Consider the following 72,089-nt stretch of genomic DNA (forward strand, 5'->3'; position numbering starts at 1 on the left):
CAAAAAGAAAAAAAACAAAAAAGGACTGGTTGGCCCAGACTGAAATAAAAGGTTCAACAGTTCTGTCATTTACAACGCTTTATGTGTACAGTACCATCAGCAGGCATTAATCATATGTGAAAGTGGACACCCTGATTATAGCTATCTGAAACTTTATAAAAGGGTCACTGACAAACTCCAATGGATCAATTTAAACATGATATCTTTTGAATTCAAGTAGCATGAATGAATGAGTCAATGTTAATACCTTATTCAGGATCATAATGGAGACAATGTTCTAGTAGTATCACTCAATTTGTGTAGTCCAAAATTCAACTATAACGCGCGCACGCGCGCACACACCTTTTGAAGTCAGGAAAGGTGATACAAATACAGTGTCAGTGTCAAAGTCATGTGTCTTTCTGTTTTGAGAGCAGTTGCTGCCCAAAACCAAAAACATAAGGAAAAAAATCCAGCAGATGGCAGTGAGTGATTCTCTGTGGGATGTAGTTCCCTAAAATACAATCTGCAACAGCCCAGATGCAGAAGTAAGAAAACCTGAGAGAAGAAACTCTCTGTGCCCAGGTCAGTGGACTGCATAGGGGTGCACCCATACATTAGTTTACCTTACACACATTGAAACAATATTGGTTAGTGTAATTTTTCATTTATCTTTCACATATTGATTGTTTTCCACTAATTGCAATAGGGCCTGCAGACAGACTGCATCAAATCCATGACATACATTTAAATAGACTGGGGCGACTGAAGATTTGCATTACACAAGTGCAGCATAATTTGCTTTACACACAAAGGGTAAATTTGCTGAGTGTAAATATTCATTGTCATCTTAACAGAAACACAACCAGGCACTAAAACACAAGCATGAGAGTCTCAACACACTTTTTTATTGACCTTGTGTGCCTCTACTAAGTGGTAGAGTCCATTATCTCTCTTTGGGCCAGATTGTAGGTCCATAAAGCAGGAATATGATAATATAATTATTTTTTTCTTATTTGTTTTAGGTTGCATAACTTGTAATCCTACTTGAAATCCTAGCATTCAAACCACAAGAGAAGTGAAATATGAGTGAGACTAGCAGGTCGAAAAAAATAACTGGATACATTTTTTTCAAGAACCACTGGAGGGCAGTAAAACACTGTTATTGAGCCACTTACCATCTCAGAAACAGCCACTTAAGGCCCCAGTTTAGTTCTTGCAATTCTTTGAGGTGTGGAATTATTAAAAAATGTTTGTCTACTTTATTTATAATTACACAAAGACGTTTCACACAGCACTAAAGAACACAACTTTGAGAGGATCTACACAGGATCTGTGGGTTAATAAGAGAAAACAAAAACTATACATTTATATGAGGGAAGAGATGTGACAAGAAACAAAGGTAGAGAGGTTTCTGTGTTTCATGTCAACCTTTTTTCTGGTGATATCAAGCTCTTTTGGCATAAAATGTCACCTGGAAAACTATGAAAAACATCCCTTCCATGTCAACAATTGTACATATTGTCTGTGTTGCTATTTATTTTGAGCTATTTTGCTAGATAAACCTGATCCATGCACCAGTTGATGGTTTATCTGTAAGACATTAGCATTACATTTGAAATGGTTAGTTTATAAAATAATGTAAATGCATTTCCCCAAGTATATACAATGGAAGTTAATGATGTGGAAACAATGTGTTGAACAGTATATTACAACAGTTCTAGGCTGCAAGTAAGTGCATTACTGAGAAAGTCCAAACACCAATAAATCTGACGTTAAATGGTCAGCAGTAATGTTCAAGCAGAAATGACCTGCATATTAAATGAGTCATAAATTGGAAGCAGAGTTAACCAACCTACACACTCTGCAATTTCCAATTCAGAAGCAATTTACCCCTTGTAATTGATGGGGACGTGATGTGCCATTTCTTCCATAATAATCAGTTTTGTCTGTTCAAGTGCATTTTCCTCCAAAGGGAAATACTTGCATTAACATCCTGGTGACGGCTCAGTCACTGAACATATTTTCACTGGAATATCATTTGTCATTTTAAAATCTTTTATAATATCATTCCAACCGAGACACTTGAACCAGATCGGTGAATTAGCTTGACATCAGCGGTCACACAACAGAGCATTTGTCCCATCATTCCCAAGTATAGTATTAATTCCAAGCCAAAACTGACAAGGTTCAAAGCTGCACTGTGTCAAAGAGCTGCTGAAATAAATGATTCATTTCTACGAACTTTGATTAGTAGCCTGTTTGTATCGACACTCTGTACAATGTGAAGACCCCTTTTTAGCCTGCTAGCAGCTTTAGAGATGGCAATGGTGATTTGTAGCGCTCTACTTCTGTCCACAAAGAAATATCTCATTAAATATAGAATGAATTAGCATTACATTTGGTACAAAACAGTAGAGGTGGATTTCTCACACCATGAAGGTTTTCCTCATGGGCCACAAAAGTGTCACATTTGTGGTTCAAAGGGAAATACTTTATCTTCACAACCCCTGGATACATTCGTATGGAATTTACTACAGACATCCAAGGCCCCCAAAAGTAGAGTGCCCCTAAAAATCCATCTGATATATCCTCAACTGATTATTTTTAATCACTTTGATCCCCAAAACTTTATTAATGACATAAAATTGACATTTTACCCCAGCACATTTTCTCCCTCAGGTACTTTAATTGTTTATTTGTGTTACTACAATGTGACCAGCAGGGAACTTTACTTAAAAAAGTGATTTTGCAAAACTCCTACTCTGGTCCTCCATTGTGTGCTTTATCCTTTCCTCAGATTAATAGAGCAGGTCCTTCCTGGGATATACCTAAGGCCACCTGATTGGTTTAGCCCGGTGCTAAGCCAAGGCAGTTTACGGGGCTTTGTGCCAATGGCTGGATTGTTGAAGACCTGTCCAAAGTGGAGAGAGCTATCATGGTTAGCCCTGTAGTGGTGGTCAAGTTAGGGATGTGATAAATAAAGAAGAGACAGGGGTTTTCTGTAGCTAAAAAAATTAGCAGACTGCACAAGGCTCATGGAGATACAAAGGGCCATGATGAGAACCAGAGCAAATGTTGCAGCAGCGAGTTGTTGCAGCTTGATTGTGCTTTAAAATTGGCTCAATCATAAAGTGCACTGTCAACCGCTCAGACGAGGAAGGAGGAAAAACCCTGTCGTGAAAGCTGACAGAAATTAGATCCACATCTGATTTTCAAAGGAGAAACAACTCGGCCCTGGAATGTGTAAGGAGAAACACCCTTACTGTTCTGTGCTGTGGACTAAGTGAAAGGCAATGCTGTACATGTTTCACTTAGCCTGAGAGTGGCTAGTGCGTGTCATGCGTACGTGTGATTGAATCCACTCACGCAAGAGGGATAACTGGAGGGGGGCAGCAGCTTCATCAATGGAAGTGTGTGTGCCACATTCTCCATCTTACCGGCTCGGGTAAATCTCCTCTTCCTTATTTGCAGGCTGATTCTCTGGAGTGTTGGAATGCCTCGAAACCAAAGGTGAGTTTGCCCTCTTGCCATTTCACTGCTTTACACGGTGGATGTAAACCTTTGTTATACAATCCGGTGCATTCCCTCACTCAGTCAAATCATTATCGACATGTTCAAATCCTCACCACATACAAAAAAATTACACTTTGTGCAACCCTATATTGTGTGCCTTTAAATCCATCTGTGTGTTTACCCCATAAACCTAATGAAGTGGCTAGTTAATTGCAGTCTCACAGCAGTGCATTGCAATTGTCTGACATAATGGTAATATACTGTATCTGTGCAGTTTAAGCAAGAGAAAGGATTCCTAAAAAAGCAGTTGTCATTTAAGTATTTTTTCCTTCACTTAGTTTGCACTGATGTGAATAGGAGAGTACATGCACTGAGAGATAATGAAATTTTAAATGTGAAACAAGGAAAGGTTAATATGCATACAAGGAGCGCCGCAGGCAGAAGCAGCAGTAATGTTGTAGCATGTTGCCTCTGCCCTCTGCAGAAAAAGAGACACTGCAGTATATCTCCCCCTCCCCAGTTTGCTGACCAACGATGTTTGGAGGTCAGAGGCACAGCTCTTCTACTGGTGTCAGCCACTGACACACAGCTTGTTCAAGAACATGGTGGTTATAACACCTCAGAGGAAGGGAGGGGCGAATAGTTAAAAAGCAATGTATGTGCATTTTAATTTCAACACCATGCTGGAGACAATACAGAACAAAACATGGACGAATAATTTCAAGTGTTCCTTATCTGATGTTGTCCTATGGGGACATGAACACAAACATTACATAAATGACTCCATTACGTGTCACACTGCACATGAGAATACAGTTGTATTTGTATTTTATTCTGTACAGATGTAGCCTCTTAAGAGATAATGGGATTTTGTATACCTGCTCTTGATCAATGAAACCCACATGACAGCATAAAAACAACTTACTACGCTGGTGAAAATGATAGAATTACTTCTCTTCATTGAAAATATACTCCGTCAGCTACAACTATTGTGCAATTATTGACACATTAATTGTATTTTATTTTTTTATTTCAGCATTAGCTGATGGTATGTGCTCCTCATCACTGGCTAGTGCACACTAAGTGCTGACTCGGGTCTCTTCTCACTAAAAGTGGTCCCCAGGGGTGACAGGACATCAATACTGAACTGGAATCAGCAGCATGGATCTACTAGTGTGCTGTAAACTCTCTGCAGTGCAGCTTAGTAAAATGCAAGGAAAGATAATTCAGTGTAGGGATCAGCTGGGCTGGAAATATGGCAGATTGATGAAAACCTTATTGGGGCTTTTACTATTGAAACTGTGAAATTAAAAACACCGCTTTAGCCCAAAGAGAAGCAATATCATTATTTATTTTTTCTAGAAATAGTAAAAAAAAGACATGTTATTATTTTACAATTATATGAAACAATGAGAGGCCACATACTCTTCACATTGACCACCAATTAGGGATACAACATCTATTAACCTTTTTTTTTTGGTTGATGTTTTGCATATTAATGATAACACATAATCTGTATCAGAAACTTGAGGCCTACTTTACACAAACCAGATATTTTAAGCTTCATGAACTGATTTTCTGACCACTTGGGAGCAGCAGAAACAAGCTTTTAACACAACATCAACTTTGTATTATCTTGTACAGTTGACATGGCTGATTTTTTAGGTAACAGTTGAATATTCACACATCCAGAAGTTACCCCAAAACATGTGTTGGCTCTCAGCAAATGCAAGTCCAATGTTAAAAAAATAAATAAGCACTCATTACATTTTCCTTCTCCGTTCACTTATAAATTCACCCCCCTTTTGGCTGAATACACAAATATTTCTCTGGGTCATGTGGTCAAAACTGATTTAGCGATTTAGGTCTTGTTTGATGTAGAAGAGCAGCACTGTTACCATAGAAGGAAAAGGGAGATTCATGGGTCGCATTCCTCATCCTAAAAAAACTCAGCCTTTACCAGATTACTTTGCCTCACAGACAGCAGGACACATTTCAACTTGTACATTATTCCCATTTCCCGTTTGTGCTAAAGCTGTGACAGAACAAAGGCTACTGGAACTGAGAAGTGAAAGCCCTGTGTTTATTTTCCTCACTGCCACCCTTTATAATATGCATTGTATTGTACAGTATTATGTGTTCAAATAAACATTACAGTGTTTATTTCACTTCCATTTTCTTAACTCAACTTTTTTCGGTTCTCTAAACAAATATCTTGACATCGTTGCTGTTTGCACGCTCTTAGAGAGACTCCGAGGATTGAGACAGGTTGTTTATTTACTTTGTGTGCATCATCATGTGCACCATTTTGTACCAGTACTATTTCGTGCTAGTCTGGATTAATCCTCCTGTTGCCTCCTAATGGATGTCCCTGATCTGTCAATGTAGGTCTGATAGGATTAATTGAAGCATTACTTAATTACAAGGCAGAGAAGAAAAGCTAAAAATATATCAAGAGGATTAACTGCTATAACGGTAAAACAAGGACATCATTCTGAAGAAGATTTTTTAAATAAATACTTTCCCCTAACAGGCTCATTAGCAAGGAGATGATGGAAAGACCTGTAATACGGTTGATTCTGCCAGCTCTGTATAAGCAACCCCAGCTGCTTTCTGTAGGCCTACTGCTGATATGGAGCATCGCAATAATTACTCAGCATGTGAATATGGGTGTGGGCAGAGATGGGGAAAAATACATCAATATATATACAGTTGTTCAAAACAAGTCTTTTTGTTGAAATCAAGACAAGTTAGCAGTCAAATTGTTGGTGTTAAGCTGTGTTTGATAGTGAACTGTGTTCCTTAAAGATAACGAGTTTCAGCTTTTACTGTATTGAATAACAAAGCAACATCCAGGATTGCCTTTAGCCATTTTCGGCTTGGGTAGGCTAAAACAGGAGAGGCAGTATAATATTATGTACCACAAACTCTACAGAAATATGGCTGTATAGATCAATTGGTATTGCTTCCATGATGCCCTCTACTGGCAGGCTTTAGACTAACTTGAAACTCCAATAGCGAAATGTGATATATCCCAAAAAGTTGCCAAATAAAGACGAGTGCTAACACCTGAGAATCTAAAGTGAGACGTTGAACTAACAGGCTGTCCAAAACTGTCAGGACTTTTCTATACTGTCTGTGCACTCTCCAAGATGAAAAAAACATCTTATTGTTGAGTTTTATATATTTAAGTTTGTTGTTTTAATGCATTTTTACCCTGTAAAGAGTCTTAGGGTTTCTTGAAAAACGCTCTGTAAATAAAATGTATATGATTATTTAGAAAACAATGATCACCATGTGAAACGATAGCCTGAGGAAGCTACCAAGAGTATGAAAAAACATCTTCCCCTTTAGGTAAATCTGAACTATTTCAGCTGTTTAAAGGGGTGTCCAGATTGCATAATAATCATGCACTGTATTGTAGACTGTTGAAAGATTTTATAGTCCAAATTCCATTCAGCTGCTGCTTAATGATACCTTTAACCTTTGTCGTTGGCTCTGGCATATAAAACCAGGCTGAGAAATGCCTCAAAAGCTGAGAATGTGTGTATTCTCTCACATAACACCTAATAGTGCGAAAAGTTCAAGGAGAGGTTCATGTGACAGTGTGAGCCAGTTGGCAGATCAAGTGGACAGGCTCTCTTGAAGATGCTCTTAGCCTCGGTCTTGTCACTTTTCATTATTCTCTGCTGTTTTTCTTTGTACACACTTTTCAATACCTCATACTCCATTGTTTACTTTTTTCAATTATCTTATTCACTAGCTGTTTTATATTTTTATAAAATATATATTTTGTCTTTTCTATGTTGGTTGAGTCTCATCTTCAGGCCTGATCTTGAAGTGAGCATTTTGGCAGAGTTGACATCAGCATCCAGATATGAAACATTTCATCAGCCACAACACTGCTTATCAATCCACTCAGCAGCACAGGAGAGGCCTGGCTAACCAACATCAGTGAAGGGTAATGAGGTGAATGAAGTGCCAGAGTAATATTAGAAATGTGTTCCAAAGAGTGTTTATCAGTAATGTGTTTAGAAGACACACGTGGGAAACATGAAGAGGAATGTTGCATAACGTGCGTAAGTCGCTCTGCCTTTGCTCCATGCCCCGATAAGGAAACACGAGAGGTGTATGAAGTTATGAACTCCAAGTCAGATTAGATGTTTCACTATCAGGGTGGGGGTAGTTACACATCATACCGTAAGAAGTGGTATCACAATGATCCCCGTACAGCAATTATTATCATTTTTAGACATGAAGATGTGAGAACTCAAACGTAAGGCATAATGGAAACAAGTGTGGAGCCATGCTAGCATCTGTGAGGCTTAATTAAGGCCCATAGGTGCTATACATGACAATGCTTCTTGCTAATGTTTAGCATATGATGTTTGCCATGGTCACCAACTTAGTTTAAGCTTTTCAGCACTGAACACAAAGAAGGACACAGGGTTTCAATCCTGATGATTGTTAACTAGTTGAGGCAACTGAAGCTCTGTAGGTAAACTGGGTCGTCCTCTAATCACAAGGATGGCGGTTCGATTTAGTCGGTACAGCTCTTCCTGGAGGAAACCTTCATTTTCTGCGACACACTAAGGTCTCGGCCAAATGAAATGGTATTCATCCTATAACTGTTTAGATACTGTATGTCAGTTTCCATCTATAATGTCTTGGGGATTTTTCAAATGCATTTGCAGAATGTTGTAGGGATTACATCTTCCATACGTTAAATTATACTCATCTTATCAAAAATACTATTTGAAGTTATAAAAGAGATTACATTTGTAATTGGCATGTAAGAATGAGTCCTCAGGTCGAAACACATTTACTGCTTGTGATTGAGAAATTAAGTTTTATCACCTAGTTAAGCTTCGCACTTGCACGAGTGAGACATAGGCAGAGAAATTAGCACTCTGGTTGCCTAAAAGCATCTTGTCCTGCTGTTGTAATTATGGTGTTAGACTCATTATGCAACTACAGCCTCTGTTAGTGAGATGCCTCCGAATGTTGGACAGCTGCTGACTCCTCATCTGACGGTAGAGTAAACAGCAAGGCATGCCTTTTACGGTGCTATGCAGATGTCCTGAACATTAAATAGTGTAACTCATTTTGAAGCAACTGCCATTGTCAGCTTGGCATATTAAAAAAGAGTGTTGAATTATAATGAAGAAAATGAGTGTGTCAAGTTTATAGTATTGTTTGTTTCAGTTTAGAGAAGACAGTGTTATTGAACATGACTCCAGGAAAACATGTTGTTTGCAAATGTTTTAGCTTCATTCATACATTTTTGGAATCTTGAGGGAATTGGCTTATTTTCAATCAGCTACAGATGTTACACACATAACCAGGAAATTGCAAAACAGGGATGTGAATGTTTGTGTCTATCTATTTTCTTCCACCATTGTTTCTCCTCTGTCAGCTTCCCCCAACACATGTCATCAAAATGCACTGTTGGTTTTTGTGTTCAAAATGAAAAAACACATGAGTGGCATTGGCATTTTTTACCAGGCGTCTGTTTGATTGAAAGAGCTTAAGGCAGAAGCCACTTAGGTAAAGTGATTTTTAAAATGTTGATGGTTGAATTATGGTCCAGTTTGTTCTTCTTATTCAAGGTGGAAATATACCTTTAGACCAGTCAATGAAGATTTATTTTGATAGATGTCTGACTACTATTAATTTATGCATTACAAAAAAAGTACATTTAATAATAGTGTTTAATGACAAAATGATCCTAAAACCATAAAGAAGGTAAAGGGTCAACATGCACTTCAGTAACACCGTTAAACAGGGAGATGATGCAGGACTCCACATCAGCCGCCGTTATATCTCTCACAGATTTGATAAGGCATTTCACCTGGTCAGCTCTTAGACATCAAAGCAAGTCTGGATTACAAGTGAAAGTGGCATGATGTCATTGCCAGACATTGTCCTGATGCACTCATATGCCATCCACTCATTCAGCACCACTGTACCAATTTAACATTGGCCAGACGAGTGAACCTCAGTATCAGCTGTTCCAAATGTGGATCTCTTTGGAAAGCTTCAATGGAAAGATGTGAGCGAGTGCCACTGCTCAGATAAAAGAGTTATTTTCTCACAAGATCCATGTGCGAGCCTGCTCTCCTCCTTTGTTGTCGACTATTTTAAGAGAGGCAATGAGGGATGTGGTGGTAGTTTATGTTAGAGCTTGGATTTTAGATAATTGCATAATTGTAGACAGGATGAGGATGAGGATTAGCTGAAGCCATAAAATGTCACGCTCATTGATATGAGGTTCATGTTGCCATCCTAAAAGAGAAATGCTATTATGGTAAACAAATATTTGGATTTGAAAGGCCTTCTGGCTCAGATCCAGATGCTTTGTGTTGATTGTAATGTAGTCTTCAGTATATTTTGTATCCAAGGTCAGGTTTTGGATTGCACTCACGTCAACACTTGACTTCACTTGATGATTGTTGCACACTGGTGGCACTTCTTCTATCATTGCTTGAAAGTTTGACTCTCAGAGGGGGGTGGTAAATAATTCCTTTGGCTATGTATAGTGACATATTACTTTAGGGACACCATGAGGGAAACAATTATTTTGTGAAATGTCTCAAGCAAGATATCAGTATTGATTAAAATTAGCTCTGCTCCTTGTGTGAGATAGATGTCAGAGAAACATGGCTGAAACACTTCCTGTGTAGACATGCCATTAGTATGTTCTGTAATGTGTTGTAAAGTCCTATAACAACAATGGACTACTGCATACCAGATATATCATCAGCATGCCTGGCCATGATAGAATGGATTGCAAAGAGTATGTCTGTGGATAACATACAATTCTATAAAAAGGCACCAACTTTGCAAGTGAGGATTCAGTAAGGGCTGTCTATTCTGCACATAAGAGCTGGTGATGAAGGTGTAACAAATGCATGCCTGTCTTCACACACACACACACACACACACACACACACACACACACACACACACACACACACACACACACACACACACACACACACACACACACACACACACACACACACACACACACACACACACACGTGGTCTAGTTGACACTTTAGAAAGGTCAGCTATCAATAACGGTCTAAATTTGTAAACCTTTAATGTTGACAGAAGAAAGGGCTGCATGTGTGCACAACAAAAATTACACAGCAGCTTTAAAAAGGGAGATTAGTTATTTGTTGTCTGTGCAACTTAACATACGTTATTTTGAACTAAGATGACTTCCTAGTTAACCCAAGTTCCCTCATGTTGAAGAATCAGTCATTAAAACATGGCCAGTAATATTCATTATCTATAATCTACTATAAATCACAGACCAGATAATCAATTAGAAACCTAATTAGAGGGAAGACCTACATGTCATATCAACATCAAACTTGGAAATATACAGATTAAAACCATGGCATCTTTTCTGTATTGAACAAAGTTGTTCATCAATTTAATTACCAGTGTGGTTACATCCTTAGGATTAACATTGAGCCGTGCAAGTTGTCTCTGTTTAGCTGATGTTATGAACAAGCTTTGCATAATCGCAAATCAATTAACAAAACCATAGAGCTGTAAAGGTAACACTTTAGAGTTGACTCCATTGCATAAGCTCAAAAGGTTTGCATTTGTTATATATTTGCATAAGTATGGATGAATATTATTGTTGCATTGTGTCTGGTTCCATGTTGTTTCTGCCATGGTCACAGGATACCCAGCATTGACTATAAAGGGCTACCATCCAGTCTGTAAATAATTTAATAGCTTGGTGTGTGAGTGAGAGAGGGAGATAGACCGACACAGAGGGGGAAAATTCCCTAGTTAAGCCATCAAAAATCAAGACACGGTCCAGTCGCTTTGACAGTGTTAAAACATATACCATTTTGTTACAGGGAAACACATTAGGTGTTTAAGACCTCACATTAAAATGTCTGTTTTAATTTAAACGCTGTGTGTTGAAACCAACACCATGCCAGGGCTGATATAAATCCACACCTATCAGAGTTTCACACGTTAGGATCATTACAGGATTTCCCTTTCACATAATCATGTCAGCTCCCTATAACTGAGAATTCAACACTCCCAGTGTTACCAAGGAAGCATTTTCTGTGTATGCATCACAATGTTTGGTAGAAGCTAACCACAGACTACATTAATCCAAATACCTCCATCCATCACCTAGTTGTAGACTACTGGAATGTGTAATCATTGTTATCATGTTCTGTTATTTATTACCAAAACATCCAATCCTTATACAGATTGTCTCTGCAAAAACCAAATAGCAAGTCAAGCAATAACTTACTGAGTATCTACAAACAAATGTCTTCATTAGCCTAGTTAATATAATACTTAAGTAGTATGAATATCCTTGGTTAACCTTAATCCTTCAGTGCTTCAGGTAAGCTTTATGCCTACTTAGTGTTAGTTTAACTTTTACAGTAGCCTATATTATGAAGATAATAGAAATATTATTTTGGCCATGTTTCTTTGTAAGAATAAGTCAAACTATCTCAAACACAAGTTAGGCCTATCTCAAAAGGTCCAGTATTTCTACACTGTTATCAAGCTGTAATTTACTTGTCACTTATTTATAGCTCAACGTTTGCCTTCAAACTGTTTGATGACAACATGGTATGCTGCCAGCTTTTATTCCCAGCGTGCGTCTGTGGATCACTCTCTAATCCTCACTGTATTATTATCATGTTCTGGCCATTAACACACAGCATCCCACCATAAAGGTTGTGCAGCAGATAGACGGTAGTGATCACTTGTTGAAGTATATTTACTCAAGTACTGTACTTAAATACAATTTTGAAACACTTGTACTTCTACCCCAGTACAATCCGGAGGTAAACTGTGTTCCTTTACTCCACTATATTTATTTAATACCTTTAGTTACTTTTCAAATTGTGATTATTGATTTTAAGTATATTCAACACTTAAATAGGATTTTAGTTACAGCTGGACTAAATTCACAAGCTACCCTGCAGTATCCAAAGTTATTCAAACATGCTCCACCTTTACCAGCAGTGATAAACACATAACAGCATCAATAATTATTATTAAAACATATTATTCTGAAGTTGTCCAGTTTGCATAATGAGTACTTTTACTTTTGGTACCTTAAGTATATTTTGATGCTGGTGCTTTTGGACTTTTACTTGAGTAACATTTGATTACAGGACTTTTACTTACCAGAGTATTCCTACACGGTCTTAATACTTTCATTAAACAAGAACTGAGTACTTCTTCGACCACTGGCAGTGAGGGAGCCACACACACACACACACACACACACACACACACACACACACACACACACACACACACACACACACACACACACACACACACACGGTAGGCCTGTGTGTGTCCTCTGTGAGCACTGATTGAACTGCGGGCGTTTCCATGGCTACACGAAGACCCAATGAGAAGCTCGCTGTAGACTGTTGCCCGATGAAAATAACAGAGGCCATTTTGCGCACGAAGCCATGGCATCATTCAATAATAATAAAAGCGGAAACAGGAGGCAGGTTCAGTCCATTTCTGGGCAGGAGCAAGTGCTTTAAAGCGGTGCGGGACCGTGGTGCGTCTAGTGCTTGTAGTAAAAAAAACACATGCGGTAACTTCTGCCACCGCCGCTGCGTCGCCTCTTCCTTGGAGGTTTGTGTCGTGAAACGTGGAGACAGGGCAACCTCTTCACCGCATTGCTATGCGAGCCCCTGTGACCCCTGAGAGGAGAGGGAGTTGCCTTTAGTGAAGTGACCAACACCCGCAACATCCATGCGCGTCGAAAAACAGGTGTACGGTTTCATCACAAGGACACCGCACTAGCTTCCGCTGTAGCTCGCTGTGTTTGTGTGTGTGTTCTGGAGTCATTACTCATGGAAGAAGCTGCTTATATGACGATATGTTGCGGAATTAGTCGAGTGAGGCAGCTGTCGTTTTAAGGTAGGTCCACCACCATACACCATATCAGCAGTGTTGTTAACGGGCTAATATGACTCTCCGCGCCGCTTTTAGCAGCTGCAGCAGCAGCGGGTACTACCAGAGCTTAATGCTGTTTGAGGTGATAAATATGGTATTCTGAGTGTTTTAATGAGTGTTACAATCTACCCTGAACACATAGTTACTCATACCCTGGTCTCAACGAATGAATCAGTTCATTCGAGATGCGGTGTGGTCGCCTCTGTTCCAGTAAACTGATTACCAGTGCTCTTTCCAGTGCATTAAAGGTAAATGTGATAAAGACGGGGAGGATGTTAAACACTCAAACTTCAAGCTTTAAGCTTTAGAAACATTGTTTAACTATAATAGTAACACAGCCATCATGAGAGACTTGCATGCTGCTTTATAAGCCATAAGCATAAAGTGAGATAGCCATGTTTAACCTACATCCCACATGCTTAAGGATAATCTCTATTGTTTGCTTGCTCTTGTAGGCTACAGTGCAGTATGGTATTGTATGTGTTGTACTGAATACCATAAATATTCAGTAATCCTTACTTGGTCTGAAATGCAGGTTTATCTTCAATATTTTGGACTAGTTGTTAAACAATTGATTGAGATTATACCCTGCAGAGTTTTGCACTAAAACTAACCCACCTATACATTTGGTTGTTGCATTCACTTTTTTGAGAGGGCTTGGATGAAAACCAATGACATCCACTGCAGTAGTGCATTTTCTGTCTTATTAGATTACTTTCTGTGTGTCATATCTTATCCTTGATCTGACAGAAAGCAGTAAGGACTATTCAGCCCCTGTGTTTCTCTGCTGCCTATTAACTGATATAAAGGGATGATGTAATGGCCAGCAGCACTGGATGGTATCTGTGATTCTCCAGTGAATGCTGCGTGAACAAGGAGAGAGAGGGAGGTGTCCATGATGCACAAAGCGTAACACTATCACTCCGGGAACCTCATACCACTCCCAGTGAGGCTTACCTGGCCTGTGTGTGTGTGTGTTTGTGTATGTATTTTTTACTGGATGGTATCTTTGATTAAGTATTTTATGTATTTCGGTGACTGCATACTTGTCTGGGGCAGGGTACAATATGATGAGCAACAGTTGGCTGTTATCTGTCTCATGAGGGACTGCTGTGCCAATAAACTGCCTCTCATAGAGGCTTAAATATACACACTTAATAGCCTTTCAGTGTTGTGGCTTGATTTATGGCCAATGATCCACAAATATACACTAGGTATTGAGACACCTACACATTACACCTACAGGAGCTTGTATGACACCCCATTCCAAATTATTAGGCATTAATATGAAGTTGGTCCCCCCTTTGTTGCTATAACAGCTTCCACTTTTCCACTCTTCTTCAGGCTTTCTACAAGATTTTGGAGTGTGTCTGTGGGAATTTTTGCCCATTCATCCAGAAGAGCATTTGTGAGGTAAGACACTGATGTTGAACGAGAGGGCCTGGCTCGCAATCTCTGCTGTAGTTCATCCCACAGGTGTTCAATGGGGTTGAGGTAAGGACTCTGTGCGGGCCAGTCAAGTTCTTCCACACCAAACTCATCCAGCCATGCCTTTATGGACTTTGCTTTATGTAGTGGAGCACAGTCATGCTGGAACAGGAAAGGGCCTTCAACAAACTGTTTCCATAAAGTTGGAAGCATAGAATTGTCCAAAATGACCTGGTGAGATGAAGCATTAAGAATCCCCTTCAGAACTAAGGGGCCTAGGCCAACCCCAGGAAAACATCCCAGAGCATTATCCCTCCTCCACCACACTGAACAGTTGGCACAATGCAGTCAGGCAGGTAACTCTCTCCTGGCATTCGCCAAACCCAGACTCGTCCATCAGACTGCCAGATAGAGAAGCGTGATTGGTCACTCCACAGAACCCGTTTCCACTGCTCCAGAGTCCAGTGGTGGCATGCTTTACACCACTCCATCCGATGCTTGGCATTGTGCTTGGTGAACCCATGCTATGAAGCTCCCGGCACAGTTTTGGTGCTGACATTAATGCCAGAGCTGGTTTGGAACTCTGCAGTTATGAGTCCTTTTACGCACTATGCGCCTCAGCACTTGGCGACCCCGCTCTTTAACTTTACGTGGTCTGAGTTGCTGTGGTTCCTAAATGTTTCCACTTCCACTGCAATAAAACCACTTACAGTTGATCCTGGAATATCTAGGAGAGAAGAACTGTCACAAACTGACTTGTTGCAAAGGTGGCATCCTATTACACTACCACGTTTGAATTCAGTGAGCTCTATAGAACGACCCATTCTTTCACAAATACTTGTAAAGACAGACTGCATGGCTAGGTGCTTGATGGTATACACCTGTGGAAATGGGACTGAATAAGACACCTGAATTCAATCATTAAGAGGAGTGTCTCAATACTTTTGTCTATATATTGCATCTCTGTTAGCGTTAACTTGGTAGCACCTGCCAGTTTAGAGTTAGAGGAAAGGGGATCAAGGGACTCCATCAGGGAGTATGAGTTGAACGTACATAATGTCACAGGGGTTTGCTTTCATAGTTAGCTCACTTTATTTCTCTCTAAATCTCACACAACCTTATAGATTTTCCTTTGCCAGTGTATTTCCTTGTTCTGGTGCCCTCTCTTTTTGTGTCTTCCCCCTCCGTCTTCCCCTCTCTCTGCCCTTCTTCAGAGGCTGATGTCATGGCTCAAGTGGTGTGTGAAAAGCTTGCCTAAGTCTTAGTCTTACTGATAATAGGGGCTGCCTGCAGAACGTGCTAGTTCCCTGAGCTGTCTCAATGACTTTAGATTAGCAACCTATTTGATAATCGTCAAGATTTTTTACCTCAACTGCTCTGCTAGATTTTTTTTGAGTTTTTATATTAACTTGATGAGATTGATGGGTGGAGAAGTAAAGCTCTGACATTTATCTATAATCAGGTCTTGCTTCTGTCTACATGTTATACTTGCAAGAAACACGAACACCTGGGGAAACACTTGTGCCATACAATGTGGATTGATTGTCACTGTGATTATATGAGGTGGAAAAGATTCAAGTGACAAACACTGAAGAAGAGGATGCTGAAGAAAGTGTGTCTATTAATAATCAAGTAAAGGGCTCATTCTGTTTCTGCGCTGTTGTTTAAAATGTGTCATAATAAGATCACATTTTAAACAACCAAGATCTCCTCACTTGGGTCTACTTGAATAAGCAATGAATATTTCAAACAACTGTTTCAACACGTCTATGCAGTAGGCAAACTCATTTCTTCCTATTGTTATATCTTAAAACATAAATGTATAATTGGTTAAATATGTTCATGTGAAAACACCCTTAATTCATTGACTGGTACATCTTCAACTTGTCATTTTCCGCAAATATTCTGTTATACATTTTTTATTTATCCTGGCACATGAATACTTTTTACGTCCAGTGGATTTTAATAGCAAGAACAAACACAGGGTTAAAAAAAGGCTGTAAGCAGTGGACGATTGAGAAATGCTTTAAACTAATTAGCGACTCAACACAGAGGTATTAAGTCTTTCCTGTTACCAGAAGGTGAAGACAACCTAGTCCACACAGGTAGGTCAGATATAAACCGATGCAGTCAGCTGATCTTGAAGCGATGTTTGCAGCCTAGAGCTTGTAGATAATGGTTAATGGAGAAAAAACCCATAGATTTTCTGTTCATTATAAACAAAGATACTGTTCCAGCCCATCACGCAGCATTCACAAGGTTCCGTTGCGTTGACGCTTGCCGGAGGGCGCGTCTGGCGCTTGGGGTTAACGCGACCAACAACCAATCATACTGTATATGCCTGCTAGCTGTCCATTCAATGTTAAAATGAAGTACACTGGATATAAACTCCCCAAACAGGCAAATACATACCAGTTTCACCCACTGTCTCTGACACCTCCCTCCATGCCTGGTTCCTCCTGTTTGTGTCCCTGTATGTGTACAGTGACTGGTCGTACAAGACCGGGTGATTCCCTACAGTTATTATAATTTTTTCGTCCACTTTTTGGAAAATTAGGAAATGAGCTGCGCTATGACTTTCCCGGCATATTTGCATACACGGGATTTGATTGGCTGGCACTTCTGTCGACGCTTGAAAAGTTGAACTTTTATCAAAAATTCCACTTTTTGTAGCTTGTATTTCCCTGCATGTTGTGCTGTTACAAAGCAGCAAAATGTTGCTATCGTCTCAGTTGAACAATATGTTTGTAGATATATTTTCCTTTTTTGATTTGCTCCCAGGTTTAAGTGTTTTCCAGTAAGTGACACTTAGCAATGTGTACAAGAACAGCTCTCCTGCTTTTTATATCCTGCCACTTACTTAACTGGGAATGGCAGGGCCTTGCTGAAGCTGATAATGAATTAGGTGTTGAAACTGTACGGGTGAAACCATGTCGACGCGGCCACTGTAGTCCGGAGTGGCTCATAGGTCAAAGTGTCAGTCAGTGTCAGTCGCTATAAAAATAGTTTGTGCTGGTACTTTAATGAGATCATTCCTAAGCCGCTGCTGTGTCATGTTGGTTTTAATTGTTTTTGTAGGCCTAAATTCTTTCCTTTACATGTGAAACTTGATAGGAGATGCTTATCAAAGTCACATAGTTTTAATGCATGAGGGATGTGACTCAGAACTGTCAGATCAGATCCATCAAACGTCAGGAACCATAGGATGAGGGGTCAGATGCTGCTGGAGAGCTTGTCTGTCATCTTTTGTAAAGACTCATGTGGCTTAAAGGATGACATCTGAAGTAAATAGATAATAACGATAAAAGCGGCCTAACTCAGGGGCTTCAGCCTTTTTAAGATTTTATTGGTCTCATGATACTTCCCTGATTCTGGTTATGTCATTAGCACCTGTCAGTTGTCAGCTTTTTAACATACCTCTGTGATCCGTGGCACGAGATCAGAAAGTACTGGTGGGGCAGCTGCTTTTTGACCATGTCTGCTGACACATCATCACCGTAGTGGGCGGCGGAAACAGCTAAATGTTTAGCGTGGGTGGTTGGTGGAGATAATGCTTCTTTTCATTGAAGCTGTCTAGCGTGGATTTTTACATTGTCACTTCATCATCGGCACGATAGTGTTAATTCTTGAAATATCGACTTAAGGCATCCATTTTTTTATTTTAAATTTGGCAATATGTTCATGAGTTCAGTGTTATTGTACTGTAGATGTAGAGTACCTGCTTAGTAAATGGCCCAGCTAATCCCATAGTTTTTAATACACTAGTTGCAAATGTGGCTGCCTCTTTAAGAGGCAGACTGAAACAAGTTATTGATTAGGTCGTTTTAACAGCTGTTGACAAAGGAAGATGCTGTCCTTAAATTGAAATTAGACGGCATAATCTCATCATGTGCCAACATCTGTAAATGTTATAGTCACAGTTGTTTTCTACAAAAAACAAGTCCCCAAACCACTCTTATCCGCATAATTGCTACTTATGGAGCCATATTACCATACGTTAATGGGTTTCCTTTGTAGAGACTGCTGAACTCTACCTGAACCCCACTGCACAGTTGTTTGGTAACACTGATTTTTGTGCCTGTTATGTTGATTGTCGAGTATAGGTGTGAAGGGAAGAAGTGGAAGCAATCCAAATAGCGAACTGCACAGTAGCTGCCTGGTTGGTTTTAGGTATCCAGGCTCTAAATGTGAGATGCTAATAGCAGTAGTTACATCACCATTCTGAGAATAGCAGGGAGTCTGGGGTCTAGAGGTGCCTCCGACTGACCTCTCTGCTGTATATATTCAGCCTGTGTGTGTATGTGTGTGGTCATTTCCAAATATACACTCCCATATGGATTACACAGCAGTAAGATTATTAATGACACAGGTGAGTGGACACATAATTAGTCTGTATATATTTACACCCCGACTGTACAGGATATATTAGTGATAAAAAAAGTGTGTGTGTGTGTGGTGTGGTGTGGGTGTGGGTGTGGGTGTGTATCCATGAGTGACAGTCAAAGAAAATCTCATGTGAGAACAATTTCACATAACTGTCAGTTTCCGTGTGGAGTACACCGCTCGACATAGCCCCACACTGACGACATTGGCTGCTGTGTGACATTAAAGCCCTGCAGGAGGGATGGGTGTGTGGAGGCTCTCTAACACCCCTCCCTGTCTTCTCACTCCCACTGCCATCCTAACCCCAGCTCATTTCACCATGCATACCTTCAAGGTGTATGTACATGATGCATTTTCAACCATAGAGGTACGATGTGTGTGTGATTGCGTTGGTGTTCACTGAATCTGTGTGTATGTACGATTTGTCTTTGTGTGCGGATGTGTGTGCATGCTGTGGTATGCATGCATGCAAACATGTGTGCGTGTGGTAAAATAGAGATAGTCACACTGTCACTTAGCCCCCACCCATCTACATTGGGGGGGGGTAACTTTCCAGTCTCATAGACGAGCATGCCTGAGTCTGAAAATAGCCGTATCTGATCACTGCTTCACCCAAACAGGGAACTCTCTTTCCCCGTCACTCCCACTCTTTGGCTCTCTAACTTTCTCCTCGTTCTGTTGTCTCTGTGCTTCCCAGGCATCAAACGGGTTAAGATCTGGGAATAAAGCTTGACCCGTGAGGAGAGACTTATCCTGAGTGGAGGGTAGAAGACGAAAAGATATATCAGAGTATAAGAAGAGAAAGAGGGAGGAAAGCACTTTGGCTCACTGCTCACCTATACCTGACTCTTCATAGCAAGTCTCCAGACTTTTGGTTTTATGACGGTAAGAGTTACATTTCCTCTGCTTGATGGATAATTGCACCTGCACTCTGCTGGTTGAGATGCAACTTCTTTAGGGTTATGTCAGAAAAGATACTGAGTCAAAGGGGGTTTTATTTTCTTGTTAAATTATGTGCTTGGGCATTTTTATGCCAAGACAGCGTTTCTTAATTTAAAGTTTTTTAGGTAGATTTCTGACTGACGTTAGTTTGATTTACATACATTTGTGCTAGAATATTATTTAATGTCATGTTTCTACATACATACATTAATAATTTAGTGCTGTCCTTTCTCCTTTGTTTCTATAGTTATATTATGAACGCATTGACTTTTTAAAGGGAATGCAAATTAAAGAGATCTGAATAGATTTTACAACCCAAATACCAAAAGGGAATTGTATATCTGTTATGCCAGAACCCACAATTATAGACCTAGAGAACAACTTTTGTCTTTTGTGACAGCAGATAGGGGAAATAGTGTCAAATAAATCCATGGTTGCGACCGCGGTTACCTCAGAAATAGCATCAGCAAATTTAGATTACAGGATAGTGGATCGCAAAGTTTTATAGCACTACATCAACCCTAGAAGATTTTTTTTAGGCTTCAGGAAAGGAACAAATGTTTGAGGATAAAAAGTCAAATTAAATGTACAAATGACACAAATGAATTTTCATCTTATAATTTCATATTTTGACAAAATTTGGAGAAAAGTTCCCGTCACCTTTTTACCTTCCCATAATTTGGGCCCGGTATCTCATTTTCTTCCCTCTGTCCCTTGTACATACTTCCATCTCTTGTTACACTCGTTTTCATGGTCTCTTCTTTCCTTCTCAACAAAAGCCATGCTCCAATCCCTCCATTAGACCGGTCTCAGAGGTGTTGTGGAATGTCACCTTGACCCCTTGGGTACACAGTAAGGGGTGGTTCCCAGCCTTAGTTTGTAGTGTGGGTCCTTTTTGGTTCCCTTTTTGCCCTTCCATGCACTTAGTCTGTTCCCTGTAAGCATCACAGGGAGCACAATTTTTATCATGTAAATGTGACAATATTAAATAAATGTAATTCATTCTCGTGCCAGAGAAATTACATTTGAGAAAACATTTGGGTTTTGAAATAGCTTTATTGCTTGACTCTGATCTGTATAACCTGTGATGTGGGTCTAAGAAGAAGTTACTCAGTTGGACAGAGACCAATTGGAGTCAGAATTGGACATATATTTATTTATAAGTCAATTTCAGATTATAGTACAGAAACTTTTGAGGTATTTGTTTTCTACATATCAGGGAGCTTATGCAGGCTGTACAGAAATACTATTTTTTCTCTTCATCGTCTTGATAACTTCAGTCCCCATGATACTGTCACTCTGTTTGGCCCTTCTTATCCTCATTCCTTCCTGATACTGGGTGATGTTTACAACCTGATGTATTAAATGATAAAGTCATTCACAGAAAAACTGCAAACACAAAGCTCTCGAATTACAGTCTGAGTTGAATGTGTATTTCTTGTCTGACATTTAAAATACCTTCATAGATGCGTTGGTGTGTATACAAATGTATGAGAATATGTAGTTGCTTAAACAAACTGGCACTAGCATTGCGTCCTGAAATGTCTAAGCTCTTTCAGGGGAATGTGGCATTTGCTCCTTATTGCAGTGTTTTTCAATGGCCATCCAGGAAAGAGAAGCATTTCAGAGGCAAATTGAATTCATCAACGGTCTCAAATTGTTGGGGCTTAAACTATCATCACTCTGATAAACTTCTTTGTTGTGTTTCCAGTAGTGGCAAAATGTACCGTGGCTCCTCAACCACCTGTTCAATTGTAGAAGCTGAACACGTGAAAAATGAGCATGTTTCCTTGTGCCTTAAACCAGAATACATAAAGATTCCTCAGATGGATATTCACGGTGATCTGGACCACCATGGAGGGTAAAGGGTCCTGCCTAATGGCAGTAAATATAGCACTCCTGCTAATCAAGTTGCTCTTATCTTCATGCTCGACACTTAACACTGGTACCTGGGGAATCCAGACTATGTATGGGGAATGTAATCTTAGCCACGGCTGATAGCCATTCTCCTTTAGTGCACCCCTAGGGTCAAATAGCAGACTATTTTCATATGTCTGTTTGTTATTGCCATCAGATTTTGTAAATTGTTATAAAATCATGCCATATGTGACCGCTGTTATTTTGTCGTTGCAGTTCAATGATCCATAAGGTTTCTTTGCTGTTATGCTGTATTTTTCACAGAACTAATTTCCCCACAATAATAATTAATATTGAGCAGCTTTCAGTACCCTCATTTTCTAGATGGGAATGTTTACTATCCCAGTGTCTGAAAAGGTGTATTTCTGCATTTTCCAGAATGTCTTTTCCCCATTAGTCCTCTTACAAAACATCAGGCAAGCATTTCATAAACAGATAGTGGCACATTCAGTCAACTTCTAAGGCCATGCATATGTTCCAGAATGGATTCAGTTTTGGATGGAAAAATTTCATGTAAGAATTCTCCTGACTTATTGAAGTATCCAGTCATGCTGGAATTGCCTAGACTGTAGGGCAGTTAAATTGGCATTAGTCATCAAAAATATTTTTAAAGGTAAGAGCCTGTTTTGGAAAACTCATATTTAAAAGCCCACATGGTCAGTTTCATCTTCAATGTCAATGCTCTGTTTTTATGACCTGTCAGTGGTACTCTTGGTTAGATCCTCTACTCACTGCATTAGGTGGTCGTTTATGAATGAACCATTGATTCCTGCTCTTAAGAAGGGGAGTTGCTTATAAAGATCATCACCACAGAGTATTTTATTAAATTATGTTTTTTGTTGCTTTTATATTGCCTGTGCGTAGTATTTTGTGAGCATGAGAAAGTTTAAAATGCAGTGGTTTAGATGTCTGCAGTTGGGAACGTTACAGTTTAAATATCACGTCTTAAACCTGAAAGTGTCTGAGATTCCGAGGTGACCCACAGTCGTTCTCCCTTCACTCAAACATTTGAAAAAGCTGAAGCCATAACCGGGCCATAACTATAACACTAAGTCAAAATGTCCAGTCAGGAAAAGATCAAGCTTCATCTTTGAAATTGCTTTGGCATTTGGCACCGTATGCACCACAGTTGACCCTCCATTTACTGATCCTATAATTGCATGTAACCCTGCCTATATTAACTTGTAATTGTCTCAGTGTCTAGCTTAAGTCTCTGCAGTGTTCTTATCACTAGCCTTTTTTTGGTATAAAGCACTTCATGTAGCGTACAAATCTTGCAGAGAAGGAGATACAACATTGGCAGCTTTAGAGGTGTTGTTTACTTCGAAGCGTTGCTCAAAGACGGATTTAGTCAGACAGCTTAAATAAAACACATGCTAAAGTTGGCTCCTTTTTGTTTTAGCTCTGTTTGCCTCTTCAAACTTATTTATTTTGATCATTTCTCTTCCTCTCTGCAATCCATATCTTTTTCTTTGTTTGTTTTTGATTTGCCATGTTCTTGTCAATTGTATTTATCGTTCTCTTCCTATCCATGAACATCGGCGCTGTATAAAGTGAATGCATCTTTAGCTGTATAGAAATGGTAAGATAACAAACCCCTGAATTGTCACATCCAATTCATTCTTCCTCCTCCACAGCCCGACTCACAGTCCCGGGGCTTGTGTTGCATAATTGCATTAGTGCTCTCAGGCTGATGGCTCCCGCTCGTTAGTGGGGTTGTGATGCAATGTACTGAACACACGGGCCTCTGTTGTTGCAGTATGGGCAGTGAGTGGGCATGCAGGGTCAGCGTATTGACCTCCCCTATCCATTCATTCGGCCAGGGGGGGGGTCTGCTAATGAGTGGCAAGGTTGAACAAACAAGACTGATAACCGAGACTTTGTTGGACGTGGTTGTGGTCAACTAGTGGCAGTAATGTGGTGGTCGAACAGTTACATGGGGCTGATCCGACATTGCTTATAAAATGGCAAACAACATTGACTCTGTGTTTGTGTGAGAGTTTTAAAAACTTTGCATGAAGACTTACCATTTAAATTGAACAAATAGTTCTTGGCACAGCTGTATAATATTGATTTTTGGTATTTCTAGCTAGTGTGAAACTGTTGCATAAACTGTTAAGTGCTCAGGGTATTGGCTGATCTAAATCAAACTGGCCACAAAGTTAAAAACCACTATGTTACCTTAGAGGTTTACTTGCATAAAGAATGCTTACTTTTAATTCTTAACATAATGCAAAACATGTCCAAAACAATATTCATAAATCTGTCAATGTATTTGGTGGCCATGTTTGGCAGGATAATAATTCTGATGTATGCAGTAGGATTTTAACACTCAGCTAAGAAGTACCCTCAGAAAAGATTGTGATGCAAACCTCTGTGTTGTTCTTTAAGCCCTAAATTACAGCAACCTTTATCTGGACAATAACCAAATGTCAGATTTTTAAATGTTGACTTACTGACTTCTCCAGGGTATGATTTGGTGTGACTTTGAGGATGAGTTTAAAACACAGCATACAGAAGTAAATTGTTCCATGGCCCTCCAGTGAATGGCTTGGACACAATATCAACCTTCTCTCTATTTGAAGTTACCACAGCCTTGAAAAGAAGAGCCTCATTATTTATTATCCTAATGTATCCTCCAGATGAATAGGTCCACTGTACCATATAACTACGCTCCAGTAGTTTAGTTGCGCTGTTGAGCCAATATTGTTTTATATTCTTGTCCGAAAAGGAGGTTTTGGAATGGGAGACAACAAGTGATCTTTGCAGTAGCTGATGTAACACTCTATTGCTGCTGCCATTTCCAGTACAATCTGCAAGACTGTAAGGGATGATTTTTAATCCATACTTAAACAGGAAGAAGGGCGACAATATACTTAACTTTAAGTACACTGTTGAAATTTGAACAACTAAACCCATAGTATTACAGTCATCCTTCTCTTGTAGTGTGATATTACACCATTTATTAATTACATTTTCTCCTGTTGGCTAATGTTTATCTTGAGTTCTAGAAATACTTAAAGCTGTACAATTCAGATTCCACTTTGTGCATTCACTTATGTACTCTTATTTTGTTTCCCAAGCCTTTTATTTTTTTTTCTTGTACCGCAACCCTGCATTTTCACCACAAAAATGCACCACTTAAACAACTTGGATCAGGTTCAGTAATTAAGGAATGAAGCATTCTAAAGACTTCCTCTTTTGCAGGGGTCACTCTCCCTGTCAGTTGGGTTTCAGGCTAACCATGTCTCCACTGAGATTTACGTCGGATCCCCAGAGACATACTGTTGCCGAGTTTAGAAGGGATTTGTTCTCTGTGATCTCCTCGACTCACTTAATGAATATTTCTTGTTAATTTACAGAGCAGTGGAGTAATGTGGGTTTTTTTTTCTTATCAAGCTTTCAACCGCTGATAATCCTTGGTATAGAACGGCTAAACATAAAATGGCTATCTGATGACTTTTTGGTTGGGTCTTTAAATAGATTTGCTAAGGAGCTTAATCTGCTGACATCCTGTGAGTATGTCTCAGTCTGAGTGACCACTTCAGGGTCAGGACCCTTGAAGCCATAGTCGGCTTATCTCCAATGAATGTTCACTCTCTCCTGCCGCCCTCACACATGCACACACACTGGAAAAAAATGTCAATCTGAAAGTTACTGAAATCGAATCGAAACATGGGATTTAAAAAGAATAAAATGGCTACAACCAAACTCATTTTGTAGTTTGAGTATTATTATTATTATGAGTGTATATATATTCATTTGTTAATCATTATTTCCTTTTGACATATTTATTTAGTTTCTAGAGTCCTTTTGCAGAAGAAATGCACCCTTGTTTAACTAACTGAAATAGTTAAGCCTTAAATCTCTCCCTTTTCCTGGGGATCAGATCTGTATTGAGTAAGATGTAAAAGTAATCAAGTGAAGGACAAATTAATTTGTGAAGAAGACCTTGTTTATCATCCATAGCCATGTCCAATAAGCACAAGACTGAAAAAGGTTTTATGTTTCCAGTTTTAAAATGTTCTCATGGAAGGATGTTGACACGTTTGTTTTTAGACACTCGTTTTGTCTACGCCGCGGCAAACTGCCAGGAACTAATAGCATCCCGGCCGGTGCTCTTTGAGGACATTGTTTTTATTTTTCTTTCCTTCCTTTTGTGTTTCCATTACACTGTCTGGGTTAAATATTTCTTCATGTTATTGTGTTCTTTCACAGGACATTTCTTTTAGTATAATGGCCGTGCCAAATGACCTTTTTTTTGTTCATAGGTCGTAATGGTTCATGACATTTTAAACATTGCTTTAACCTGGTTCTGCTGGCTTTGATTAAGTGCTGCTTTGCCATCTAAGTGCTGTCAACACAAACATTTTATGAGCGACTGATTACTCTTGGAAATTTCCATACTGCCTGCGACTTTGTCATTAACACGCGATTTGTGTCCACAAGAGTCCTTTAGAGGTCAACAATATTAACTACTCCAGTTTGGAAAATATCCAGTTTGGCAAGGGGAGGATGTCAATATAGAATACTTCTGGTGATTAGCTCAAATCAATAGTAATGTTCCTCTAATAAAGAAACAATGAAGCACAAGCTTACAACCTATTATTGTTACAAAACGGTCTTATGGTTCAAAAGGATTCACAGCTTAAATCCTATTAGTCCACTCAGATAAACTGAATGGGTCCCAGTAGGTCACTTAACAGACCAATGAGACTTGATGGGCTTGTGGTGTTGGACAGCACTGCCTTCTGTGGCTTAAAGCTCTGACTTGGGTAGTTGAAGTCCCACAGCTATTGCCCTCAGTAATTATACACACACAAGTCTACAGAGTGGCCTACCAATGCCTAAATTACAGCTGGTGGATAAACCGCTGCAAAATTAAAAAATAAAATGACTCGAAAGAATCCTAACATACCCAATGCCTTTGCCAGCAACAAGGGCAAGAATTGAAAACAACTCTTTGGAAATTAAGGTTCCTGGTTTGTTATTTAATGATTCAGCACATTATCTTTATTTTGTTAAACGTCTAGTAAAACTAAATGTAGAGAACAGTTCTGGGGATTGATTGATCATTATTAGAAAATCAATAATAACATTTATTTCCATATTTCTAAGCACTACATTAAGCATCATATCTTTGAGAAGCTCTCCCTACTGGAGAAATGTGGTGCCCCTCCATTGGAGGTATACTGTTTACCTTATCCTGAAAGGCATGAGCTGCTAATGATCTATCACCGGCTTTAGAGAGTGCTGATCATTTTGTGATTAAAAGCTTGAAAAGGCCTGAACAGATAGTGAGAGATGTTGGGAGGTGTAGAGCCTGGCGGGTGTTCTTCAAGTGTCCAGCCATAACATTACACCCCGGCCACAGCTGCTGTGTCGCCGCGGATCTGTCCCCAAGAAACATGATCCTGTTTATAATCTGACCATCATTTGGACAGCGACTGCCGGTGACGCCAGACCCATGATTTACTCCAGTGCATCTGTGTGTATGTGTGTTTTTCAGAGATAGATTTACGAGGGTGCAATGTATTAGGGTGAGGGTTAGGTCTTCAGGGGGCTGAAAGTATCCCACGGTGCATGGGTTGTACCACAAGTAATATTATTTCCTCCTCACAGTCACCATTGTGAACTCTATAGTAGAAGTAAATAATGAAGTGTACTTACAAGTTGATATGTTTATCATTGATTTGATTTTATTAATGATATACTCCTGTAAGAGGATGATGTACAATACCTACAAGTGACGGCTATTTCTGAAGAGAATTTGGTGTTATGTGAGTTTACTTGCAAGGAATGATCCCAAAGGCACCTCAATATATCTAGGAAACACTTTCTGTAAGGAATACGTTTGTAATGCTCATGTCTCGAACAAAGTTTGGCATTCTCACTGCTACAATTTTGTGTTACATATACACATAGACGGATATATGTAATTTAAACACATTTTCACAGCCTTGTTGAAGTGAGAATATGTATTATTGAGTCATAATCCAAAATACCCGCCAGATGCCTGTACATTTATGTGTGTGGTCAAATACATGGCATGCCATTCATCTAGAGCCACTCACCACCAGAGGCAACTGTGAAGTTGGTTTACACATTAATGGCAGAATAAGGCTGCATTCCTTTTCCAAAATAAGCCCCACTCAATGATAGTCACAATTATCCGGACTTTACTTGTCAATGTGCAATGAGGCCAAGAGTTGCGTTAGTGTTAAAGCACAAATGCATTTTCATAAGCAGAGCTGTAACAGGATTTAATTGAATTCAAGCACCAGCTCTAACCTGAACTGAACATTCATTATCATGCAGCGGTACTCCGATTTACTCACTCGGCTCACGAAGAAAGCACAGCCAAAACATCTGTACGTTACTCTCCTGTGCTAAACAAAGTTAATGAAAGGAAATTAAAAGAGCATTCCCAATTGATTTGGGTTTATGCCTTTACTTGCAAGTCATCGGGTATTTGCTCTGCTTTATGGTAACTGGACATATGGTTATACACTGCTGGCAACTGCAAGATTAACAGAGGTGGACAAGAATATTCCATGGAAAAATCGTTTGACCAAATCTTTCCAGGATTAAAATCACTTTAAATCACAAATAAGGACATGAATTATTAAAGTCAACCAACCTTAATTAGAGGAACACATCTGGGCACAATACTGAATTAAGTTCACCGTATGGGTAAAAACAGTATGTTCGATAAAGATTTACAACAGCTCATTACTTCCGAACAATATCTGCGTGTGTGAAACAAGGTTAGCCGTGTGTATGTTATAGTTATTTTTATACCAGACTTGCATGATCCCAGCTGCAGCCACTGTAGGCTGTCACTTGTAGTATCTGTCATACTTTTAAAATCCTGTGATGACACACGTGTGCATGCGTTTACGCTGCGATGCTGCAGTCAGTGTTGCTCCTTTTGACTTTTGATGTGTACCCTATTCATATCAATCATGATACCTACTGCAACAGTTCCGAGAAAAGGTCTTCATATAGCAAGAGGCATGCATTACATATGGTTACAGTTAAGTAAACATGGTATTGTGTATCATTTATCATTCACGTTATTTTCATCTGGGTGCATTTGCTGCAGTCGTTGTGTCACTCAGATGTAAGACGGTATGTTCCCACATTTACATTCCGTGGGCTTAGGCGTTGGTATAAACATATTTTCAAAATGACAGGCAGTATGTGTTGAATCAATTTGAAAATGTTTTTAAAAGACTGTGTGAAGTGTATATGACAGATCATTTAAAGCTGCAGCAAAACACAAACACTTGAATTGCACTTCTGTTAACCTTGAACATTTATAGAAAATGATGTCCTTCCAATATATTATGTGTTTGTTGTAAAGCAGTTTATTAACGAAACTAACTCCTGGCACTGAGTGATAAAGAGTCTTTTTTATTAAATGTGTGCAAAACCAAATGCTTTTCAGCTTCCTTTTTTAGGCTACAATTTAGGCTTCAGCGTAGGTTTTTTTTGCAGATTTGAAATGAAATGTGTGAAAGGACTTAAAGCCGAGTTGACTTGCAGTTAATAGCAGTTTGTCAGCACACAGCATTCCTGCCCTAAACATCATTAATCTCTCCAGACTTTTCCTGCCCAGAGATTTAGTCTTTTTATTGTGATTTGAATCAAAGTCCACCTAATGACCAAGTGGGCAAAAGGAAACTACAAGAATTTCAAAGCAAATGCTTATTTTCGCGATTCGATACAAAGAGTTGACACAGGAAATAGCATTGTTTTTATAATCCAATACTTTATTATGTATTGTAGCAGTCACAGGAGGATCATTTTGTAAAAACAAGTTACTGGACATTTATTGTTTGTCTGAAATACATTGTTTTTGTTTACAGGAAAGTGTGTCCCCCTGCAATAGACCAGTAAGAAGTCATCTTCAATATGAATACAGGTATTTATGTATACAAATGCACACACACACACTGCATGAGATTGTCCATCCCTTCTATTTTTATTGTTTCCAAAGTTGAATATTTATGTTTTTTATTTTTGCGATCTTGTTATTTCCTGATAACAAATTAACTGAACATCAAACTATTGTTTACCTTTGATTCTCAACAATAGACAGACCACACGGCTATTTTAAACACTGCGTGTGGTGTCGCTCTTCCACAGGCATGCATCTATAAACCTAACCCTCACCCTGTTTCACCACTTTGGTGATTATCCATGTATTTGGCCTGGTTTATTGTGACTGAAAGCATCAATAAGAATAGTAAGCCTGTTGCTTTTAACCACAGTAATGTAATAATCCTCCCTCAATACATTCCCAAAGCTTTGTCCTAAACTTGGCAGTCATCCCGAGCTAAAGTGTGTATTACAGCCGGAGAATCAATGAAGAGTAATCTGTCTTTGAGGCTTCTCCACACACCACACAGAGGATGCCTGACTCACCGTGGTGATATTTACAATATAGAGGTCAGCACATGAATAGCTTTGGCATGCTTTAAAAGACAACCAATAAAACTACAACAGTAAGACCAGAGTTCAACATAGTATTTAAACCAAGGGTGTTGTGCAATATTTAAAATTGTACAAAACTGACCAAAACATTTGCTCCTGAAGTTAAGTTTTTTTACAGATTCAATATTTTCTGTGTTAATATATAAAATGTATGGAAACACCAGCTGAATGTTTTTAGTAATTTACTGATGCTGAGTTGATTGAGGTCTTTCCAAAGTTTGTCACCACAGCAGTAAACTGAGATTTTTTTTAACGTTTAACAAATGTCCCCCACTTAAAAAGTTTAAACTAATCCAATATAATCTCATGTTGCTCTTCCGCTGTACACCAGCTTCAACAGATATCCTGAGCTCATGCAGTAAAAACCAGGCTCTTTAAGTGCATGTGTCTTGCCTCTTTTGATTTACGTTTATACGCCTGGATGCATTTGTGTTTGTTTCTGCATGTGCATGTGTGCTGCTGCTGCTTCTGCCGCCTTGATCACCTGCCTGGCTGTGATTTCTCAGATAGCGGAGGATGCTCTCGCAAAAGTGCAGCCTTGTCGCTCATGCTCTCTCCCATGAAGAGGGTCCAGAGCTCTCCAAATCTAGGCTCAGGTACTAACACTCTCAAACACATTGCAGATTAACACATGTTGGAAAAATAAGTTATACAGACAGCTAAAATACAGGCTGCTTCAGTTAGTGACTGGCCAAAACACGAGGTAAGTCTTTAAAACGTGGCTTGCTTTAAACTATTTATACTGATATGGCTTGAGCATATTTGAAATATTTCCATGCTTCCTGTTTATGCGTAAGCAATGTCTGGACTGTGGGATGCCCTTTTTTTTTCTAATCAGTTCTTTGTATTATCGTTTTGTTTAGTCTGCGATCTTGGGCTGTTTTTGCTTCCTAAATCAGTCATAAAGTATTGTGATCTTGCTTTTGATAACTAAATGTTTTTCATCTCTGCTCTACTCCATGCAATCTCCTCTTTACGGGTAGATTACTCTCCCTGTTTTCTTTTTCCTGCTACTCTTTCTATGCATTGCTTCGACATGGAACAGCTCTCAGCTATTAGAGAATGATATGTTCTGGGATGAGCTTGTGTGTAAACTCTAAGTGGCCAAATGTTGCTTTATACATCCTGAAAAGGGTTTAACTCTCATGCACACTTACAGTAGATTGGGTTTATATATACAATGTTTGCCTTTAAATTTGACACATTATTTGAGGTTATACAGTCCAAGTTAAGATGTATAAATGAAGAGCTTTTCACATAGCCAGAGTAGGAACTGATTTCAAAACATGTGTTCAGCTTCCTTATGTCTTAGCTGCATCGTCCCAAGCTGCCTATTCCTTTCTTCTGCTGAAAGAGCAAAGTTTGTGCCTGGTGCTTGTCAACATGAAAGTAAATGGCTGCACCCATGTCGGAAATATTGCTCTGTCAGCTTCCTTTCAAGAATAATAGGGCTCTGTCTGAAAACTGATGAGCTGTTGTGAGATACAGAAGGTTAAGAAGCATGGAAGAACTGACCAAACACCGCTCAGAGGGCAATAGGATCCTGTGTGTAGCCACTACAGCATTATTGTGTAGGAGACATGCAGGCGTCAGCTTCTGAGGGACCTAGTACACTCCCCATTGCTGTTAAGCATACTGTCAAACTTTGAGTCTTTACTCCAAAATATGCAGTTCCGGTCCTGAAACGGAGAGTATCCTGCTAGCCAAGAGGGATCAATTTAAAGAGAAATATTTGTACAACTATGAAGTGGCGAGTCCAAACATAGTATCACCCAAGGACCCTCAATAGCCACTTATTGGAAATATTCCAGGTTGGAATGTCTCAAAAGTATCCTTAAAAGACTTCTGGCTCCATGCATAAGGGTTGTTCCGCTGTGTGGATTTTAATCTTTATGTCCAATAATGGGGCTCACATTAGTGTGCTCTGGAGGATTTGTCTTTTATTAGTATGGGGAGTATATCAAGTCCTGATGTGCATGAAGTGCCTCGAGCACTCTTCTCATCCTCTTTTTAATGTACACTATGTCTATTTTTATTTCTGTAATGGGGCCAGATACTGATGGAACATTTGTAGACCACTGCACATAAAGAGCAACCTTCTGAAAAAAGCCTTCTTTCAAATAAATAATGTACTGATACGTATATCTTTAATTGATACTGGTAACGCTGTGAGGGTTATGATTTACAAATCTGTAATGTCTGTGGCCTGGGAATTCCTGTATTTTCACTATCCTTATTCAAAGGACGTTGGAGAAACAGAAGATGAAAGGGTGCATCACACCAGAATGAGTCATGTAATACTTCAAAAAGACGGTTTCTGTTGTGTACTTTTCCCTCTTCTTTGTTTCTTTTCAGTCCTCTGTTTTCTCATTTACCCCTTACATAACATGTGTGAGCATGACTACTTTAGATGTAACCCTGTGCAGTATATATTGACATTTGTTGAAGGTAAAACGTGACCAAACATCTAATCACGTCACTTCTTGTTGCCGTGTCTTCTCTATCCCCAGAGAGTGAGTCTCACTTGTCAGACTTGGGTAAGTTGCTTCTCTTTTGTAGTGAATTTAAGTTGATGCTCTTATAACAAAATTAGAAAACTGCCTTTGAAATACCGGAATTGTTAATCAACCCATTGCAGTTTGTCATGGTAATATTATTAATGTGATCTCCAGATTCTTGGCGGTCCCGGAGTGTAACAGATGGCCTTAAGAATGGAGACAACAGCAGCTCGTCTCTTGCTGCCAAAGGCTTCCGCAGTGTCAGACCCAACCTGCAGGACAAAAAATCTCCCACACAGGTAAAATGTCTCACAAATCACATGGACAGATGTTAGCATTTCTGTTTATACCATGTTTTAAAGCTATTTAAATCAAAACGTAGGTCTGTGACCCCACAAACTATGTGGAATGTATGCCTATGGAAAATCATTTGTTTCAAGCTTTGCTCTGATGATTTTTCTTTGTTGTTGTTTGAACTTACATTGGCTGCTGCTTTCTAATTGGCCAATAAGGATATTGATCACGTTCCATTGCCTCCCCCAAGAAGAGAGAGTTTCCACTTCTCCCCCACTGGCACTAATCCACCAGACTATCGCTCCGCTGTTGCCCTGCCTTATGATTTCAGCCCTGGAATGGTTAAATTCACGCAGAAAGAGAAGGCCGTTTTAAAAGAGTCCTTCACTATTAATACCACATCCTCTTATTCTTACTCAGAGACCAATGCAAACTCAGTCCAGCAGTCACAACAGTCCACCGTAGCACATGAGGTTACAAACGGTAGTGCATCTGTCACCACTAGCACACAGGCCCAGGAGCGTAAGGTGTCCTCCCTCAGAATAACCCCTGTCACCATCGCTGACCCCCCAGCTCACCTCAACTCTAACCTTGACCACCAACCTAAAACCCAGACCACAGGTTCCCCTCCACCTATTTCCCCACCACCTCAAATGGATCCCACCCTAACACCAGCAGCATCGCTCTCTGTCCAAACCAACTCTGAGGATCTGAAGCATCCCGAGCCTCAGCCTCCAAACAGCACAGCAGAGCCCAAGGTCACAAATCCAACCCCGAGTCCATCTCCATCCCAGGTGGAGATAACGAAGACTCCTCCTGCTGTTCCACCAAGACCTTCTCCTGCAGAACTGTTGGTACATAACTGACTATAAAGGCTAACCACAAAACAAAAGAGAGAAACAGCTTAAGTCCATTTAAGGTCAATATAATACAAAACCGCCAGTTTTTTTTCTTGTTGACATCAAGAGTGATGAAAGGGTAACACACTGGCTGCATCACATCATTTAATGCCTAGAGCTCGCATCAAAACAGTCAAATAAGTCGCCAGGTTGTCAAATTCAGAGGCCAAAAATGAGAACGAGTACAACGCATTCAAATTCTGGGAAGTTTGTGTTTATAGAGTTTTGCCTTACATAGACAATAATTAACGCAGGTGTTTTTATCCTCTTCATATAATTCTTATGTGTGATGCTGTTTGGTTTGTTAGTATTGTAGCTGCCATCCAAACAACCAAACAAAGTTGGTCCTATATATGTGTGAACTCATAATGTATGTGTGATAACCAACTGTTTTTATTTATTTTATACCCCTGTTGCTGTCTGTATACTGTATGTGATGCCCTTCACAGTGTTTGAACTAACCGCCCATTACAGCATTAACCATGTTTCAGGAGATGCTGCTGCAGCCTCATGACACCTCAGTGTGGTTTCCCTGCAGCATATCGCCTTCTGCTAGGCTCACGTGTTTCTTCCACACGTCCTCTTTGACAGCGTGACTAATGAGTGATGTCACTAAGCCCTTCTCCTCCTTTCCTCCTTTTCCAATCAACTCCCTCTCCCTCCAACACCAGGGGCCTCCCTCCCCTGACCCCACAGCCCGGCACTCCCCCTATCGCTGCCACAGCTCAGAGTCTCTCGAATACCTGCCAGGCCTAATGCCCAAGGCTCTGTCACCCAGCCCGTATGTTGCTAGTGGAGCAGGGGCAGTCAGCAGGCCGAGCCTCCCCACAGTCAGCGGTATGATCGGCGGGGGCTGCGCGTCACCCTCAGCTTCCCCCTTGACGGTGTCAGCTCTCAGCCACTACTCGTCGTCCACGGCGGGTCTGCTGGACGAGCTGCAGATCTGTAGCCTGGACTCACCCGGTGCCTCACCCACGCCATCGCCCACGCTCAGCCTTGTCTCCACCTACACATCCACTGCTGGCCCTGATGATGTGCTAACAACCTTTGTGGCCTCCACTGCTGCAGCAGATGCTGTTACTAATGTAATTATTCCAACAAGTCACTGCTGTAACACACATAATTAACAGAAACAAAAAGTCCCCCCCGCAACACATTTGGATGGCTGAACCAATCTTTCATGAATTGTGCTTTCGCTACCTGTTTTTCCCTTTCACTAACCATCGTCTACAACCTAATGTTCCCCAATAATGTTAATGTGTCTGTACTCAGGAGGACTCTATATCTGTGTGCTTGTCTATGTTTCTCTTTGTTGTGCCTTTTATATCCGATGCAATTGTACTGTCACTTAAGGCCTGTTCAAATCAAAAGTTGTGAGGTGCATTATGACTCTAGTTAAATTTCAGCTAATTATATTGCCCATGTGAGTAGATGTAAAGGACCCTTTCACAGAATGGTAAATCTTTACACTTCGTATTGACACTGAATAGAATTTTTTACATACTGCTTGCACTGTTTACTCCAAGCCTTGTGCATTAAAGGGAGAAATATCGAGAAATATGCTTCACCAGATGATGGTCATAACATGTGGTGTAGCATGTGCTAACAGGCTCGGTTGCTTCTACGTTCAAGAAACTCCAAAACTTAACAGAATTTGAGATTCAACCATTGATTCAAAAATCTTTAACTAGTTATAATTGCAAACTTCATTCTGTTGGTTAAAAATTGTTTGCTAGTCATTGTTCTTTGTGATAATTAATCTTTGATATTAACACACTGGACTTGAAACGCTTAGTTTTTATCCTTTTGTGAGATGAAATCAAATGTTTCTGTGTTCAATGGGAGAGCATTTTTCAGAAAGCCCCTCATTGTGTCCATTGTCTTTTTGTCACAACTAATTTACAATGAAATGAATGTGAATCTGAAAGATGTGTTCGCCACCGTTTTAATCCCTTCTGTCTGTTTTGAATTGGTTCAAAAGCCCCCCTTTCCTTCACTATCACTAACAAACTGTTCCTTCATTGTACAGTCTCTTCAGATTCAGCAATTCCTGAATCCCACCAGTCCTAATATTTGTCTACATCTACACTGATTGCCATAATAGGCTCCTCTAACCCTTTAATGTTAAGATTTATAGCAATAATATGTAATAATTGATTAATAAAACTAACATTCTCTTGTTTCGCAACTTGTTCTTTTATATTTCCACTCATTATCTAATCTTGGAGGTCAGAACAGCAACATTTCACACGATGAACGGAAATGTGTACATTTTGCTGCCATGTGTGATGGATAGTGACTATCTCCGTTTCTTGCTCTCGGTCCCTCCTAGGGCCAGGTCCTCTCTCATGCAATGAACGGAAGTGCTCCACAGAGGCCCATGTCTCCTCCATCCTATCCTCCTCCCCCCACCTCCTTCAACACTGGACTCCAGAGACAGAGCAGGAGTTCAGGTGAGCCACAGTGTGACAGTATGACATGCAAAAATCATCATCATGCATGATTAAGGGGGTCATTAGGCTTTGAATTTGACTTTAAATGAGAACCTGCTGCTCTCCCTTAGAACGATAACATTCACAGAAACACTGAAATGCGGAATATAAAAGCCTTACAATGAAAATACCTACAAAAAAAATAATTAAACCTGCTCTGAATAGTTGAAATGCTTGGAATTTCAAGAATGTGTAAATCTTTTAAGGACCCTATAATTAATCTCCTTATTATTGCTTAGTCAATTAAATGGTTGGTAAATCTAGTTGTTACAAGCCCGAGATATTACACATATATACTTGTGAGGAGAAGACAGAACCATTCATTTGTGGAGCACAGATGAAATTGAACAAAATGCTGAATTTTCTTGTACTATTTAATCTTGAGGCATGCAAATTAGCAGCTAATATCAGGATGACTTTGTGCTTGGCTGTTCAGATTGTGTTGCTGCCTTTTCTTGGCTAATTAACTAATTGTTGGTGCGACTCACACTGTGTCTTCTCTTTTCTCCCCTCATGTCCAGAGGGCAGCGAGTCGTTTAACAGGGAGTCTGTGGTGCTGGGCCACACCAGGATCAGCAGCACGGTGCCCATCGCCCGCTTCACAGAAGAGGAGACAAAGGTGTCCATTATTAAAGCCCCTCATTATGAAGGCATCGGCCCTGTGGACGACTCTGGCATCCCTATCGCCATCCGCACGGTGAGCTCAAACACATGCAGAGATAAACACATTAGTGTGCAGTAGAATGACTCAGTAAGCTACTGTAGTATTGCTAAGGATTGTCAAGAGTTTCAGCTGTCAGCATATTTTTCCCCAATATAAAAAGCCCTTTCTCTCTCCTTCTTCATCCCTGAGTATCTCTCTTCTTCCCTCTGTGTTATAAATTTGAGTTCAGACAAGGTATTAGCTAAAGCACTGCAAAGTCCTTGCTGCTTACTTGTCAAAGAGCGTGTCTGTGTGTTATCTTTGTTCAGGCTTTTCCTGTATTAACACTTCACTTAGTTATCCACTTTTTGAAGAGCATGCATTTAAAGGCGGACATGTTCAACTACAGAAAGAGTGAACCAGAGAATGTAACGGGAAGAATGAGAGACAGCCAATAAAAGCAAAGTGAAAAGGTGAAAAGAAAAAAAGCTGAAAAGAAGAAAAACAGATGCTTCTTGTTGTGAGCAGACAAACATTTTTGCGGGCACTTTATTCGGTAGCCATGGAGAGTGAAGTGGTAATTGGGTCGTCTGTTGGCCGTGCCAATGCTACATGCTCAGTCACACACACTCCTTCACTGTGGAGCCAACCTGAGTCGTCTCTGACCAGAATCCAGGCACTGGGTTTAGTGCTACTGAATAAAAGGAGGATTAAGTATCTCTGCCATTTGATAGCTCTTTTTTGAAGTGGCTTTTAGATCTATGTGGTATATTCAAAGACACACATACCACAGTTTCTCCTGGATTTTCCAGCCAGGAGCTCCCACTATGGCTTGTAGCAACATGGGCTTTGTATCCTCAATGTGAAACCAAACCTGCTCTCATTAATTGCTGAGAAAAGGTACAATCGCCTTAACATTAACAAAATGATATAAGTTGTTTTCCAAGTCTCTGATGGCACTGTCATACCTTTTTAAGCAGTATTGGCTTGGATATTCTGGTAATTTTTGGTGAGTATGTTTAAAAGCTGACATACCCTTTTTTTTAGAAAATGATAAAATGGTTAGAGTCTTTATGTTCTCTAATGTGAGCTACATCTAACCAAGGGTTTGTAGACATGGTAATACCTACAAGAAAGATTGAAAGGAAAACCCCAAGGTTTGCGTGTTTGTTTCAAAGTAGGCATGGTATACAAAATATGAAGCGTTAAGGACTGCACCGCACTGTTTGCCTCTACCTGCTCCTCCCACCTCTGCACCTTATCAGGAGGAAGCTGGACGTCAACCACATTCTTTAGACATTTTTCCAACTGATATCCAAACACACATCCTACTATATATCATTCTGCTAGCTACCAACTTACAAGCTGATAGTCGATTGGGTTTTATATGTTTTGCTTAAACTCGCAGCTACAAATGTAATGGAAATTAGATTTATGGCTACAGTTCAAGAGGATTTATCACACGTTTTTTCAATGTTTTACTGGAATAGAATAGAGGAGGATTTGTATTTAAAAATACTTCAAAATGAAAAATCCTTGTGATGAATATACAATTAACCCAGGGGAATAGAATTGGAATTAGGGAAAGCTATTTTTCATTTCACTTTAATGTGTCTGTAATAGATTGGATGTGAGTGTGAGATTCATGGTGTTAACTTTTCAGATTCGCATTAGCTATTAGCTGTAAAATAAATCAATGAAATATCTTACTCAGACAAATTAGGAGCGGATACCTGTTAATTAGAGCCTGATTATCATTTATTTTTGTCACAATTCATTATTGTTAATAAGTGAAAAGGAGATGTAATCATCCTGAAGCGGTCTTAAATAATTTAGTCATGTCTCAGCACACGTTGAATTCTCTGTGAGTGAAATATGGATCTCTAGAAAGGCTGAGAGTGTGATTTTCTATACCCGGTAAGTTCTCCGTCCCATAGAACAGTGGCAGCCCTTTTAACTTCAGCTATCTAGTTTATGTTGCTTTTCGCGGCTCATCAATCTTTATGATTATTCCCTTCTCCGCAGACGGTGGATAGGCCGAAGGATTGGTACAAAACGATGTTCAAACAGATCCACAAGGTTCACAAAGCAGGTAAGAAATATCCCGTTATTGATGTGGTTAGAACATCAGACAATATGAGAGGAATTGGCCAAGCATGCATGCTGTGTGTGTGTGTGTGTGTGTGTGTGTGTGTGTGTGTGTGTGTGTGTGTGTGTGTGTGTGTGTGTGTGTGTGTGTGTGTGTGTGTGTGTGTGTGTGTGTGTGTGTGTGTGTGTGTGTGTGTGTGTGTGTGTGTGTGTGTGTGTGTGTGTGTGTGTGTGTGTGTGTGTGTGTGTGTGTCTGTGTCTGTGTCTGTGTCTGTCGACTGTTGTTTAACCAAAAGACCCAGTGCAGCTCTGAGCCAGAACTCATTAGATGAGAGCAAGAATGTCTGAAGAGGAGGAGGAATTGAGAGAAACCTCTAATAGACACAGAGCTATCCTGGGAAATATGTTCTAATTTTATGGGCTTGACAGTATCACAGTCAGTTCAAAGCTTGTTTGTTCTAATCTTCTCATGCTTCTTCCACTGCGGCACACACACAATATGTCATCATGGCCTGCAAAAACAACCACAGGCCTTTGATTATCTTGCAGTGTTACCATGACTTTGCATATTCACTTATTCTCAGTCATGTATTAAGCAATATAACACTCCGAACAAGGACTTATCTTAAAAGAAATCCCCTGTGGACTTACAAGTCTGTGGAAAACAGTCGCTTCGAATTAAGCCAGACACAAATGCTCATAGTTATATAAAGATATGGTTAAAGGTACTGATTCTGTGGGGTGTTATGACCCTTCGCAAATCTGAAAAAAAGCCATACTGGATTTAAAAGATGGTGTTAGTGTCATGCTAAGCTTGTGGATAAATGTTTTTTGCTGCTTGGGTGATTTTGATAATGCTGTACCGAGGGAAAAATGTTCACTATTGGAAATGACTTTGTAACTGATTGTATTCAAGCTGACTAAAAGTGTTGTTCTCCCAGGAGAGGAAACTTCACACTTGTACCCTCAGGACTGTAAAGAATGTTTGTGCCTGTATCCCAAAGAGTCATTCTTCTTTTGTTCCACAGATGATGACTATTCTGACACGTACAATGCGACATACGCTGTCATAAACAATGGTGAGAAAAGCTTTGCGTATAATTAAACTAATGTATCGTTCAATAAATCATTTCCTCCTGTCTGGCTGGGTTTACCTCATTGCTTCACCTTTTCAATACGTCCTTTCCTTAACAGATGACTACAGTCTGTCGTCGGGCACCACCATGGCCCACCCCGCTCCCCGTACACACACGTACAGGCCACTCGCCAAAAGCCCCTCGGACAATGGAGGGCATCTGGGCCCTCGGGAGCCTTCGCCATCCCCTGTACCCCCACCACCTCCATCCATGCCATCCCTCTCCAACTGAGGGCCAGAGACAGTGACCGTGAGAGAGACATGTCCGACACGTAAGAGGATCTTTTTCTCGTCTACTTCATTTGTTGCACCTTTTTATTAGTCATTTAAGACATTGAAATCACCCCTTTTTTATGTAAGTGAACTTATACATTTGATAGATTATTAATTTTTGTCCAAAACATGTTGGCAAATTGAAATGCTATCAATTAATTTGGGATAAACTATATTGTTCAGTGATTAAAAACAATGTGTCTGTTTTTCTTTTTGCACCAGGAATCAATGGGGTCCTCCCAACAGGAAAGTGGACACTCGAAAGTACCGTGCTGAGCCTAAGAGTATTTTTGAATACGAGCCTGGGAAGTCCTCCATTCTGGAGCATGAAAGACCAGTGAGTATATTTTATAATGTTATTTCATGTGATTGTAAAGACTTTTTGGGGGGTATAATCCACCTAAAGGTTGGTCACCATAATCACATTACCGCTTCCCTTCATGTGTGATAAACCTGTGAGGCCTTTAGGAGCAAATCTGCAAACAGCTCAGGCTTTAAAATGTGACATTCAATAGATGTAGTTCTTGCTTACCTACCTAGCTTCAGATATATTTCTATATTTTTTACATTGAAGTGACTTCTGTAGAGTTTGTTGCTTGTAATTGTTCAGTAAAAGATTAGTTCTGTTGCTCTTCCTATTTACCTGGAGCTTAATATAAGGTACATTTAAACAGGGATACACCACTAAAAATGAAGCAACGTAATGTTATAAAAAACCTTGCAGAGATGGTGCTACAGCCTAAAAAACGGGATGGTTATATAAGCACATGTACCATTCTTTCTAATGTATTTTATATTATGTTCTTTTGCATGGACTTCTTTCAGTCAGACACAGTGTGGGCGGTAAAAAGCGAAGGTTTTCAGCGCTGCCCAACTAATGACTGCACTGGCTGCTCACTCTGTGTGGGGTGAATGACAAGGCAGACAGCAGAGATAATTACTGTGTAGAGGAAGGGCAAAAATAATAGAAAGCAGGTGTCTGACATAAAGAACAGGCTAACGGAGAATGGATTATAGATGTGGGGTCTGTTATGTGACAAAAAGGAAAAGGTATTTTGAAGGCTTTGTAGATGTTTAATGTGACGACGGCAGAGAGCTCTCTCAGGGCAATAATGCATGAGTCAGTTCCTGATAAGGCAATAAAAGGTGAAAGCTGTAAAGCGTAGAAGTGAACCCACGCTGGCTAATATGCTGTCTGAGACTTCGTATATGTCTGTTGAGAAGCTTTTTCTCAATTTTCCAAGGTAGAACATACAAACAAGTTTGGCTGTGAAGGGTCTATTTGGTTTCCAGTAATGAGACATAGCAAAACAAATTCTGACACTCTTTGTTTAGTTTATTCTTCTCTACACAATTGGCAGTCTCTGCTGTAGGCTCTCACTTTTTTACACGGTGACTCATTCGTCTCAAAGCTGAATTCTCTTTTTAGCAAGTGGGATGTAACATAACAACACCTACAAAACGTCTCCTGGCAGTGTTCCATTTGGCGTGAAATCTCCATTTCCATGTGGGAATAGGGTTAGAAAGAGCAGACGGAGAGTAAACCAACGCATCATCTCTTCAGTTAAAATAACAGTGAAATGAATAAGCCTCTTGAATGTAGTGCAAGCAGTAGTGTGTAAAATAAATAAAGATGTTGGAGTTTAAGGATTCAGGGAGGAGTAAATGATTAAATTGCTATACAGTAGTATTGTTGTTTTGGGTTACCCGTCTAATTTAGTGGCATGTAAATACTTACATCACATGTGATATCCTTTATTGCAGGCTGATTTGGTATGAAAATGTATCTCTCTGTGATACAAAGGAAGCGTTTGGCACTATAATCTATCATGTCACATCAGCAGAGATAAACATCTGTTTCCTTTAGTTAATTTGTCCATCATGCATGCAAAAGTAGCGGAGGATATACAGTACAGCCAACAACACTGAGTATGAGATAGCAGCTGTTGAGCCTCAATATGAAAGATTCCTTTCAATCCTTAACCCTAAATGTCATAATTTTAAATACGCCATTAAAAGGATCATTATTAAACATGAAGGGGTCAAATGTGGTAATTGAGATTGAATTTGGCTGTTCATTAGTATATTATTCAGAGCACTCTATATAATACCTTACAAGGACTTAAAACAGGAATATAAAAAAACACAAGGTAAGACGTAATGTAGGTAAGATTTTAAAAGAGTAGCATGAGGATACAAAATAATAATATGGAAATATTAACAACTAGGCCACTGTGGGGTTTTAAGCACTGTCCTTTTATGTTTTACCTATTTATCAATATAAGTAGAAAATAATTGAAAAACAGTCAGGATGTTAAATGTGATCAGATATCAGTGAGTAGCATATTGGTCAGTTTGCTGGCTGATTGTGCTCCCACTAATTTAGAGGTGAAAGTGACTGTACCGCATGTGAATAACCCCTCATGTCTTCTCCAAACACTTGCAGTATGTTCCCCTTTCTCTTCTTCTTGAATATAATGAGTACCTCTGGTGAGAATTTGGCCTGTCCCTGCCTCCCCAACATACTGTCTTTTAATATTCCATTCACTGCACAAAGGTGTGGATAATGGAGCTGGGTGTTAAATATGTAATGCTCAAATTAACAGGCTTTTCATAATCTGTCACCTGAGCAAAGGCTTAAAATAAAGCAGTGAACATGTGATTATGCCATGGGATTGACAGCTCTGATCATTTGGATGCAAATTAAATTAATGTTTTATTATATAGCACTAGTGTACACTGCGTAAGAAACAGTTTGGATTCCCTAGCATTTTGGAATTACTGTCAAACCAAGAAGTGAAGCAAGACATTTTCTGCAGGATTTGTCAGGAGTAAATTGTGTTTTGCATCACTGCATTCTTCCCCATGAGCCAGACTACATCTTCATCCTGTGCCCATCTCCCTGTGCCACCTACGCTAATTCCTAACCATGAGGTCCATGTCTCTCTCTCTCTCTCTTTATGTGACTTCTTTCCACACTATCCTTCCTGTCTTTCTTCTCCCTCCTCTCTCTGTCCCTGTCATGCTCTCCCAGACCAATGATGACATAGATTTAGAGAACGAGCCTTGGTATAAGTTCTTTTCCGAGCTGGAGTTTGGGCGGCCGGTAAGTCAGGGCCGTAGCTACTCCCTCAGCCACAACCCTGCCATAGGCATACACCCACTTTCTCCACTCCACCCATGTTTTTTTTTTGTTGTCCGCAGGTAGAATGGGTGGAGCTAGTTGTGTTGGCATGTGGTACTTTTTGGGTGCTGTGAACCCCCCCCTCCCCCACCCTTGTGACAGGCTGTGTTATGTCTCTGCGTTGCTGGGTTTTTTGGTCTGGTGGCTAGCAGGCACTGAAGTGTTCACACACACACACACACACACACACACACACACACACACACACACACACACACACACCTGGAACATTTTATTTCAGTCCTCTGTTGCTAAGCAGGAAAATAGGTCAGAAAATGTGCTCCATATGCTTTAGATGACCTGACTTATTGCTGGTGAAGTGCAGATTGATTGATTGAGTCAATACATATTTCATAACATTGATAAATATGCAAAACATCATTTTTCTAATGATAAATATTATGATTCTTTCTACATATGTGAATCATCTTTTTCTATTCAGCTCATTATTCATTTCTGCTAGTAGTTCTGTTTATCTTCACTTTTGATGCAGCGATGCTCTGCATATCTACAAGCTTAATGCTGTAGTGCCCTCTGCTGGGTGTAGCTAGTAATAACAACTAGTGGCTCAGAGCAGACATTGCCTCTAGCCACAGATCTGGGATCAAATCACCTGAGCCTGGCTGATTTACAAAGTCTCATGCCTCTGTCCATGCCAGAGCATGACATCAGGTGATGAATTGTTGGGCTTATTCAAAATGTTCAGTCAAAAATGTCACATCTGCAGCTGGCATGGCTTTACGGAGTCGTGTTGGAGTGTGTGTTGACATTTTGAACCTGTAATATTTTCAATGTTTCACACCACTGAATAAGCCCTTAGAGTTTAGATGGTTTCTCTACATGCACTTGCTGGTCCAGCTGGGACAGAATCTCACTGTATGTTCAGTTTTTGAGTTTTTATTTGGTTGACATGTCTAAAGAAGTTTTGAAGGACTGAGTCTATCTGCACTAGTAAACCTGCACTAAATCACAGCATTAGAAATAAACACAACACTGCAGCTTGAGCTTCACTTAGCTTTCGGCTTGACAGCTTGCTCTCACACTGTGCATGTGTGTTTGGAACGTGGGCACATTTGTGTGTGTGTGTGTGTGTGTGTGTGTGTGTTTTGTCTTTATAGAAGTTGATTTAGTAGGCCGTATTTATTTTAGCATTAACATACTGTTGTTTTAATGTTGCTATTTGGAGATTAACAAAGCATCAATAGAGGAGTTTTAATCTGTGTGTGTGTGTGTGTGTGTGTGTGTGTGTGTGTGTGTGTGTGTGTGTGTGTGTGTGTGTGTGTGTGTGTGTGTGTGTGTGTGTGTGTGTGTGTGTGTGTGTGTGCACATGTTTGCATTGTACATGCAAAGCGCATCATGTGAACTGTTTGTAAAGTAGTCCATATCTTATTGCTCAGATTCTCTAACAGGTGTCACTCTCTCAACATGTCTCTCGTTTTTGGTTTCTCCCCATGATGTCACCACTGCTTCTCCTCCTTCACCTCATTTTCACCTTCTTCCTATTCATCCTCCTCCTCCTCCTCCTGCTCACTGCTGCTGCTTGTGGCTCAAGCCTCCTAAAAAAAGGCTGGATTATAATCCAGACATCTCCGCTCGCCAACGCATTGAGGTAATCTCACATTCATGAGTATTCTAGCAGTGTTGTAATTCTCACAATTTCTAACCAATCAGAGAAATTTAAAACATCGTATTTTGCTGAAGACAATGAAATATTGGTTAGAATGTGTGTAATTGAATTAATCAACAGTTCAGTGTCATGTCATGTCGCTGTGTCAGCCCTCAAGCACAATATGAGTATAGTGTTGCTTTGTGAAGAATGATGAACGTGCTGTATAGCTTAAAGCTATTTGTTTGGGATTGTATGAAAATCTGTCTGCTAACCTGCTTTTTCCTTGGCAGACTTTATGAAGCTCTAGATTTCTTTTGTTTACCTCAAAACATAATTCAATAGAAATCTTTTTGATGTGTTTGTACTGGTATTTGATGGTCAGGATTTCCTCAGAGAGACCGTGGCAGTTAAAGTGAACCGACTATTCTTTACCACTAGACCCATTCCACCTGATCCATGCCAGATTTTGCAGGGCAGCATTTTGCCCCCTCAGCTCAGCTCATAACATCCTTTGCTGTATTACCTTTGCCATTCTCCTTCAGAGCAGCCCAGGAGGGAGCATAATGTAATCTGCACCGCTTACACCGGTAGGCCTCTTTTTGCTCAGGTGTGCCATGTGGAACCAGCTTCCATCACACCTTACGCAGGGGGAGAGTTTTAAGTGTGGCACAGCATCAACCGCATGCAGGCTGTGCATTGTGAGGTGCTCTGCCTCGAGTCTTTGTTCCTGCGGACCTCACTATTCTCTTTTGTTGTCTGCCCTATTTCAGACATCCCTGCATATTCCTCCTGCTGACAAGGCTCCAGAGAGACCTGCGAGGTAACCTGTGTTTCTTTTATTTTCCTCTGCATCACCCCCTTCCCCCTCCCCCATCTTCTCTACAGCACCGGTCCTTGTTGTGATTCAGCAAGGAATCAAAACTGCTCTTTCTTGCAATGACTCTGGTGCAAGCACCCTCTCTGTCTGCTAGTGATGATGATTTTGCAAGGATTAGTGTTACTCTTTATTTGCATTTGCCACTGAAGCAGGACAATTTGCATATCCCTTTCACAAACTGAGCCAGATTAAATTAACCCAGCAAACCTATTGATTCTGCCCTTCACCTCTTATCCTTCCCTCAACCCCCCCATCCTCATCCTCCCTTCGTCCTACTCTCTTTCACCAATGGCCTGCTTATTCAGTCGCATTTTCCTTGGTGAATAGGAAGGGCATAGATGAGATGAATAGACCATGTAATTCATGTCAGTGGCATTGAGTGTGTTTGTCCTGAACATAAAGCCCATTTGGTTTTAAGACATCTTGAATAACAGAAGTCATTCCTTAAGAAAATGTAGATTTTTTTCCTGTGGTCTGTTTTCCTTTTATCTATCCCTGCAGAGGACAGCATAGAAATGAGGTAGAGAGAGAAGGGGGGGGGGGCGGGTTGACATGCAACAAAGATCCCAAGGCAGGAATCAAAACCGGGACGCTACAGTTAGATGGCATGTGCTTTAACTTCTCGGCTAAATAGGCGCTCTGTGATAGTGTATCTTTAAATGGGAGGACCTTTGTTATAACTTACATTAAAAACTTCTAACATTTAAAAAGAAATATGCTATTACTCATGTATTAGTATATTTTGGTCTATAAATGGTTTGTGTTGACTGACTAAACAGAATATAGAGTAACCAGGAGGAAAACGTTCCTCCTGCAAACAGCATACAGCACTGTAAAATGATTTGGATTTGTTTTGGATCTGACTGTGTTGCAGTGCTGCCAGCGACTACAGGAAGAGAAGGAAGTCCGAGCCGTCCAATTCCCAAGTGAATGCCCAGTCTCACAGCAGAGCTGTAACTTCCCCTAAACCAGTGGATGCCTACAGACCGAGCAGCAGCCTAAAGAAGCCTGTGGTTCGTTCCTCACCAGCCTCACCTGCCAGAGCCAAAGGTACAAACACATACTCGCAAACATTTCACTTTTACTTGATATTTTTGTCTTTGAATTTGACTTTTCCCTTCTCTTCCCCGGACTAATCTATGTGTAATAACCATGTTGCCAATAAATCAAAGTACTTTCGTCCTCGGTTGTTGTGTTTTTTTGCTTTATTTTGTCGGTCTGGTATGCTCATAACTTTCCTTGATAAGTATTGGTTGAAGTCAGAAGAAAAAAACCTTGAATCATCTTTTTTTCCACCTCTCTTCATTTCTCTCCTAGTTCTTCTCCCTCTCCCCAGCTCTTCCATCTTTTTATGATGGGTATTATTGCTAAACATGCTTTCCTCCTTCTTCTCTTTCACAACGCTGCTCTCTATTGGACATCTGAAAGGTGGGGACGCATGCAACATGTATCCAAAAAGTCTGACCTCCCCAGGTCCTTATCAACAAACCTTTCTTCCCTCTGTCCCCTCTGACCCTGACCCTGAGGATGCCAGCCAGGAAGGCAGCACCTCCTCTAAGCAGTCTGTCTTTTGTAAGAACAGTTGGGACACAACATGCCAGGATGGTGAGACTTGCAGCAGTGCTGACGAGGTACCGCCCATCCCTGGCAAGATGAAGTCACGTAGCTGTGACGACCTACTCAACGATGGGCATTCTGGCACAGGTGGGCGTAAAGCCACCCGCTCAGAAAGTGCTGGGTCACTGGTTTGTGATGGGAATCCTTCAGGTTCCACTGGATCCATCTCCACTCACTCATTGCCTCGCCTCCACCGGCGACGGGCACACGATTCTCCGGGATTTCTCAAGCTCTATCGTAAGATGCACCACATCGACCGTGCTCAGCTCATCCCATCTGAAGTGATCCGATCAGTCCGTGCTCGCATCCTGGAACTAGAGAGCCAACCTCACCTTCATCTCCATCGCCTCTCTCCTTTGACACCCACCTGGGGCATGGAGGTGCAGGCCGACACGGTGCCAAATCGCATTTCTACATTCGAGAGCCTTATTCAGAAGTCCAAATCTATGCCAAACTTAGACGGTGAGTTGCCTTCTGGCACTACTACCCCAGGGGGCTCGTCATCTCGAGCTAGCAGTGGTGGGGGTGTTACACCTAGTTTCCCTAAACGCCGTTTTTCCATAGAATCTTTACTTGAGGAAGACAACAACGACAATAGTGGAACAGTACCTCACAGCATGGACCACCTGAATCGACCCCGCAGCCCACCTGAGGGCCAGCCCCGTGTTGGGCCAGAGCCCGGCCGTGGGCGTTCCTTTCCTGCTCCTCCTGTTCCCCAAGGCCCACAAGCCAACCCAGACTACTCTGACAGTGAACAGGATGCTATTGCGTCAGACCTCAGTGATTTCATCCAAGTGGAGGGCTCCTCATTCTGCAGTGAAAGTGACTTTGACCATTGCTCACTAACCTCTTCTGAGAGCTTGTATGGCTCTTCGACCCTTCACCACCATCACCACCTCCGTCATCACCACCACCACCAACATCACCACCCTGGTCACCAAAGTCTAGGCCAGAGCCAGGGCTACCAACACCGCCACCTCATCAGCTCCTGCAAAGGCCGCTGTCCGGCCTCTTACACCCGTTTCACAACCATGCTTCGACATGAGAGAGAACGAGCGCTCCAGGAGCACCAGAGACCTTCACAGCAGAGCCGCAGCAGCCATTCCCAAATCCAGAGCGCACAGTCCCAGCAAGCGATGTCCAAGCTGGCCTTCCTGGTCAGCCCAGTGCCTTTCCGCAGGAAAAAGGGCTCACCACCTACCTCTAGAAGAAGCAGTGGTGGTGGAGATCGAGGTAGCAGACCCAAGTCCAAACAGGCCATTTATGAAGCACTAGATGAAGCCTTAAGAGACATATATGAGCACATCCAAGCAGAGAGAGGCCAGAGAGGAACTAGAGCCCCTGATGATAGCATCCTGAGGAGAATACTGTCCGAACTGCTGCCAAATGTGCCTGAACGAAGCTCTTCACTGCGGGGGAGGAGGGGCTGTTGGCAGGGGAGTCAGTCCTCTACATCTTTGTACCCAGATGGGAGCCCTACTGGGTACTCCTCACAAAGAAGAGATCCCTCCACACCACGAATACAGTCACCAATCAGTGCCTGTTACGGACGCCACTCAGAAACCTCAAACAATAATGAATATGAGGAGGAGCAGGGCAATGGAAATGGTCTCAGTTATTCAGGTGGAGATTTTACACATTTCACAAATTTTTGCACGTGTACACTTTGTCATGTAGCCAGTCATATCTGCATGTTCTTATATACAGTATGCATACTGTATGTACCAAATATGCACCACCATACGTTTAGATCAATGTCACTGTAAGTATTGCATGGGCTTGTTGCCCTATTTCCCTCATTGGTCAGTTGATACATCCGTTACTGTGCTTTTATTTCCTCTTTCTTCATTTTTTTCATTCAGTAAGAGCTGTATGCTGTTAATTCTCAATTAAAACCCGGGATTAAAAAAACATTTTATCATTTTTAAAGTAAATATCTCTGAAACTAAACACTTCCCCACTGATGTTTTGCATTAAAGCTCTGCATCTCAAATGGATTCATTAATTCCTACGAAATAAAAAGATTTGATTGTCAGCAGCTAATGCCAAACAAAACATGTGGGAACAATGGGAATTAAATCTTGAATGGGAATAATATGTCTGAAAGAAAGACACATTTTGAGAAACAGAATAGTAAGTAAAGCAGTTCAGAAAACAGTGTAGTGTAGATATACTTATTGTTTGAGAATTAACAGCACATTAATTTCTCTGTTTTTAATGTGATTTATTCTTTTGTTATTATAATTTGTCTTTTTTGCAGTTCATTTATGGATTTGTCTAATTATCCAACAATTGTTCTTGAATGTTTCAGTCATTTGGTTATATGTTTATGGTTGTAAAAGGTCCTTTTTGTTCTGTACTCCCCCTGTTTTATTTTGTGTTTCAGCTGTTTTTGAAGCATGAGCCATATTGTGGTTTTTTTTCCAAAGAACTGGAAATAAAACACCTTTTGACCCTAAACTTTCATCCCTCATTCACCTGTAGGAATGGCGCCATCATCATTTGCCAAAGCACTTAAAAATGTGACATAATTGTGATTATTATGGTTCCTCCCATGACCTTTCTCACATGTTTTTGCTAATCACAGACCAGGATGTATCCAGGTGTTATTCTACCATGGATGGACGCCACACACCGCAGAGTAGACGACCTACTCCTGATAGAGAGGTACAACATTGTATTCATAACACTAACGTTCACTTCATTAGGAGAATCGATTGATACAATTCAATGATGTGTTTTTTGTTTTAAGGATCACAATGCCACACATTTTGATGATTCTCACAGAGATTGTAAAGCAGTTTTTTATGTTTTGCTTGCCGGCTTTCTTTCTCTCACTTTCATCTCCTAGGTCTCCCATAAACAGATGACACAACTTATTCTGTTCTCTCTCCTCCATCAGAAACAGCCTGCGAGAGCCATTTATGATTTTAAGGCACAATCTGCTAAGTGAGTACAGGAAATGCACAGTGCACGCGCAAAGGAAGCCGAGCTTTAAAGCATGAACGCCTAACTGCATATCAACACATCTCGAGTCATCGCATTCAATGTTATGATTTTAGATTTTTGTACTTTTTTGTATGATGTTTTGCTTTTTAAGACTTAATTGACACATCTTACTACCACACTCGGATGGCTTTAACTAATTTATTTTATGCAAGCTTTAAATATATGCATGAATATAACAGATTTGGGCTACACTTGATTTTCTTTCATCGTGCTTCACTGGCTAACGTTTTGTGACAGATGTTTCTTTGCTGGTTGGAGTTGTCAGTTTATGTCTTCTCACACCACCTGTTGGCATTTTGATGACATGAATGTGTTGCAGGGAGCTGACATTTAAGAAGGGTGATGCAGTGAACATCATCCGACAGATTGACAACAACTGGTATGAAGGAGAGCACCGCGGACGGGTGGGGATATTACCCATATCATATGTAGAAGTAAGTCTACAACTATGAAACTGAATGCGAGTACTACAGTACAGGTGCATCATCTTGTTTTTTGTATGTAATTTGTCTCAATGGTTTGTCTCTTTAACACACAATTGTACACACAAACAGAAGATGCCCTCCTCAGAGAAGCAGCAGCCGATCCGTCCTCCTCCACCAGCACACGTCAGAGAGATCGGAGAGGCAATAGCTCGTTACAACTTTAATGCTGATACTAACGTTGAGATGTCTCTCAGAAAGGTAGCCTGTTTATTGTTAATTAGAAGTTGAAAAAATGTAACAGGGCTAATAATAATTGGAAACCTTGCTTTTTTTGATAAAGCGCTACTTTTTTGAGTTCATCATCATGTGGAAGTGATTGTTTAAAATGAAGAAAGGTACAAATTCAATAATCCAGATGAAGTTAAAAGGTTCATGCCACGGTTTAAACTCAAATGTGTTTTTATCCAAAGGCGATTTGCAATTGTACTTGGTTCCAAGATCAAGCATGAGATATGTATACTGCACAGAAAGCTAATAGCTATTGCTAATTTAAATAGCTCGTCCCTAGATGGCTTTATTCGATGGCAGAGTAGTTCAAATCTATAGCTTTTGAAAGGGCTCTGGGGCTATAATAGAGATATCTCAAAGCTACTGTGTATACAATTTAGAAAAATTCAGTTTGTTAAAAAATATAAATAAACGTGTGATTAACTGAAGTCTGAAATCCTACAAGGTGGCTCTAAACCTTGAGTTGTGGTCTAGCATCACATGTTTATTTTGTGTGTGTGTAGGGTGAGAGAGTCATTGTGATAAGGCAGGTGGACCAGAACTGGTACGAGGGGAGGATCCCAGACACAACCAAACAGGGCATCTTTCCTGTGTCGTATGTTAACATCATCAAGCGCTCCCCGTCCAAGAGCTCCGCCCACCACATAGACCCACATGGTTACCCCAGCGACAGGACACCCAGCTCTACACCTACCAAGGTAGGATAATCACTACAACATTGTGACAACAAGATAGTCCACACCAGTATAATTACAAAGTTACAAAATTCTAACCAGCAGTTAGTTTTTTACTTACTGGTTAGAATTGTGCATTATAAGCTACTTTATACATGAATTAGTTGGTTGATTTTAATATGTGCATATGTTTATTTCTGAGCAATAATGTTAGTTACTTTACAACATTTTCCACAAAAAAAATCCCAAGTTGCAAAATAATTTGTATTTTCTCAATAAATGTAAACAAATAAGTAAAAACTTCATCTGCATAGAGGAGTATGTAAAGCTGTAAAGCCACACACACTGCACTCTCTGTTGAAGTTTTTGGAATTACATTGCTACTTCTTTTTCACTTCACCTTCATGAAGCCGTTCTACCATCTACCTCCACCGCCCACTCCTCGTGACCTCCCCTCCCCTCACCCCCCGTTGAGAAGGCCTGACCTGCAAGCTATCACCAATGAGTGGCTTGCACTCACACTGGAGCCTTCTACATCCTCTCCACCTTGCTCCGTCACAACCACCCCTATACCGCCCACACCCCCACCTCTCCCCTCTGACCTGACACCTTTCCATAAGGCTCAGGATTTTATGGCACCATCACCTGCACAACCACAGACTTGCTTCACCCTGCCGCCCCAGAGGTCTTCGTTAAGTTCTCCTTTCAAAGACGCAAGACTCAGTTTAGGTCACACCTCACCAACCCTGCCATTCTCCCCACCACCTCCTCCTCTTCCTCCGCCTCCACCTCCTCCCCTTCCCTATTCCTTAATTTCAACACCACTGCCTCAGCCTTCAGTGCGATATATCAGTGGCAAAGGAATAGCACGACGATCACATGTGTCTAAGCCAGAGATGTTTTCCTGCACAGTGCCAGAACCAATAAAGTCACCTACACCAGTTGAGCTGCAGCACCAGCCAACTGTGGAAGTTAACCAAAGCAGCATAACCGCTGATGTTGAACTGCGAGTAAAAGACCCTTATGACGACCTTTTGTCTATGATTATGGATAATTCCACCACTGCAGATGTTCCTGACTTTTCAAGATTGTCTCCGATAGATTTCTCACTAACCTCACTAACCAATGAAACCCAGGGCAGATTAAAACCTAAAGCAGAAGAATCCGATCAGAGAGCAGTAAAATCACGAGTCCTATCTCCATCCATCGACGTGATAGGCAGAGTTAGGTTAGACGAGCAGCTTCACAAGCCTGTGACTATGGAGTCACTTCCCATGGCTTGGGGGGAGCAGTCAGAAACTCTGAATGAACAACCATGCGAGTCTGAAAGCCCACCATCGATGACAGAATTTGGATTTACTGAGTTGTTCATTGAGGAAGAAGATGAAGATATAGAGGAGGACATTAAAGGTTTTAATGAGAGACTCGGCCCACAGGTAGAGCATGGTGTGAGCTGCTTCTGTTGAGTTTGGAAATACTATAAGGCCCTGGAAGGGAGATGGAGGAAATGTTTTAAACCTTAAAAGAAATAGATCTAGTTTTGCCTTTTCTTATAAATATCTACCACAAGGGTCGATCTACTTATGTCCTGTAGCCATTTAGGTAGCCTGAATACATTAACCGAGCAGCAGTGTGTTCTGTAACTTAACAGATCAACAAAAAAGCATCTAGCAGTATCCATAGGCAGTTATTTTATGATTATAATGGAGACTGCGGAGGTTTTGTTTTATATCCTCATCCAAAGCAGTTGATGTGACTGTGCAGTGTGAAATATATTCCAAAAAATCTTGAGAGAATTCATACGATGTAAAAAAGAAAGTGCACACACGCTATCATGGACTCTTTATGTTACATTTTCCTTTTTCATAGAAAACGTTTTGACATGACATTCAAATAAACCAAGTATTAATGAAGCTGCTTCAGTTTCAGGGTCCTGGTTCAATGTCATATTTCCATGGCTTATTTGGAAAAAGGCCTAATTGATATCATATTTATCATGTTTTACTCCATTTCTCTTCAGCAGCTCAGTAGTAGTTCTCAAGATTTAGCTTCTGTAATTTCAGTATTCACGTGTATGTCATTACTTCCATAGGCTGAAGTCTCTCCGTCCACTCCGACACGGCTTCCTCCCCCCGACATCTCCTCACCCTTAATACCACCAGCGCCGACCTCCTTACCTCCCCCTTCTGCTTCTACTTTATCTTTTACTCCTTCTGCATCTTCCTCTTTAACTCCTGCTTCTTCTCCTTGTTCTGTTACCCCTTCATCTTCTACTTCTACATTTTCTTCTCCTCCTTTTTCATCTACTTCTTCTTTTACTTCTTCTACAACCTCGTCTATCACTTCTTCTACATCGTCTTTCACTCCGTCTTTATCATCTACTTGTACTTCTTTATCATCTTCTGCTTCTTCATGTACTCCTTCGTCCTCTGTCTCCCGGTCACAACAGCAGGATTGTAACACCGTCCCTCCATCTCCCCCTGTCTCCCCTCGGCCCCCATCCCTTCCTCGCCTCATGACATCGCCAGTACCTTCAGTATCTCCCTCTCCGCCTGTCACGCCCCCTCCCTCCCACTCCTCTCACCCCTCTCCAAACGTTTCCTTACAGCGCCCCGTCCCTCACCCCTCAAGCTCTCCCAGTCCGTCCCTTCCAATCACATCCTGCCCCGACACAGAGTCACCTATTCCGCCCCCAGCCCCAACTCCCTATAAACCAGCCTCTCCTCCCCTCACCACTCCACGCTCTCCCCATCCAGGACGTATGTCTCCTATGGTAAAGGTAACGCTGGAATGTAAACATAGTGGCGTTGATTTAGATCTTGTTTGTGGTGCAAAGGATTTTGGGAAGAACTCATCTGATTTTCCCATCTCTAACAAGTTGTTGATATTAATTAAGACTTTGGTTTACTATGACTAGTCAACTAATCAATGGACTGAAAATAGTGGACATGCTTTAAATCTGATTAATCGTTTATTGTGGAGAAAATGCTGCAACAATTTACTTTTCTCCGTTTTAAAACATTTAAATAGACTATCTTTTAGTCAGTTTGACAAAAGTACAATCTGGTAAATTGTGGTAGGCATTTTCACTATGTTAGGACTTTTTCCTAACTAAACGATTAATCAAAATGTGTCAACAGTTTAACAGATATGGAAAATATGTTGCAGCCGTAGCTACTTTGTTTGTCCACTAACATGCAGTGTCATGTATGTGCTATGGGGATGATTCATGGCCAGCACACTACATGCTCGTGTTGGTTGTACTGTGGTGTGCTCAGGAGAACTTTAGTTGGCATCGGCATGTCGATGGATGATGTTTCGCAGCATGTCGTTGGTCTTTGTGCTTGTGTGTTGAGCATATTTTCAATGCTGCTCAGTCCTTTTGTTGTTGAAGATTATCGGTGTGATGCCTCTGGTCTCTCTGCCTGTTAAGCAGGATGCAGTTCTTGGTGGTAAACCTCCTCGTAGCCCCATCTTGTCCCGGAGGTCCTATCTTTCCCCCATTAGAGGTCGAAGGGTAGGGTGGCATGTCTTCATTCAACCATGCGCTTACTGTACTTTTGTGCAGGAAGGAAATCATTTTATTTATGACTGATCACCACATTTTATAAAACCCTGTTTTTTTATACATTCTAAATTGAGATATTGTTTTATTTCTTTTATGTGATTGTTCGATTGGTTTGTCCATTCAGGTTTGATTTCAAAGGATTTGGTGGTTTATATAAGCAACAGCATTACAGAACAGTCTCTCGGGTTATCCTCTCGGCCGAACAAAAGCTTTACCAATGCTAAATGTTGACTTTCTGTTCGTCTGTTTCTGTCTTTCTCACAGCGATTAGTACAGGATGCACTGCATGGTGGAGGAGACCCGTAAGTTACTTTTCTTACTACACCAATTATCGCGGTTATTCAAACCAAAATGATGTTTTTAATCTTAACTGAGGGCTTAGCAAGGTATACAATATGTTCACAGTAGTTGTAATTGACTTACATTTATCAGGTAACGGTTCAATTTCTACATTTGCTTTATTGGTAAACCATTTAAACACAATCAGATACTGGATGAAGAAGAAGAAGAAGAAGCACATAACAGGAAAAGTAACATTAGTGTTAAGTATGTGCAGCATATCATGGATGTTATTTCACTACTGCTTTTGTTAACCTAGGTACCAGGCCGTGTACAACTACATGCCACGCAACGAGGATGAGCTGGAGCTGAAGGAGGGCGACATTGTAGACGTGATGGAGAAATGTGATGATGGCTGGTTTGTTGGTAAGAGATGGGGAAAACACAGTTCTTCTTGTCTTTTAGGCAAAAAACCTTTTGATTATAATTGATTTATGTAGTTATTATACATTGTGTATGTGTGTTTCTTGGTGCATATAGGATTTCATGTTTTTGGTTGTTTTCTGCTTATGGTTCTCTATTTAATAGTTAAATACTAAATTGTAAAAGAGGACTCTACTTCAAAGGTTTTTCATCTAAATTAAGTAGGCATGATGCCAAATACACCTATTTTACAGAATAGTTAGGCAGCAAATGTACAGTATGAACAGATACAGATGCAAATATCAACTAACGGAGGCCATTAGATGGCACTGTGATACCACCACATATTTATATATGTCTCATCACTGTTGGGAAAGTCAATCCTGCACAGCTGAGCAAGGCTGACAGCCCTGAGAATCAGTTTAGCTGTGTTAATCTCTATTTTGTTAAGGATAAACTTTGACCGCTTAAGAAGTTTTCATGTGCTTCGGATTCACTACAGGCTGCAGAGAGCTGAATTCATAGTAGAGTTCTCATTGTATTGCTCTTTGTTTGTGAAGGGACCTCGCGAAGGAGCAAGTTGTTTGGAACCTTCCCAGGAAACTACGTGAAGCAGCTATAATGATGATTCCAGACTCCGCCCCTGGCTCCGCCCCTTCCTGTGACACTTCATCGCCCTCAGCACAGCACCCCCAGGACACCACCTCCCAACACCACTCCTTCCGAGGCCTGAGGCACATTTATGTGTGTTATGTCAGCTGCACACAGACTGAACATTTAGCTCTAACTAGCCATGTTTAATGGAAAACTTCTATAAAATAATATTCTTTTTTTTATCTTATCTTTTTATCCTTATTTTTCTATGATGGAGAACCCAAACTTTTTGCTCCAGTCAGTGACCTTTAACTTTTGATGGAAAGATATCGGAGGAACTTTGTAAACAGTCATTGAAAGGAAACAGCACCATGTGATGCTTCTGTAAGATCACCACAACATCACCTGGTTTTATTTTTCTGCAGTATGTCAAACCTTACATCACTCGTTACATTTCACTTCAGTGTTCGATTACAAAAACCCCAAAGACATTCAGCGCATTGTGTTGTATAAACAGTATTCTGTCGACAGGTCTGTTGTATACGAACTGTGTTGAAGGGACTGCAGCCATGCAGCCAATGTTTCAGGTAAAAGGATGCCACGCTCCACACTGACATGTGGAAAAGGGTGCATGTATCCATGTTAGGCATCGCCCAATGTATTAATTGGTTGATTATAATTGAGGAACATGGAAGACTATCAATTGTCAATATTAAGCAATCATTTCAAATTCTTAATATTAGGAAGTGTGAAAATATAATTGGCCCTGTTGCACATGCTGTCTGACCCTAATATATTAGATTACAAATATAACATTTGGAAACACGAAAAATATTTTCAAAATCTTCACGCTAGGATTAATGCACTTTAAGGAACTGTTAACACCATTTTGTGTTTGTTTTATCTAAAATTTCACTTCAGAATTTCCACACTACACATTAATATGTGTATGGGGCCTCGGGCTGTATTGGACATGTTTGAAAAGTGTATGCAAAAAGGTTATCAACCTTTTAGTATTATATTTATTAGAGGACAATTGCTGGTCAAACTGAGGAAGATGGAACAACAAGATGTTCTAACACATTTCAACAGCAGAAAACCCCAATTTGAAGGCTTGGTATTATCTTGTAAGGTATCTGTCCGGATAGGTGCTGAGTTACAAATAACACAATAGTTCATGGGCTACAATCATGCCAGGTGTAATGATGTTTTATGTTGAATTATTTAAGTCAGGTGAAGGATGAGATAGCATTTTATCAAAAACTTTTTTTTAACCCTGTTGTGAGAGTGGGTCACTGTGTCATGTACTTGTATAATATAACGGAGGTTTCGATCTTAGCCTGTCATGCTCAGTGAATATGTTTTCTTTTTCTTTTCATTTTACGTGTCTCACATAGGATGGACACTGACAACAAACAATTGTTAAAGCACCTTAAAATATATTTTTATTTGATCATTCATTGTCCTTCACGTCACCCCCTGTCATCCACTGTTTCAGCTGGTTGTGTGTGTGTGTGTGTGTGTGTGTGTGTGTGTGTGTGTGTGTGTGTGTGTGTGTGTGTGTGTGTGTGTGTGTGTGTGTGTGTGTGTGTGTGTGTGTGTGTGTGTGTGTGTGTGTGTGTGTGTGTGTGTGTGTGTGTGTGTGTGTGTGTGTGTGTGTGTGTGTGTGTGTGTGTGTGTGGTATTTTTGTAAGCCTTTTGTATGAAAGCTGTAAAATAGCCAACATCCACTTGCTTTATAAAGTCAGCTTTTTTCTCACCCACCATCATATTTGGTTTCTTCTTCGTCTTTCTTCACATTATTCATCAGTGGTGCTAATTTCCACTTTTTATGATTGTAGCTGGGCATGTAGACCTTTTTCTCTCCAGTTATTTGTTGCGCCAGTGACGTATTTAAACTGAAGTTACTGTAGTTAGAGTGAGTAGAGTTGGGGATTGCTGCCTTACGTCCAACTCACTAATTTAATAGCCATGTATATGTAAACCTCTTCCCATGATGCAAAAAATTAATTTATGCATATGTAGTCTAGTAAACATCAGGAAGTGTGCACAGAATGATCACAAAGTACAGTGTTGAAACATACAATAAACCTCTAGTCTGCTTTGATACACCACAGGAACAGATTTGGACTAAAGACATGGATTTGACATGATATGTTTATACATGTAATGAAACTGTTAATCTGATATGATGTTCATGTTAATATCAAATACAATGCACACTCTTGGACCTTAGTATTTCTACAATATCTTAGCATATGTTGGATGATTTTATGGGGCTGTATTGCTAATAAAATCCAGCTGGTAGATGAGCACTTTCCAATTATCTTTTCCTTTCAGCTTAACAGGAAAGACAACTTTGTTCTTGTTGATGACTGAAAAGAAAATCTCATTAATGATGTTTTAAAGGTATGTTGCAGAGTTGTTCACCACTTTTTAGGTGGTGATAAATTTCAATTTTTCTCGCAATTCCACACATGGACAATTTGTGGTGGTAAATATCAGTAGATGGCAGCACTGTGCCAATTAAAGAGAAGAACCATTGAGAGAAAAGCTTTGTAAACGAAAACGTGAAAGGAATGTAAAACCATACAAATACATTTAAAACAATACAGAGTGTGCAGGTTATCTTTTTTAAATAACGCTTTCAGAGCTCCAGCGGTGTAAAGGGTAAGACTGGTGATCCATATGGTTGTTATTGTCTGCATTACAAATTGGATGAAAAGACCAAAGTGAGCAGTAATATGCCCATCTGTCATCACTGTCTTGAACATTTTGTGACGGAAAGATTATTTTGTGTTAATGATTAAGTGTTAATGATTTTCTAAACAGCAGAATGTAGTTTTAGCAGGGGTAGAGGTCAATGTGTTGACCACTACTGGAAAGTTTAAGTTACAGATTTATGTACGCAAAGCATACACAAAGGGACAGTACATATTACATGCTTATAGGCCCTGTACATAGGATGTATGATATGATTGCTTACATGTATTTGCTGCAGACATCAATTACAAGACTTGAAGAGAGATTGTATAACAAGAAAACCTAATGCAAGAAGACATGTCTTATTACAAACGCTCCATCAACTTCAGGGAGTTTAATCGTCATGGTCACAACACAAACAAAGTAGACGAGACATTTTCTATTAGACCAAGATTAATTGTGTGGTGTGATTCTTCATCTGCCAAACTGTCTTAACTGGCCAACATTTACATAATGGAAAGAAATCAGAGCGGAAGTCTATCAGTGCTGACAGTTTTATACACTTCACTCACACATTGTTCTCTCAAAAACCGTCTTGGATGTTTTTATAATTTTGGATGTAATGCAGAAATTACAGGCATGCAGGGAATAGTGAAAACATATCCTTAACTGGCTGGAATAAAACACTGTGATAATAAACAAAGAGCACAGTAAATAAAGAGTTTGAAGGCAGGAAATCTTTTGAGAGATGAAAAGTAGTTAATTTTAACAGACAAGACCGACTCACTTCCTCGTAAAAACACAGAAAAATAGAGACGATGTGTTGAAACTGGATTGTTGACAAGCTCAGGGGTGTAGAGTCCTGGGTCCCGTCCAGATCAATAGTGGCTGGAATGTGCCTGCGGGACCTCCAGGGCCTCAGAGAGGAGCTGCGCCTCCAGACCAAATAAGGACAGGAGCAGAAAGACCCGTCAACCAGAGCGAGAGGAGGCAAGCCAGGCTGAAAGCTGCCCAGGGATGAGAAGCCATGAAGGGGGGGCTGGTTTTCATCCTCGCTCTGATTACAAGAGTCCATGTAGGTACTTGCACAATGTGAGCCAAAACTGGATTTGTTCAGGACGATTGAGGTATGGTAGCACCTAATGTCAAAAGATTGTTTTTTTATTGAGAAAGAGAAGTAGTATGGGAGAACTTTTTTTTTTAAAAGTGCTTTACAGATCTAGGAAAACTGGCGAGCAAGTGCTGGTAGAACAGTCTGGGAGCCAGTTCCTAAAATCTGACCAATGACTTCACTCCTGGGGTGGGGTCTGTCCATTCTCCTCCCCTTGCACCCACCCACATGGGTCAAAATCTCCATCACTTTGATATTCCTTCCCTCTTTAACTTTGTATCCCGCAGTGTGCTGTTGTTATCTAACAGCGGGGAGACATTAAAGGGTCATGCCACTCAATGTCGTGCTGGACGGTCCGGCCCCCTGGGGTTTTCGTCTGACTGGAGGAAAGGACTTCAACCAGCCGCTGACCATCTCCAGGGTGAGTGACGTTGAGGATGTAATTAATATAACAAGAGAGAGATAAAAGAAGAAAAAAAAAAGGATTCCAATGTTTTCCCATCAAGAACTTGATCTAAACAAGTTTTTGAGAGCTTTACTGTCTTTTCTGCTGGTTGATAAAATGTATCAAATGTTACTGTGCTTTAATCCATTGGTCAAGTCTAGAGGGGTCAGTGTTGTATTAGATTCAACAGTGGGTTTGTTTTACAAAGAGTCTGAAATAGTTTGAGGCTTGCACCTGTGCCACAGTAAATGCAACAGGCTTAGATACAAATAGCAGCTTACATTGTACTCTGACATATGCACACACACACACACACACACACACACACACACTCTCAAGCTGGGTAATTTAGGAGAGTGTGTGTTACTACATTCTGACCAATAAAAAACTAAAAGAAAGAAACAATCCTCCTGATTTAGAATCCACTTCATGGTTCTGAAAAACTTCATTTCCTCCACAGTGAACGCGCATAAAATAATGAATTTGTCTGTGATTGAAGAATGTGAGCCAAGTGTCACTGTTAAGGCATCAGTGCGATATGTCTAACACTGCAGCTGTTCAAATGCTAGTCAAAAACGTCAACACACAGCATCACACAGCTTGCCATAATTATTATTATTGTAGACTGACAGCGCAGGCAGAGCAGGGAGATGACGTGTTAAACTAAACATAACCATTATTCACTGGTAGAAAACTTACTGTAACCCAGAGACAGATTGATGAGACAAACCAATGATTTATGAGACATATTCTTGAATGAACAGAAACTGTTTTGGAGTTCTTGGCTGCTAATTCAGATTGGGGAATTATGAAATTCATCTTAACCCTATAATGAAAGTGATGATTTCCTGAAGCTAGTACGGTATTTCCTGTTTGTACAAAGTTCTAACAAACAACTGAATCACATGAACAAACAGACGTCTACTGATAAGACTTCAATCCCTTTAAAGGATGAGTTCAACACATTTATTCTCCTTTTTTTGCGAGATTTGGATGACAAGATCATTATCACTCTCAAGTATACTGTAAACACTGGCGCTAGCAAGTGGTTAGCCTGGCTTAGCAAACAGACTGAAAGCCAGACGACAAGACTAGCCTGGTTGTGCAAATGTAATAAAATCCATTCTCCAGCTCCACTAAAGCTGACTTAATTACACAAACTAACTAAAGGGAAGGCACTAGAGGGAGCTAATAAAGAATTAGGAAAAAGAGTCAGCACAAAGATATGCTATACATAGATACTGAGTATGAACAGTGATGTCTTAATCAGCGGATTGTGTGCTGTATCCCTGATGTCACACAGGATCAGATGTGAGGAGACCCTGTAATCCCGCTCTCTCCGGGTTATGTGCGTCTATATTTAGGGGAAGATCTCAGAACCACGGACTATAAGCAAAGTTAGGTCACTCAATCACTGGCTCCGTCCAATAACCCCACACACCTGTTGTGTTAGCAGACATTGTGATGAGAGAAGGGATGGATGGGGAACGAGAGGGGGAGGATTCTGGGAAGTTTAACACAAAGGTCAATGTGTTAAGATGTACTCGTTAGGGAGAGGTTTAGGAAAGAAAGTGAATCATATATATCACTTGAAAACATCTTACTAACTATGTACGTTTGCCATCTATAAGAACATTTGAATGAATGGTGCTGCAGTAAACTCTCAGCCTTTATTTTAACACAAGCGCCTCACTTCACTGCCATTTTTGGTCAGGAACATCCTCCTCTTCATGACCCGTCTGTATTCCCAGCTGGTCAGGGCAAGTAAACACAAGTGATGATAATCATGTTTTTCTTCAGCAGACAGCAGCCTTAAAGAGGCATGCTGCCAAATTTACACAGGACATCTTCATGGCCTGGGAAGTACTTCTGAGCCCGTGAAAACTTGTCTTCTGTGGCTCTTAAAGTACATTGACATGTCTGTGAAAATAACCCCTTCTCATGTTGACAGGGTTCTAAGCTTCTGCTTGGAAACAGTAGGCCTGCTTTAAAAAATGTAGGTATTAATAGAGACGGACATTTCCCAGTTTACAGTCTTTTCAAATTGAGTTGCATTATGAGAAGCATGATTGTCGGAGGTTGACATGGGAAACAGTAAAGAGATGTTCTGCTGCATTCATTTTGGACATTTTACTTTTAATATGTCTGTCGCTAGTTTCAAACAAACTTGAAACCTTTAATAACCTATTTTTTCCCTCTTATGAGCAGAGCAACAGGATGTTCTTAGCAAATATTTGTCCATCAACATATCCATTAAATACGAAGAACCATTAGAATTCATTGTTGTGAGTCAGGCCAGTCAACAAATGTGAGTCCGATCTTCTTTTAGCTCTGTTTGACTTTCCAGCAGCTCCTGAGGGAAATATCTGTCTCTTTAGCAGCTGAATGCTCCACAATATTCACCAGCTAGTTGCTAAACTTGTCTGGCTGAGAGTCGGGTGATAATTCTTTGTTGGTTTGTCACTAAGAGTGGCCTCTCTTTAATTTATACTTAGTCATCTGATCTACCATTGGTGAGTGTAACTTCAAGTACAATAGGTTTACCTAATGTTGTGTCCTGCCAGATTGGATTCCCCAGTGCTGTACTTGTTGGAAAGCTTTCTCTTTCCTTTTTTGATTCCTTGCTTTAATCATTCTTTTTTATTTTCCTAGAAAATTGTACAAGACAAGTCACAGGGAATAACATAGCAATTTAGTTTTAGTTTTTTCTTTTTTCCTTATTTAGTTTTGGGAGTTTTAATGCAAGAAGGAAGAATACCATGGAAGATAATACGAAAGAAACTACGGAATAGAAAGCAGCAACCTCAAAATGAAGGGAAAAGAAAAGTTGGTGAAGAAGCAAGGAAGAGACAGAATGGAAAAAGAAAAAGTAGCTGTAACTTAAACAAAGACAAATGTTTGACATGAAAACCGAGCTGCGCGGACACGAAAGAATCCAATAAAAAGCATAGTTGTGCACTGGTTCATGTATCAGACATCAGAGCAGTAAAACAAAGTCAGACAGCAGCACTGCAACAAATGCTCCACTCTAAATTACTGCTCCCTCTTTGGCAGCATGAGACATCCCCTCAGCGCTTTCATCCACAGTTATTTATAGCCGGATGACCTAATTCAAGTTTCAATATAACGTCCCAGCGTAGCTGAGTTTCCTATGCCCCGTAATGCAATATGGATGAACATAGGTCATGGCCCGTGTAGTGAACAAGTGGGAATGCATGGCTGGGTTTGAAGCTGCCTCCTTAGGTATTTTTCTGTGACCCTGATGCCTCTCTGGGAGCTCTTATTCATCTTGATCACTTCCTGGCCAGCAGAATACATATTCCATCTGGATGCTGTCACTTAATGGGAAGCAGCGCAGCGTTTACTTTATCTCCTTGACAAGGGACGGGCAGTTTATATGCATGCATACCAAGCAGGGCAATCTGCAGCTCAGAGATTAGTAAGTGCATGCAGTGAAGAATTTGTAGATTTAGGTCATGGATGGTCTGAATCTTCTCTGTTATGAGTTGAATACTTTGGCTTCTTAGTTCAATCTGTGTTTTGTGTGAGACTCTGAGAAAGGAAAATAAAATCATTTAATGCTGTGATCCCAGCAGGGGAACAAGAAGAAGGGGCCTTGCAGTTGAGTTGTGTATAGAGAGATGAAGTGCTAGTGATGGAGAACAGACCTAAACTTTTCAGCAGGCAGCCTCACCTGGACTGCTGGAATAGGATTTAGAGACAGAGAGCGAAATACCGTCTTTGTTTTCTGGTTGATCAAGTAAAAAGACATTGCTCTGGGATTTTTAATAATGTTGATAAGTTAGAATAAGAACTCTATATTTTATTCATTTGTATAACTGTAGCACAGAAACATTTATACATGAACAAAGAAAGATGGAAAGGGAGTGTAATTCATTTTGTTTAAACCACTCTGTCATGCAATTTAAGTGCAAAGTCTACATAGTTCTATGTCAAAATAAATAATATATTTATTCTACATGTTATTAATGTGTACAAAAGACAGCTAAACACATTTTCTGGTCTTATTCTGTCAACAAGATTGATAGAAGTTTCACCAAACCAGAATAAATTGTGCAAAGTTACAGCAATGTTTGTGTTTGGAGTAACCCAGCAACATCTCTGCCTCAATGGGATTACCAAGAAACGTCATTGCAAAAAAAAATGCAACCCAGTTTCACACAACCAGGCAACCAATTATGATGTATGTAGATAAGATGGAGGCATGGATGATTACTTACTGCCTAAAAAGACTAATTAAAACATATATACAAAAATATATAGTACAAAACATATACAGTATGAAAAACGAAACAATTCATTTCACTTTGCCTTTACTAATATAATTAGTCAGGGTTTTCATCTATTTCTGTAGAACTTGGGCATGGCTTTTATGTTTGTGGTTGAAACTTTAAATACCCTATTTATCAAATATTTCTGCCTTGATGTTCGGGTTGAAGGGTGGATTTACTTTTCAAGCTATTAAACTTATGAAGAGAACTGGATTATCTGTTCTCTTTCTCTTCATTCTTTCGTAATTAAAATCATCGGTTCCTTTGCTTTCTCAATGTACAAATGATTTAGTTAGCAAAAGAATACAAAATGAAGTGTCTTTATTCCTGGTTTTTTCTTCCTTCTTCTGCTCACCTCCAGATCACTCCCGGCAGTAAGGCGGCCTTAGCCAATTTGTGTGCCGGTGATGTCATCACTGCCATCGAGGGAGTCCCGGCTGCAAACATGCTGCACTGTGAGGCGCAGAACAAGATTAAAGAGTCCACCCATCAGCTCGGTCTCACTGTTGAAAGGTTATATGCAGAGATGAAATGCATGCTTAAACAGATGGCGGGCACATTACAGGCAACACCTGCCCAGTATAATGAAATGTAATACATTAGCCATGCTATCATTTCTGCATCTGTGAAGCTGATATTATTACAGTTTGCATCAGACAGCTGTTGTTTGAACTCTAAATTAAGTTGTAAGGCTGCTGTCTTATTTTTGTATTACATTACATATTATACTGCTGTTGCTTTTACAGTGGCCAGTTTGTCCATATTCACAATATACCACAGATACTGAAGAGCAGTGGTTCCCAACCATTTTGGCTTGTAATCCCTTAAAACTAAGTATTTTCTATTTGTATGTAGTTTTTTGGAGCTTTAACAGGCAAACATAAGACTCTTTTGTCGTGTGCATGCTGACCTCCAGGATGTGAACCTGGAGGTCGTAATCTTCATATTAATGTGTACAGTGCAGTGTAGCCTGTAAGAAATGTGCAATCCACTGATTGGACTAACAGGAAATGATGCAAGATGTGTGCTGATGTCAGTCTCACTGCTGTAATAGAGCAGGTGTTAGTGTTCCTGAAGATTTTCCTACACCTTCTGAATTTAGTTTCAGGTGCAATTACATTTTCTTTATTATAGGGGTTACTTTTTAGGGGCTAAAGTTTCCATTAGCACATTTAAAAGACACGTGAATTTGGTATGGCTCTTTTTCACTTTGGATACACTCAAACCCCACTTCAAAATGTTAAAACAAATCCACCGGTCTGACATGAAAAGGCCGACAAGAAAGCAGATGTTTAAAGTTCTGATGATTTATTATTGAAAGGGATTATAGACAACTCACACACTCTCAAACGAGAGTCTTTCAACAGTCAGTTTATCGGTCATGTCAGGGTCACTTTCTGACTAGGATCTGTTTTGAATTTCCAGAAATGAATCAAGACTGTGGTCACCACGTGTTATGGAGGATGGTCAAGCTCATCCATATAAAATGAACTTGGAAGCAGAGAAGCAGGTTTGTAAGATAGTTTAAAATGACTCCGCAAGATTATATTGGCCATTTTGCTTCACATCCTTGGCCTCATAATTGTCTTGATTGTAACATTGCTCTCTGTTTCTCCGTACAGGAATTTAAACCTATTGGCGTTGCTCACAACCGGAAAGCTCAGCCGTTTGTTGCGGCAGCGAACATCGATGACACGCATCAGGTGGTCAGCTCGGCCTACAACACCCCCATCGGCCTCTACTCCTCAGGCAACATCGCGGATGCTATGGAGGGTCAGATCCGTGGCCTGGCTATACCAAAGCCTACTAGGTGATACATTGACACTTTCCCTGGCTCTGTCCCTGACTTACTAACAAAACCATCAATTCTCGTCATCCAAGACTTTGGGCTTCAAGAAATCCCCTTTTGAATTTTTGATTTGAGTTCAGTCATCGATTTGGCATTTTTGATCAAATGTTTTCTCAATCAATGCTGATGATTTAAATATAGCAGGGTCAATTTCCTCCATCTTGTTTTCTGGTATGTAATGATTATTAGAGTATCACAAGGATATTGGTAACAATTCATTTTGTTCCTTCCATGATTTCCTTCTGCTTCTGCTCCCCTGTAATTTAATTATTTTGCTAAACATTTACTGAAGTCCACTTTCTCTTTACAATACTCTCCTCCTGAATCACCCAGTCACCCAGTTTGTTTGACGATATCAGTCGAGGGGCTTTATACAGCCACAGATGTGCTACAGTATGTTAGCGTTCAGCCTTCCTCTCATGTGGATTTCATTAGGCTACCTGATGTATGGTGTGTCACACTGAGGATAAATGACCACAGCCTACAGGAATGAATCTGTCCGTGGAGTAACCACAAACTCTGAATAAGTCATTAATCACATCAAACCTAAGTCATGTCAGCATATGGAACCTAGACTCGCTCTTCATCACTTCTGGGCTACTTTGCATGGAAAAGTAGAGATGTATTTCATTGTAATGTATTCATAACGACTACTACCAGCCGTCTAAAGAGAATTATTATGGTAGAACATGATTATGGAAAGATTAGATAATAGTATGAAAAATAGCTTGTTGTTCAATCAGCATACTGAGAAACTTTCAACATCCTTTTACTCAATGTGTTTCAGATCATGAGTTCTCTTTCTGGTCCCACATTTAGCACCTAACCCCTTTTTGTCCTTTTAAGTTTGACTCATGTTGTAGCTCTGTAATCTACAGCTGGTTCCTCTCACCAGGTTTCCCTTTGCACAAGTTTGTAAAACCTCAGAGCAATGCGTTACTTTTATCATGTATAAATCACGTCAGCTTAGGGAGTTCTGGAGAAAAAAAAGTTTCATTTGTCAAAGTTATTTAGCAACCTATAGCAAAAGCAGCGCTGTATAATACAGTGACAGTGTTGGAATGGAATTAAATACCTTCAATAAAGAACATGAGTATTTCAAATGTGTGCAATGTAACACTACTCTCAGAAGAGTAAAGCAATGTAGTGGACGAATGTAGTGGAGTAAAATGTGTACATGTACCCTAATTACTAGTATTTTTTATATTTCAGGTCAGTTTTTTCAGGAATAATTACATTTATAGAGATAACTGGTTATCACAGGACAGCAATGCAAACGTATGATCATCTTATAGAAGATGATGCATTGCTGTAACTTAAACTGCCCTGCAGTAAAGGATTTAGACCACATTAAACATGTACAGTATTAAAATGCAACACATCAGTGCTGCAGTTATATTGAGTTCTGAAGTGTGTGTGTGTGTGTGTGTGTGTGTGTGTGTGTGTGTGTGTGTGTGTGTGTGTGTGTGTGTGTGTGTGTGTGTGTGTGTGTGTGTGTGTGTGTGTGTGTGTGTGTGTGTGTGTGTGTGTGTGTGTGTGTGTGTGTGTGTCTCAGCCCCAGGACTTTAACCAGTATCGAGGATTCTGACGTGTACCAGATGTTGCAGAAAGACCAGGAGGAGCCCCAGGAGCCGCGGCAGTCCGGCTCCTTCAAAGCCCTGCAGGACTTTATAGACAGTGATGGTGAGCTCTGCTTTTTAACAACTCGATTACCTCGACAACACACAGGAATTAAAAGATTACTGGAGCAGCGAAATAGTTCTTAAGCCAAACAAATGCAATGCCAGAGTGCACAAACACATAGATGTTTTAAAGGCTCTTATTTTCAAAATCAGCTTTGAAATATGAGTAATGATGTTTTGCATAAACAAACTAAACCCAGCAATGTGTGATGTTTATGATTTAATGGCAGGACAGGGTATGTTTTTTGTGTTGCTTTTTTTTCATCTGGGAGGAAAAGATAATAGAAAGTTTTGACAGATTATTTTTGTTGTTGTAATACTCACTTTGGCCACAAGAGGCTGGGGTACATCACTACCGTTTGTTCTGAATAGCAATAAGAGCGTTCCTGTTCAGCTTATGTAACGATACTTTCATTGAACATGCCACATTTCTACACCTGCCAGAATTTTCTAATTGACCTCCAGGGCTTCCATACTTTTGCTTTAGTGGTACTCATGCAATCATGTATTACATTGATTTATTTTTGTTTGTTTAAGATATGTCATTGTTTCCGTATTGAACCAACAACCCTACAATCAACTCCCATGTTAAAGCTGAACAATACTCCAGTACATTTTAATCATTGGGCTACAAGAAACACTTATATAGATACATTTTTATATATGTTATATATTTACCTGTTATGAATCACTGGTCGCAGGACTTTCAAGTACATCATTAGCACTTTCTCTAGTGTTTTGTTTTTGTTTATGTGCTCCTGTATTGTATGTAAGAGCAGGATTGTTTTTCTCTCTCTCTTGGGGGCAGGCACTCGTCCCATTGTGACCAGGACAGTAAAAGCCCCCTCAACCAAACCCACTCCACCCACAGGAAACCTGCAGAAACTGCCCGTCTGCGACAAGTGTGGGAATGGGATTGTGTGAGTAAAAATAGAAAAACAATCATCTGTGATTCACATTTCAGACACTCCATGAATCAATACAAAGGGTGGAGAAAAGTACAGAAACCATACAGTCCACAACAACAACAACACCATTAACTGTAGCTTCTATGAACAAGTGTAACCCTTTTGTCTGAACATAAATAAGGTAAGAATAACTGTATAAGCATTATGAATGCACAGAAATCTGTATCTCAGATCAGAAAAATCTATATCACAACACCTTTATATAAGATATACAGTAGGCCTATGTATGTGTTACTGTGTTATTAAGTATTCATTCAAACCGTCTGAATGCCAGTTACAGATGCTTCCTAGGAGGGGTTATTATGTTTGACTTACATATTGTAGGTTACCTTATGTTCATTAGCGTGATACTACATCATGGTGTTTCAAACCATGTGTTACTTTATTATAATGTGAAGTAGAACAGTTCAAATGTTGAGCTACAGAAACGCGTATGTAAATAGATAGTTAAGTCTCTCTTCATCAGGGTTTGTTCTTCTTTACCTGCCTAACACATTTATTTTTAATTTCTTATATTTTTTTACCAAGGCATTGTTTAAATGATTGTTATTTTTAGGTTTATAATTAGATTGTTAGTTAAAAAACAATGAGACTGTTGCTTTTAAAATTGGTTTATTGTTTATTGACCCTCAGTTAGGATCCATTAGGGAGGACATATTTCTATAGTATACAGTATATTTTAACATTACTCTATAATACAGTTAACACAAATACTATTCCTTGCTTTTGACATCTCCATTTCTGTCTTTTGTGCTAAAGCGGGACGGTGGTGAAGGCACGGGACAAATATCGTCACCCTGGCTGCTTTGTGTGCTCCGACTGTGACGTCAACCTCAAACAGCAGGGCTATTTCTTTGTGGAGGGGCAGCTGTACTGTGAGACTCACGCTCGCTCTAGGATGAGACCACCAGAGGGACACGATCTCATCACAACTTTCCACTCCGCATAGATTCACAACAGACACGTGTACAGACAGACACCCGTGTGTCCTGCATCTGTTTTGTGTGTTTATCTGCGCTTGTTTCTCTAACATTGTCTGTGTGCAATAATATTTCATACAGTATATACATTACGTTCACTTTACTTTCTGACGTAATAGTATGATGTTCTTTTCTGTGGATGAATGTTCACAGGTGATGGGTGAACAGCCTGGTTGTTTAAAGCTCAGCAGCAGTGACTACAAACACACATTGATTTCTTTCTAATAAAGATTTCTGGCCACACTGACTCAGAGATGGCATCTGTATGTGAAGAAATCTTTGGATGAAAGGCACTACCTGTAGGAATGAAGCATTTCTGAAAAGTTAAGCCACAGCCAGTGTTTCTAATGGCCAACAGGGGCGACTTCACGGTTGAAAAGAAGTTTGATCATATAGAAGTCTAAGAACAAAATGCAACAACTAATTTTAACAATATACAGCATGGTTACAGTTAAGTTATTAGCACTAAAAAAAATCTAAAGTTGAAACTGATGGGAATTCAAGATAGTAACAGATAAAAGAGGAGGATCACCAATGCACCATTGTGC

General features: G+C 40.2%; 3 protein-coding genes across 3 annotated transcripts in view; 2 read left to right on the forward strand and 1 right to left on the reverse strand.

Moving 5' to 3' along the window:
* tlr3 (toll-like receptor 3) overlaps window positions 1-16 on the reverse strand; it is a 5,300-nt gene extending 5,284 nt beyond the window's left edge. Inside the window, exon 1 of the mRNA XM_063884382.1 lies at window positions 1-16. This exon is cut by the window's left edge and continues 157 nt beyond it. The gene's annotated coding sequence lies outside the window, so the exon portion shown is untranslated.
* Window positions 17-12,987: 12,971 nt separating this feature from the next.
* sorbs2a (sorbin and SH3 domain containing 2a) lies at window positions 12,988-59,282 on the forward strand. The gene is given in 26 exon segments (XM_063884381.1): window positions 12,988-13,437; window positions 14,818-14,886; window positions 30,015-30,070; window positions 31,149-31,238; window positions 33,153-33,179; window positions 33,315-33,439; window positions 35,005-35,418; window positions 36,666-36,786; window positions 37,347-37,522; window positions 39,494-39,560; window positions 40,585-40,635; window positions 40,751-40,909; window positions 40,912-40,963; window positions 41,187-41,301; window positions 43,999-44,070; window positions 45,701-45,757; window positions 46,528-46,577; window positions 47,509-47,684; window positions 50,839-50,918; window positions 51,103-51,200; window positions 51,580-51,694; window positions 51,815-51,943; window positions 52,477-52,671; window positions 56,480-56,517; window positions 56,814-56,920; window positions 57,478-59,282. Coding segments are annotated over 24 exon segments (2,586 nt in total). The 5' UTR covers window positions 12,988-13,437; window positions 14,818-14,886; window positions 30,015-30,060; the 3' UTR covers window positions 57,540-59,282.
* A 2,117-nt stretch (window positions 59,283-61,399) lies between these two features.
* LOC134865272 (PDZ and LIM domain protein 3-like) lies at window positions 61,400-71,788 on the forward strand. Its single transcript, XM_063884763.1, has 7 exons — window positions 61,400-61,746; window positions 66,424-66,575; window positions 67,488-67,572; window positions 67,685-67,872; window positions 69,467-69,594; window positions 70,402-70,513; window positions 71,321-71,788. The coding sequence occupies exons 1-7, from the start codon at window positions 61,654-61,656 to the stop codon at window positions 71,508-71,510; spliced, it is 948 nt and encodes a 315-aa protein (XP_063740833.1). The 5' UTR covers window positions 61,400-61,653; the 3' UTR covers window positions 71,511-71,788.
* Window positions 71,789-72,089: the final 301 nt, after the last annotated feature.

Source organism: Eleginops maclovinus, chromosome 5, assembly GCF_036324505.1.
Source record: "Eleginops maclovinus isolate JMC-PN-2008 ecotype Puerto Natales chromosome 5, JC_Emac_rtc_rv5, whole genome shotgun sequence".
In the NCBI taxonomy this organism is placed as follows: domain Eukaryota; kingdom Metazoa; phylum Chordata; class Actinopteri; order Perciformes; family Eleginopidae; genus Eleginops; species Eleginops maclovinus.

Coding starts and splice junctions, on each gene's coding strand:
- LOC134865272 (XM_063884763.1), top strand. CDS start 61,654: ATGCCACTCAATGTCGTGCTGGACGGTCCGGCCCCCTGGGGTTTTCGT. Junction 66,576..67,487: donor CTCGGTCTCACTGTTGAAAG/GTTATATGCAGA, acceptor TTGAATTTCCAG/AAATGAATCAAGACTGTGGT. Junction 67,873..69,466: donor GCTATACCAAAGCCTACTAG/GTGATACATTGA, acceptor TGTGTGTCTCAG/CCCCAGGACTTTAACCAGTA.